This window comes from Miscanthus floridulus, chromosome 8 (genome assembly GCF_019320115.1).
Source record: "Miscanthus floridulus cultivar M001 chromosome 8, ASM1932011v1, whole genome shotgun sequence".
In the NCBI taxonomy this organism is placed as follows: Eukaryota; Viridiplantae; Streptophyta; class Magnoliopsida; order Poales; family Poaceae; genus Miscanthus; species Miscanthus floridulus.
In genome coordinates this window covers 201,423,826-201,492,760 of record NC_089587.1, presented here as the reverse complement: position 1 = coordinate 201,492,760, position 68,935 = coordinate 201,423,826, and the positions used below count along the sequence as shown (strand labels likewise).

The following is a 68,935-nucleotide window of genomic DNA, read 5'->3' as shown; positions in this document are numbered from 1 at the left end:
TCCGCCAACTGCTCCGCCCGACCTCGAGGTCATGGAGCTTGAAGAGGACCCAGCAGTGGAGTCCGACCCTCCCGATGACTGGAGAACGCTTTACCTTGACTACCTCCTCCACGACACACTATCGGTAGACAAGACGGAAGCCCGACGGCTCGTACGACGCGCCAAGTCCTTCGTTCGTGTAGAAGGCGAACTTTACAAACGGAGTCACAGCAGGATTTTGCAACTCTGTATCCCTGGCGAACAGGGAAAACTCCTGCTGAGCAACATCCACGGTGGAGTCTGCGGTCATCATGCCGCACCAAGAATGTTGGTTGGGAATGCATTCCGACAAGGTTTCTACTGGCCCACCGCAGTAGCCGATGCCGAGCAAATTGTACGCACCTACGAAGGGTGCCAGTACTACGCTCGGCAAACACACCTCCCGGCCCAGGCTCTCCAGATGATCCCCATCACATGGCCCTTCACGGTCTGGGGGCTTGACCTGGTTGGGCCACTCAAAAAGGCGTCCGGGGGCTTTACCCACCTGCTTGTCACCATAGACAAGTTTACAAAATGGATTGAAGCTCGACCAATATCCACGATCAAATCCGAGCAAGCCATGCTGTTCTTCCTCGACATCGTCCATCGCTTTGGAGTACCGAACTCCATCATCACAGACAACGGCACGCAGTTCACCGGTAGGAAATTCGTTCGATTCTATGATGAACAACACATCCGGATCGATTGGGCAGCCGTCGCACACCCCCGGACGAACGGGCAGGTCGAGCGCGCAAACGGCATGCTCCTTCAGGGCCTCAAACCCAGAATTTTCAACCGATTGAACAAATTCGGCGTACGCTGGCTAGCTGAGCTCCCGGCCGTGCTCTGGAGCCTAAGGACAACTCCTAGCCGAGCCATCGGCTACACGCCTTTTTTCATGGTCTATGGTTCTGAAGCCGTTCTCCCAACGGACCTCGACAACGGAGCACCAAGAATCAGAGCATACGATGAACAGGGGGCCGAAGCATCTCACCAAGATGCCATGGACCAGCTAGATGAAGCCCGTGACATCGCCCTCCTCTGTTCGGCTAAGTACCAGCAGGCGTTGCGACAGTACCACAGCCGATGGGTGCGGGGTCGAGCCTTCAACATCGGAGACCTCGTCCTCTGTCTTGTGCAGAGCAACAAGGACCGCCACAAACTCTCCCCGCCCTGGGAAGGGCCCTACATCATCATGGAAGTACTTCACCCAGGCGCCTATTGGTTGAAAACCATCAACGGCGAGGTCTTCACCAACGCCTGGAACATCGAGCAGCTACGTCGTTTCTATCCTTAAAATAAGCTTACACTCTTCCTTATCAGATTTTGTCATAACAAAACCCCGATCCTTAGTGACTTCCGACCCCTGCAAATTGCGAGGGGTCAGACCTCACTCGGGGGCTGGCATGTGATCGTAACATATGACATATGTAATACAAGTATTACGCTTGCAAAAAACCTCCTGTGTTATATTTACAAACATTCTCTAAGTTTTCCATTCGCCTCATAAACGAGTCCCAAGGGCTAAGATTTTGGGAACCAATTCTGAATACAACTGGAAGGACTGCGAGACACCCACGCCCCAATGGCTGCAACCTCTTTGCTCACTAGTTCAATCAGAATTAGTTCACCCACGTTCCTAGCTTCTTATGACTTAGACCATGAGAAGGGTCGGAAAGCACTAAAATCATTCCTACAGAAAGGAGAAAGATAAAAAATTGCTTGCCATAAGCAAAGGATGTAATTTTATTCATTTTTTGCACAAATTCGTCACTTACAAAGTGATTTCATTACAAAAAGGAACAATATACTTATAAATTCAGAGGACTGTTTACTCAGGGGCTTCCCCACAAAGTTATTTCATTACATTCTCTGCTTAGCTCTACTACAAGTACTACTACGGTCGCCGTGCCACGCTCTCCATCGGCGACGCCCGGGGCATGTACACGGGCCAGCTCGTCTACTGCGGTCGCCGCGCCATGCTCTCCATCGGCGACGCACGGGGCATGTACACGGGCTAGCTCGTCTACTGCGGTCGCTGTGCCATGCTCTCCATCGGCGACGCCCGGGGCATGTACATGGGCCAGCTCGTCCACTACGGTCGCCGTGCCACGCTCTCCATCAGTGACATCCTGATATCCCACCGCTTCGCTGGATCCTCAAAGGCGCCACCATCTGCGACGCCTCCGCCGGAGCATCCGGGGACTACGCCATCGTCGTCAGCCGCAACCCCGACAGCGACGCCTCCGCCGGAGCGTCCGGGGATTATGCCATCGTCGTCAGCCGCAACCTCGACAGCGATGCCACCGCCAGGGCATCCGGGGACTACGCCATCATCCCCAGCCACAACCCTGACAACAGCGTATGGGCAGGAAACGCCTCCCGCCAAAGGAGGAGCACAGCGGACGACGGCGCAGTCGACGACGTACGACGCCCACCAGCGCCTCTTCTCCTTTGGTAGCAGCGACTCCTCAGCAAGGGCGGCACGCACCATCTCATCTACGTTGGATAACCTCTGGCTCGACATCACGCTCTAGATTCACGAGCAAATCTGTAAGTTTTCTCTCTCTTTGACATTACTCTTCCTCACTCAGGAACCGCCGCGACGCACGAACGCATTCAACGGAAAGGAAGAAGAAGGAGAGATAGCGGCTCGGAGGCAGAAGATGAGGTGGGATGAGAACTCCCCTCCCCCTCCCAATTTAAAGAAGAGCCACTGCAGCTAAGGAAAGGCGAAAGGTTGGACGAAAAACCCTCTCCCTTCTCCTCTTTAAATACAAAATCAATGCTGATTGATACCTGAGGGGACACGCCGAAACTGACGGGACGCGCCCCGGTCGATGAGGCGTCCTCCCTGGTCAAACTGAACATTGTCTAGGTATGGCCCGCCACTGACCTGCTCTGGCCGCGGTAATTAAGGTGCCCACATAGGCAGACAACCCTTCGCCTCCCCATGCAGGACCACGGGACGATCCAACGGCACGACCTTTTTGGATCTCCTGGGCCGGCCATTCGGCCCAGAAGAGACGATGAACGAACATCCAAAGAAAGATAAGCATCTCAGCTTTCTTACTTTATGTGTTAAAATTCATTCTCGAGCTTCCGACACCGTCAAACGGCGGGAACACGAACATCACTCGGGGGCTGCCGAGGATGTCTACCAGTCGAGACATCCTCCCCACCCGACCCCCTCCGTACACTTGAAACTAAGGATGCGAAATACGGGCATAAAACTTTGAGTAAAAACTGGACGAACTAGCAGACCCTACGCCTCGATAGCTATGGAGTTTCTGTTCACCAGAAAAACTATGCTCAACGCCCCTCGCGTCTCCGGCTTCAACGTCTGCCTTCTCAAGAAGGGTTCGGAGGGATCCGCCTATAGAGTCTCTCCCAAAGGAGAAGCTGTCAGGCTGCCCAAGTTAATTAAACGGCTCAGATCGCCATCGAGATACGAAAAACAAAGAATAGCAATTCTTATGCAGGTTACTCCAACCTCATCGCGAACATCAGGGTCCGAACCCTACACGGACACATTTGGTAGGAGCTTTTTCGTCACTCATACCGCCACGGTAACGTTACCGACCCTGCCTTCATTTCGATTATATTATACATATGCAAAATATCCCAACGCTTCGTGTTGCATCACGAAACAGTCGTCGCCTCATTCGATATAGGTGACCACAGGCCGAGGTTCGAAGGTCGGTCCGCGAAGGGCTCGAGGCTGCCTCATGCCAAACAGAGCCAGGGAGAAATAACCGAGACAAGCCCCAGCGGCCCTGCCCGACTCCGCTCTGAAGCGGACAGGGACGTCTCGACCTTTTCTCGTTTGATTCTAACCCCGAGCCAAACCCACAGAATCTCCATCGAGGAGAGGCCATCGGGCCGCCGGAGCCTATCGAACGGCTCAGGCATCTACCGGGAGGTGGGTTAAGAAGTTGTGGAGTGCCACCAGAGGGCTCTGCTGACCCCATCAGCAAATGATGGACCCGGATTCCACACGAACGTATCTGTTAGTGAGCTCGTTGAGCGCGATACTCGAGCCGTCGAGGCAAGTGTCGTTCACTCAGCCCCTTCGATTGCGAAAACCGAGGACGGGGTAACACGCAAATAACGGCTGACCCCTATCAGACCCTAACAAGGCTCGGGGACTCGAGCCAATCAATATAGGGACACAGGTTCGAAGGCCCCACCTTGCCGAGCCCATAGAATCCCCAGTTGGGGATTTCTGTTGGAAGACAGGGCGGGGAATATTGCGATGTCATCCATGGACTTCGTCGACCTTGTCACCAAAACCACAGTTCTGATCTCGAGTAACCCCCGACCCCAGCAAATGCAGGGGGTCGGACCTTACTCGGGGGCTAGTTAAGGTATGGCTACCTCCTTTCTTTCTTTTGAAACAATCTCCTCGCATCATGACCAGCAGCATAATTCAGGGGAACAGATTGGTAAGATCGCAAAAAATCAAACAAAACGAAATTACGACGCAAAATCACGAAACCGCGTTAAGACTCGAAAAATACCGACACTTGTCCACATATTACATATAAGTTGTTCTCAAAATTGTTCGACTAATTACTCCCGCGGAGGGAGAACCATCTCTTTCAGATTGTCTTCCAGGTTTTTCGCAAGGGGAGCAACCATCTCCTCCATTTCCTCCAGCTCTTCATCCTCATAGGTGGACGGGAAGCCTTCGCTCATCACCTTCAGGTTGATTTCCTTCTCATAATGAGCATGGGCGACGGTGAAGGCCTGGGTGATCCCGACGTGAAAGGCACTCTCCTCAAGCTGGCCCACCCGAGCCATGATGCCTGCGACACGAGCCGCGAGCGGGCTGGTCTCCACCGGCTCCGTCACATTCAGGGCATTAAGGACCACCCTGACCGCAGCTTGTAGAAGATCGTGCTCATCGCTCTCAACCTGAAGGGCCCTTCGTGCATGGGCAGCCTCTTTTTCCAGCTTGACGGAGACGTTTTTAGCGCTCAACCTTCGGTTCACCGCGTCACCGAGCTCCGCCCGGAGAGAGCGGACCACCTCGACGTCCTCGTCCACCTTCTATTGGAGGGCCGTGGCCCTACTCTCGGCCTTCTGCCGGAGGTCCCGCTCCATCTCCAGCTCCTTCAGGACTTCGCCGGCCTTCTCATTAGCCGCGGCATTCCTCTGCAGCAGCTCGTCTCGCTCCTTTTGGAGCTTGGCGATCTCCTCCCCATCCAACTTCGACCTCGCTGACAAATCCTCGAACATCCCATGGGCCTCCTCCGCGTCTTGACGCGCCTGGGCCTCTCGCTCCTGGGCGGTAGCAAGCTATGCGGCCATGTTCGCTGACAAATCCTCGGAGAGGCGATCCCACTCTGCCTTCTGCTCGCGGAGGAAGCGGGATTTATTCCGGCTACGAGCAACAAGAACCTGAAGAGGAAGAAGACTGGAATCAGAAATGCGAAAACAAAAAAACATGCAAAGAAAGAAGAAAATCAGGCAAGTACCTGGATAGTAGGAACGACAATTTCACGCAGGGCTCCTCCGGCCTGGTCCAGGGCCTCCAGCATGGTCGAAATTCTGATGTCAAGACCCTCCCACTCCATGCTCTCAGAATGATCATCGAGCGAGAACAGAGCTGATGTCGGGTCTTGGGTGGCCATCCACTGAAGCAGTGGCTCCCCCCACGTGGGGGAGCGGCTTCCACTCGACAAAGGGGCCGGGGGCGGCTCCCTTCTAACCCTATGCGGCACCACCGCTGCACTCGAGGACACTCCGGCTAGACCCTCCTCCGTCTGGGTCGCTTCGAGCGCCACGGGCGGATCCACCTGGGCCCCTGGTGGCGCGGATTGCACTACGCCCTCGAGCGCCACCACGACCGCGCCCGGCTGATCCTGACTTGGTGCGGTCATGACCACCTTCGCCGGGGGTCTATGGCCCTCGACCGGCTATTCCACGTCCGCCATGGAGGAGGCCGCCCGCTCAGTAACCTCCGCGGGCGTAGGAGCCACCACGGACACCGTCGGGTCGGCCAACGTGGCCCCGACGTCGGCATCACTCCCGCTCGAAACAGGGGTGACGCCAGGTGACGCCGTCTGTCCCACTTGAATGGCGAGACTCTTCTTCGGCGCCAGCCCCAGGGGGTGACCCATCCGCAAGAACCTGCACAAAGGTATTAATCATTAGACCAAAATAGAAATGAAAAAAAGGATGAAAACAGGGGAATCAACAGCTCACGTTGACGTCCTCGGCCAGCAGAAGCGTTTTGAGGATGGATCCCTAGATCCCTGCCCCGACTCATCTGGGTGGGACCGTTTCGAGCCTACTCCCTGCTCCAGGGCAGGGAGGCTTACCTCGGGGGGCGCGGCTCCAGACCCGCTCCCCTCTATCGTCTCATGGGGCGCGGCACCAGAGCCGCTCCCCTCCATCGTCTCATCGGGCGCGGCACCAGAGCCGCTCCCCTCCATCGTCTCACGGGGCGTGGCACCAGAGCCACTCCCCTCCCCCGTCGCTTCGGGGCCGGCAGCGGTAGGCCCGCTTTCCTCCACCCACCGGTCCTCGGGTGGCACGTCGTGCAAAGCGGCGGACTCGCCGGCCTCCACCGACCTCATCGATTCACATCCCTCCGCGTGGAAAGGGAAGGGTCCCTGCACGGATGGGTGGCCACTTATCAGCGTGTCCTCATCCTCCAGGACGTCCCAATCCACGCCGACGGCTACCTCATCGTCATCATCATCGTCGTCGTCTCCATCCTCACTGCTCACATCCTCTCCCCGATCCCGTGCCTCCTGCTTCAGTCGCTTCGCCTTCTTCATCTGCTCTCTTGCTTTCTTGTCCTGCTCGGCCACGAGTCGATTCGTCGCCGCCACGGCCTTGTCCTTGGGCAGCGGAACTGGACTGTCCTTGAAGACTAGCCCCCTCGGCTGGTTCCAATGCCACGAAGGCAAGTATCAAAAAATGGAGATTTAGAAAAAAGAAAAAAAGAGCACGAGAGAAGAAGGCTTACGAATTCAAAGAACCCAGGCTCCGGCCGCATTGGGGGATGTCTGGGCACCGGATACACGATGTCAAGGACCCTACCGGTGGAATCCTTCGTCGGCTCCGTCGCCTCCTTGATGCGCTGCGCCACTTCCGAGTAAGGGAGCGCCTCGTCAACGAGCACCGTCCCTTCAAACGACATCCTAGGCATCATCCGATGCAGAGGAAGCACGCGCACCATCAGTGGTGCCACCCTCCTCGCATGGTAGGCGCCGATAATCCCCGTCCCCTTTACACCCCGATCCTTCAGGGCTTGGAGGGCGGAAAGAAGGTCAGAGATGTGTTTCTTGTCTTTGGACTGGATGCCCCAGCCCCACGACTCCAGAGCATCCACAATAAGGCGTCCAGTGTACCTCGGTAGGGTGGCACTCACATCATCCCTAACATAAAACCACTGCGAATGCCATCCCTTGTTGGATGTCGCCAGACGCATGTATGGGTAACCCCTCGACCGGGTATGGCGCAGATGGATGCTGGCACATCCCATCGGCGCGTTCATATCTTTTCCCCCAATCTTCCTCTTCGATAAACTAATGTTAAAGAAATACCGCCACAGATCAAAATAGGGATCGATCCCCAGGAAACCCTCGCACAGGGCAACAAACGCTGCCATGTGTAGAATCCCATTAGGAGTTAGATGCTGCAGCTCTACCTCATAATAATCCAGCAACCCCCGAAGGAATCTATGCGCGGGTACCGCGAATCCCCACTCATGAAAGATGGCGAAAGAGACAACATACCCTTCGGGCGGCACCGGCTCACCCTCGTCGCCGGGTAGCAGCTACTCCTGGACGGCGGACAGTGGGCGGAGAAGGCCATGGCGGACGAGGCCCTCCAAACGACGTGAGGTGATGCTAGATCTGCCCCACAGCTCCATTAAAGCAATAGGGAAGGAGGGCAGGCGCGAGCTTGATGGCGGCCGCAACACGAACGCAAGCTGGTCGGTGGTGGCGATACGGGCATAGGAGGCTAGGGCGATTGGCGGCGGATGTTTCAGAATGCAAAGGCAGGGGAGCGAAATACGGAACCTTGGGGGTGAACCACGTGGTTTTATAGGGGGCGACGGACACGAGAAGGGCAACCGTCCGCCTCGATCTCTGGGCCTGCCACGCGCGCCACCGCGTCACGTCGCGGGACACGCGCCCGCAGTCCCTATCCTCTCACCCCAAAAATCTTGGCGGACGGTTTGCCTTCCCCAGGCAAATCCGGACTCTCTATCCACCTGGGAAACGCAAGCCACGAAGGCCTTTTCTTTTCTCTTTGGCCCACCTAGGGCCCAGAAGCTCGGCGGTCGGCCCAACTAAGGAAGGATCCGCGAACGATCCGAAATCAAGGGCAGAAGCACCAGTTAGGTCAGCCCTGAATCAGTTTCCAGCGAACAGGATGCCACGACCCACTCGAAAAAACATCCAGTTGACGAAAAACTAAGTCCTTCAGCCTTACCCACGAAGGGACCGATACAACCCCCCGGGCGACTCTACTCGAATCACCCGGGGGCTCGGGGGCTACACCCATCGGGTGCGCTCGCGCGCACCCTCTGGCAAAGTAACTTCGACGGAGTCAAAAAAACACCCTCCAGGCGGTTCTACTCGAATCATCTAGAGGCTCGGAGGCTACTGTCGGGGATCTAATACCGGGGTACCCCAGAAGGTGGAACCAATAACCACCGAACATGAAAAACTTCTGAACGCATAAGGGCGCCATTTCATCCCTTGTTTGAGTGACCGGAGTTTGGTTCCGCCTTGCCCGATGCCTTTGTGAGATAACTCTGCCTCGCCCGAGGGCTCAGGGTTAATCTCCGTCTCGCCCGACGCCTTTGGGACAGGCTCAGTCTCGCCCGAGGGCCGAGGGATAAACTCCATCTCGCCCGACGCCTTTAGGGCGGGCTCGGTCTCGCCCGAGGGCTGAGGGATAGATTCCGCCTCGCCCGACCCCGGAGGGGCGAGGTCGGTCTCGCCCGAGAGATAGGAATTGGTCTCCGTTTCGCCCGACGGCAAGGAACGAGTCTCACCCTGGTCCATATCTAAAGATTGGATTCATCTTACCTGACAACTTCTCCCCATTCCCTCAAGATGATAAGTACAGGGCAAGACAAGACGTTCGGGTCAACCATGGCTCCAAGGACCATACCCTGCGCCTTGGTAGGAAAAGTACTGCCAGGGGATGACAGGACAGGTGCTTTAGACCCTTCCGGGCGCCGCAGAGCCCGAAAGGTTGGACAGGTGCGTGCTCCTCGCCCTGTAGAGTTGTAGGCTCCGCCTTCGGCCCTGGGACACGGAACCCGACGAAGATATACGACAACCGCTACGCTCCAGAAAAGGATTTGCTATCCCCACGAACGACGGATTTTTCGTCACCACGCTATGGACCCAAGGGAGCGGCGCCCGCTTCCCGACCCCTCAGGTCCGCCAAGTCAGAAGGCCTTGACCACGGTATTACGCCGGATCCTGACCCCTCGTCCCTCCGACGAAGACTCACAAAAACCAGAAGACGTGCGGAGCAAGGCTAGGGGAGGCTAATAAGTCAAAACCACTGTACTACAGCCCATACCCTGCGCAGGGCAACGTTCTGTGATCAACCTGACATTCTACAGAGACATCAATAGTATTGTAGGCACTTATCTTCCTTCGCACTCATTAGAATGAAGAAGGAGGATTGGGTAGACGTGAGCCACAAGAATAAGGTAGAGCCCTCATCCTTGTAAAGCCGGCCCCTTCATCTATAAAAGGAGATATGCTTCCTCCATCAGACGGACGGACTCTTGAGATCGAATAATACGACACACATATACACACAGTCAAGTTGCTTCGAACCTCTTGACCTACCTTCAACCCTTCCATCAGAGACTTGGGACCAGTCCCTCTCTCGATTGTTTATACCCCTTACTACAGACCGTTCACGGTGCTGATAACACGAGCAGCAACAAACTGGACGTAGAGACATTCGGTCCGAACCAGTATAAATCTTGTGTCCTTTAGCGCACCATCCGAGCCTAACGCGTATTACTATAAATTTACTTACCGGTGCTCGTACGAAACACCGACAATATTATTAATGTTGTGGTTATAGATTGAGCAAGAGCTCAAACACTGCTACCAAAGTCAGAGCCCTTTTACAATCTAGAAGTATCTAGATAGTAGTTACACCCTTTTGTTGTATAAATTATAATGTAAACAGATGGAGAAACGAAAGTTTGTAGACTGTCCACCAGTGGGACAAGCACTTCTTCTCATGTGCCATATAATGAATGGTGATCAAAGACTATTGCAGTACTACTTGTTCTTTCTAAATGGATCATAGGAACTTCATTGCGACTGCTGGTCTGCTGCCTGTATGAAATGAACCCTACCCGTTCATCTATAAGCAGCATGCGCGCAGGCAAAAGTGACCCTTTTGTTGATATATTCGTTACCCATTCTCAGTCCAAGTGTCTACAAAAGACAAAACTGAATCTTCGTATTTCGTTGCTTGCTGAATGCTGATACACGCATGTCGTTCAACTGAAACTGCCCTTTTCTAGAGCAATAACAATCTACAGTGTATGGAGGGCATGATGGAAGTATCAAATTCATCAAACTTACACTAACTACATATTTGTTTACAACATTCAGTTGTGGGTCATATGGCCAGGTGCTCAAAGGAGGGCGCGGCTTGGTTTTCTAGTTTTACTTATATAAAGTAAGGAATACACATGTATCACTTGGGGATAATTTCATCAATGAATTTGATTACTGGGAATTTTACTTATATAAAGTAAGGGTTGTTCATTCAGACACCACCACGAATCCTACTGCACTCGTAATTACACCACGAATCCTCCAATCTTCTTAATCTTCTTCAGACTAATATAAATACCCCTAATCTTCTTCAGTTGCTCGAATGTGCTGCTCCCCTTCTCCCCTAGACCAGGGAATCTGCTGCTGCGAAGCCCATCCAGATGACGACGGGCAGGCCGGTGAGGATGACGGCCGGCAGCGCGGCCCAGCTCGCGTCGTAGCCCAGAAGCCCGATCAGAGCGGCTGGATCGACGGCGGTGGGGGCCCGCTGGGAGAAGGAACAGCCAGCTCGGCGACGTCGCCGGAAGGAGGGGAATTTATGCGGTCATGAGAAGCTTCTCTGTCCGGTCATGAGTCATGAGAAGCTTCTCTGCATTCCTCTGTCTCTCGTCTCTGCTCTCTCTTCTCTCTGCAATTCCTCTGTCTCGACGAAAGCTGTCGAAGGTGAACAGGAGGAGGGGAAGGAGGGGAATTTATGCGGTCATGACTGTCCGGTCATGAGTCATGAGAAGCTTCATCCGGTCATGAGTCATGAGAATCTTCTCTGCATTCCCCTGTCTCTTGTCTCTGCTCTCTCTTCTCTCTGCAATTCCTCTCTCTCGTCTCTGCTGTCTCTGCTCTGTCTTTCTCTGTCTGAGAGAGCTTCACCTCATTGGAATATGGAATGCATCGTTTTGTTATGAGCTGTGTATTTGTCCATTGACAATGTATAAAATTGGTGTTTGGTATGTAACTGATGCCCTGCCCTCTGTGAAATTTGGCTCAAAGGAGATGAAGATGTAGATTATGGATACGATTTGCTCAAGCGATACCGCTACCAACTGTGAGTTTAGACCAAAAGTACTCCCTTTTTTGCACAATGGGAAAGATCATGAACCATTTTGTTCGATATTAGTCAGTTCTTATGGTCCCGGTCGGCTTACCCCATATTCAGTTTCTTTTTTCAGCTGGAACAGTATTTTTTTCTCACAACAATTCAGCCAGAACAGTGTTTTTCAGTCACTTTTTATCCAGGTAGAGCAGCAACCACCAGAGGAAACTCACTTTGGTCCCTCTATTTGCGCTGTCAGAGCTCTGGCTGACTATCCTATGTACAGCTTCAAAGAGCCCGGCTGCCATGAGACACCCGAGCTGGGACTATCCTATGTAAGGCTGGACGAAAAACTCGAAGCTCGTTAGCTCGCTCGGCTCGTGGCTGGCTCGACTCGGCTCGGCTCGTTATCATAACGAGCCGAGCCGAGCCAAGATTTTAGCTTGTTAGCTATAACGAGCCAACTCAAGCCAGCTCGCGAGCCGCTCGCGAGCTAAACGAGCTAAGCTTCCAGAAAAAAAAGTATCAAAACTTGTATTAGTTTTTGTATTACTTCATGTCTTGCACTTTACAATTGACTGGTAACTGGTCTAGACCCTATAAATTGACTGGTAACTGGTCTAGATGCATTTCTTTTATATTATTATTATTCTCAAACTTTAGATAAATATAAATATTATATTTTGTGTATTTTTTATACCTGGCTCGCGAGCTTAACGAGCCAGCTCGAGCTTTTAACGAGCCGAGCCGAGCTGACTTTCTGGCTCGTTAGGATAACGAGTCGAGCCGAGCTAGCTCGTTATCTTAACGAGCCAGAACGAGCCGGGCCCAAACAAACCGAGCCGGCTCGTTATCCAGGGCTAATCCTATGTACAGCTTCAAAGAGCCCGGCCGTGTACCCGAGCTGGGAGCAGAGCCGGCCGTGTGAAGAATCGCAAGGCGAAAAATATAAAAATTAATGAATAAAACAGGGATCGATTGGATTGTCAACAAGCCAACAAGCCATCCGATGATGCTGTCCGTGGAACAGGAAATATGAGTTGTATTAAACCACATGAGTTGATTATATAGAATAGATAGAACAAACACATATTTTGGTAAGCAATATGGCACTATTTCTATCCAACACCATACACATAGCTTAAGCACCAAAGCGGCCGTCAGTCATGGGCTTCCTCCAGTCTGAAACCTACCAAAACAAGGAAACCAAGGAACCGTGGCACTGCTCCAGCGCGGGGGACAAGACGTCGGGGCAAACAACCGCACCAAGCAAGTAAAGCAACCCAGAACTCACCCCTTTCCCTTCGGTCCTGAGACATGAACATGTGAGCGGCCGAGGGGGCCTGGGGGATCGGGCCATCGGGTGTCATCCATCTGCCTAACACACATCACCTCGCGTAAGCGTAAGGACCCACGGGCACGGTCGTACAATATTTTTCTCACGCATAAACCAGCCAGCAGTATTTCTTCACGAACCAGCAATGAACCAGTCCAGCCAAACGAACAGGCTTAGAATTCGCCACGGTTCACGAGGGAGGAAAAAACGCAAAATTGGAATTGCAACATGCTGGAATGCTGGATGAGGGTTCACGGTTCATCTACAACCAACATGTGTGTTGAAGTTTATTGGGTTAAAATTTAAACTAAATTTCATCTCAACTTACTTCAATATATATGGATTGAGATCGACACATACGTATCCAAACAAGGCCTAAAAGAAAATAAAAAGGGATGCACAATGAGGCCTACAGTGGTCCCCGGAGGGTGTGGAGGGTCATTGCTCGGTTCAAACTAGTCAGCTAAAGTTTGGACAAACAACTAATCTCTCCGGTCTGATTTATAAGGCCTAGTCTAACATGAACGATTTCTTAAACTGTACTTTAACCATTCATCGATATTATATTGTTTGTTTATTATTACAAATTTAGAATTATCGGATAGTATATTTGATTACAAATCTAATAGTATTAAATTTCTATTACAAAAGTTAAAAAAGGTTGGCCAAATTATAGATCAAAGTTTATAAAATTTGACTAATGACATACATGAAGTGTTTTATAAACTGGAGCCGAGGGAGTAGTAGTAGATGGACTCCAAATTCGTTGGGTTTGACAAACTATTATAATAGATTTTAACTAGTTGGTGGAAATTACTCCAACCATTAGTCCTCTATTTTTTTTTTGCGAGCACATTAGTTCTCTACTAGATAGGGAGACTAGACTGATATATTTAGCTATTACTACCTCCGTCCTTAGGTCCTTGAAAGGTTGCAAATCTAAAATAGTGTTAAGAGGCTATTTGGACCATATGGACGGGCTCCCTCCGTTACAAATTATAAGCCGTTTGGACTTTGTTGTAAGCCAAACTTGTCTAATTTAGATCAATTTTATAAAGAAGCACTTACAATATAACCCGCTATAAATAACATTATATGATGTACTAGCTCAGTTTCAAATTATAGTTCGTTTGACATTTTTGACTGAAAGTTTAACCACTCGTTTTATTTAAAAAAATATATGCAAATATTCACAAATTTAAGTCATATTTGAAGAAATTATATTAATAAAGCAAGTCACAACAAAGGAAATGATATTTTACACAAAAATTTGCATAAGACGAGTGGTTAAATATTTGATAAAAAACAAACGAATTATAATTTGAAATAGAGGGAGTATCTAATAACATGTATAGTTTGATGTAGTAGATGTTTATGAACTCATTTATAAACTTGAACAAAGTTATAGAATTTGACTTAAAACAAAAAACGATTTACAATTTAGGCCATGTTTGGTTCCGAGCTCCTAAATCTAGGCAGCTAAACTGCCTCCTAAATTTTAGTAAGGTCACGTTTGGTTAGGTGACTAAACCTGACATGTACATGTTTATAAAGACCAACACACCACTCATTAATGCTAACTTGGTGCCCCTGGCATTTGGTGCCAACGGTGCCACGCTGGTGGCTCCCGCTAGCGCCGCTGCCTCCCGCGTGCGGCCTTGGCGTCAAATGCACGTCTGATTTGCTGCTCTGCTTGGCTGCATGCCAGCGTCGTGTGATCGATCTTATCCCCTCTGCAGCTGCCCTGCCGAACCATACTATTATGCATAGAAATCAAGGTTTTAAATAGCGGGCTATTGAAAATAGCGGTAACTTTTTTTAGCAGCTATGAAGCTATAGCGACGCTACGACAGATAATGTTTTTATAAAAACATGAAAAACATCAGTAATTGATGCAAAAAAAACATGGTTATGAAATTCGATGAACACAAATATGTTTATAAGGTTCCACAAGTTTAGGTAACATTACCAATATAACATTACAACATGGTTCATGAAACTCCAATGTTTAATTGTCCAAAATATGAAATTAGTAGCAAATGATAAGTAGGAAATAAAAATTGTCACCGGTATGGCTTGTTGGCAAAATCTGAAATAGTGCCGCTATTTGAACGCTAAAGCTATGCAACTTAGCGGCGCTATAGCGCTCAATAACGATCAAAGTTGGCATAACGCCACAAATAGGAATAGTTTAGCGTCAAGTCTTTCCCGCCGCTATAGCACCGCTATAGCCCGCTATTTTTTCTATGATACAAATAGTTGAAAATACAACAGATGGTTAGTTCGGCCCATAAACAAACTCAACCCACATAGGAACGGAGTGACTAGCGCCCGGATGTCTGGACGTAGCTCCTTTCGCCCCGCTCCCGTCCCGCTCTAGAGGCAGTGTCCGTTGCGGATGGAGCTCCCGTGCCTGCGCTCGACGCACGCAACTCCCTCGCATGTGTCCCATCCTGCCCGATGCCCCTTGCCTGTGCCCATCCCCGTAGCTCCCGTGTCCGCGGCTTCTATCTTCGCAACACCAGGGGAGCCGTAGCAGCTGGACCATTGAGGACTTGGGCTTCTTCCACAACTATATCCATATCTACTTTTGCAACATTCAGATAAAAATTTGCAACAAAACATCTGAACACAGATGAAACATTCAAAACATACACTTGCAAGAGAGCCATTTGCAACATATACAACATCCAGATAAAATACTTACAACATACGTTTGAAACAGAAGAAATATTTTAAACAAACTCTTGAAACATACATGTATAACCATTACAACATCTATATAAAACACTTGCAATATACGTGTAACGTACGTTTTCAGTGCCGGGCACGCGACGGCCGGGATGAATCTGTGCGGTCGGGGCGTGCGGAGCAAGCGACATGAGCAGGGCGCCCAGAGCGAGCACGGGCGGGAGCGAACAACGACGCGGGCGGTTTGGGCGCGGAGCGTGTGAAACGAGCGGCGTGGACAGGGCGCGCGGAGCGGGGAGCGGTCTGTCTGGACGGGACGACACCCGTGGCGTATCGTTTTCAACATAGGAATAGCCACGGCCTGCGGCAGTCGGACTACAGGCGGATCGCTCGGCGCACTCCATGGCTCCAAGCCTGAAGGAGGTTTGGCTTCAACCTTCCGGTTGCACTTTACGTCTTCGTGGTCAGTTTACGAATCATTTCGCGACGGTTACACTGAACTCGATCGGTCACGGCGTCTTGTCTTTATGCCCTCGCCTCAGCGGCAGGCCCTCGGTGACAAGCTGACTGAGCCCCCGCCCCCGCCCCCGCCCCCGCCTACGCCCGCCTGTAATGGCGAGGCCGTCGCGGCAAAACCTGTCCCATGCCTCCGCCACATCCCTACGCGGCTTCGGGGGACGCTCGCCGCAGCCGCCTTCGCGCGCGTCGGCGGCGTTACGGCGAGCGGCGGCGGTGCTCCTCCTCGCGGCCGCAGTGGCGCTGCCCTGCGCCGTGCTGTACCGCGCCGCTGTGGAGACTACGAAGCTCATCCATGTCCCGCGTGTGCACCGGCCCTTGTTGCCTGCGCCGCCGCTTCCTCCTGTTCAAGTCCCCGAGGATGACGGCGTCTTAGATCCTTCCCCCACCGGCGATCTGGTGGGGTTTGCCTCCTCTTTGTTACCTTTGTTAAATTTTATTCTATGTTTGACAGTATTCTAGTGATCTGAGTTATTCCTTGTGCTTGCTGTAGGTGTTTTCATGCTAGCTGCTTATGCCCGAAATGCGCTCTCAATATTCCTAATCGTGCTAGTTTCGTACCTGAGACTGCAATTCTTGCATCCCTGAACCTGATATAGTGGTGTTTTGGTGGGTTCCATTTAAGATCATGCAATGATTGCTGATAAGTTAACATATTTGAGATTTGTTGCCTTGTTGGACAAACTGGTCGTTTTTTATGATACTTGATTTTCTAAGCCTACTTCTCAGCTGAGTGGAATAAACAAGTACCAGTAGCTTGTCTTGTGTCATGTTGTCAAATTAAATACATGAGTGCATTTCTGGTGCACACTTGTGCATGATCTCTTATGCTCTGACCTAAAATAAGATCCTTTTGTTATGTCAGAAATAAACTTGATGTGGTTGTTACTCTTATGCTCCAGTCAAGCAGTTACTCCCAATTTTCATCTCCTGATTGATATGATATCAAGTTCAGTCATGAGGCAGAGCTTGTAACTTGGTATCTCAATTCTCAATCAGCATAATTGTTGTTGTAGGACAGCGAAGATCTCAGACTAGAACTGGTTCTGCAGGAGGCTTCCATGGACAATAAGACCATAATATTGACGACCCTCAATGCTGCATGGGCTTCGCCGGGCTCAGTGATAGATCTTTTCATTGATAGTTTTCGGCGTGGTGTTGGTACTAGTTCACTCTTGAGGCATCTTGTGATAGTAGCATTTGATTTGAAGGCGTATGAACAATGTGTCAAGATCCATCCCTACTGCTTTGCTCTTCCAACCAAGGATGTGGATTTTTCTCAAGATAAGAGGTTTCAGACAATTGGGTATCTGGAAATGATGTGGAAAAGGCTGGATTTCTTGCGGCTAGTGCTTGAAAAAGGTTACAGCTTTGTTTTCTCGGTAAATTTATACCTTTACGTCCCTGCTGTTCTAACGCATTAGTTTTCAGCTTTTGAATTATTCAGTGTGTTTCTTATTGGTAGTTTTATCTGATATAAACTACTGCTTCCCCTCTGTATTTCAGGATGCTGATATCATGTGGTTCCGCAATCCATTTCCCCTCTTTTATAGTGATGGAGACTTTCAGATTGCATGTGATCACTACATAGGGAATGCGACTGACTTGAGGAACATAGCCAATGGAGGATTCAACTATGTGAAATCAAACGATCAAAGTATAGAGTTTTACAAGTTTTGGTATTCTTCCCGATTTAGATATCCTGGGTACCATGATCAGGATGTATTTAATTTTATAAAGCATGATCCTTACACCACAGACATTGGTCTGACAATTAAGTTCTTAAGTACTACGTACTTCGGCGGCATTTGTGAGCCAAGCAGAGATTTAAACAAGGTTTGCACCATGCATGCGAACTGTAGTATTGGACTGCAGAGCAAGATCCATGACCTAAGAATCATGATGGAAGACTGGAGTAGCTATATGTCGATGCCACCAAGCTTAAAACAATTCAGGCCATTGTCATGGACGGTACCACAAAATTGCAGGTACGATGCCTCCATGGATTTGAGTGTGAATATTTTTTTTAAGGATCCGGTGAACCCCGGCTTGTATTACTAAGGAGTAGAAAATTACGAAGACATGCTAGACTCTGAATATTCTTGATATGGATTGACTGGGGTAGGAGGAAGAACCCTTTCATCCGTAGACTACTTCTTAGGTTCTCCTTGCTTGATTACAATCAATATCGTATTCAGTACTACGTAAGAAGTAGTCTACGGACGAAAGGGTTCTTCCTGCTACCCCAGTCAATCCATATAAATTCTTTCAACCAAAATCATTTTGTGATTCAATGAAGTACAGCTTGTCTTGTGTCAATTTTCTTTCTTGTGACTCTGATTATACTTGAATTTTTTTGCAGTCTTTCGTTACTAAGCCCATGAGGATTGTACAGTGGAAGAAGACAAGCATTTCAATACTGCAAAACATGTCAACTTCTGAACATGTGTTTTTGAAAACAAACACTTAAGGTTGGTTTTCTTGCTTACTATCCCATTCCTTCTGTTTCATCTATAGTATGCTGTAGGTCGAAATCAACATTTCCGTGTGTAGGTATGAACTTACAGTCTTAAACTTTGGATCCTGTAGAAGGTTAAATTGTTAACCATGAGGGACACTGAAAGAGAATGAAAATCTATGCCACATACTAGTTTAACTGCTTGAAACAATTGGAGAGCATGATTATGATTTATAAGATTCTTTGATTGGATTTATTTAAGCATGCTTTAAGTGGTGCACATAATTAAGAATGATATTGTTTTTCCAAACAGTGTGGTCATGGAGAAAGGTAAACCTGATGTTCACCTGATGTGTCTTTGGTTCATATTGCAACAGTGTAATAGTACTCGAAATCGTGCCTTACTCCACCCTAATGGGAATATTCTATAAATATTTGACTTCCATAATATAAAACAGAGGCAGAACCCTTGCCATTATTTTTATTTTTTACAAAGACCTTAGGATCTTTAGTCTACAAAGTAAATAGTTAGTTTAAATTGCATGATACATTGTCAATTGGCTAGTAGCTTACAGACAAATATTTCTCTTTCAGGAACAGATGGTGCGTAATCAAACATCAAGTATCAACTCTGCGAATTCGATGCCGTTAACTAATGCTGCCAATTATGTGCCATTATCTACATGGATCAGCGGCCACTCATGTGTTGTTTGAAAAGGGTTGCAAGGTTTCAGACTTTGGGGTCAAGGGTACCTAGGGAGGAACCAGTTCAGAGAACTTGTCTGCAGAACTAGGAGGATTTCACTCAGAGGACTTGATCTCAATACTCCCAGGTTCTTCAGGAAGTGACACTGTCATCACATAGGGAGTAGGGACCAGATAAATCCTCCAGAGACATTCATGTTTTATGCCTTCTCTGGAATCTGAAACCATATTTCAGGATCAATTCTGATGGCCTCAGCGCAATCTCAGCAGAGGAAAAGGGCAACTCTTCGCATTTGGTCTTGATCAGGATATCAGGTCTCCCATAGTAGTTCTTCAACGAAGTGCTTTCCTTGCAAGGGCTCCCCCACCAATTAGGCTATTAGGGCCGTCAACACCGTCTTTGGTAACGGACCTTTCTACGGGGATGACTCGTACTTGTGTCAACCCTTGCAAGACCAGCAATAATCCCCTTCTTCTTTTCTTTCCGTGGTCAAGTGATCAGGCATTCCCTCCCTCTCCCTGTTGCTTAGTCTTTGCCTGGACGCCTCCCTTGTACCATCCACTCGTGATCCATCCTCCAACCCTTCTATGTGAAATCCTGCTAGCTCTGCAGACATCCACGACTGGAGACTTGGTATTCTCCATCAGACACATGCCTCTCCCACCGAAATTTCTTCAATGCACTCTCCCCACTGCTTCTAGCTCTTTTGAACCAACAACAACAACATAGCCTTTCAGTCCCAAGCAAGTTGGGGTAGACTAGAGTTGAAATCTACCGAGAGCCCCAAGTCACGGTTTAGGCACTTCAATAGCTGTTTTTCTAAATACTCCTATTCAAACATAGATCTCTAGGTATATCCCAAGCTTTCAAATCTCTTTTTATTATCTCCCCCTATGTCAATTTCGGTCTTCATCTACCTCTCCTCATATTATTAGCTTGGCTTAGGACTCAACAATGCTTTTGGGTTTCATCTCCATTAAAGTGGCTAAGTTTTTACATTGGCTCGCCGCGCCTAACACAACCCTCCTCCTTTACCAGGGCTTGGGACCTACTATGCTGGGACACCAAAGGCGCCCCACCCTAGGCGGAGTTTTCTAGCTCTTCTGAACCAAACTCAAAAAATCTCAGGTCTTCGATCATATCAACATGGATGTACAAAACGTAATCCCTCGCTCTTTTGAACCCCCTGTGCCTCTTGTGTGAGGGAACTTCAATATCAAATTGTCCACCCTCGGATGGCTCAGTAATCTGTAGATACACTTGAGAGGGATTTTGTTTGTGTTCTTCACTTAAGCGCCCACTTTGAACACAACAATGGACCAACAACTCCTAGTAATGTCATCGACACAGTGGACAACACACTCATCACCCAGGTCTAGTTGCACATAGTGAATGTTCCAGGCAGGGTCAGGAAGATCCTCTACAGTGATCTTGTAGCAAGTGAAAAATATGCTTCCTCCATAGTCCTCATGGACCCATGCACTAAACCTGCAGAGATACCTTGCCAATACTTGACCTTCCCCTTCGCCCAATCCTCGTCTTATCCATGTAGACTGGAAGTAGAAGTTTTGTACGTTACTCTGGCTCCTTTGTTGACATCGACGGTCCTGTAGTTGATGTCCTTACCTCCTCCACATCCCTTGCAGGCCTCTCCATCAGTGTCATCCACCACCACCGACTACTCCAGCGCCAGCTTTCGAGCATAGACCTCCGGGATCATCTCAGCACTCCTGAAAGCATATCGAGGCTTGTTCCGGTGACTGAAAGGCTCCTCCCCGCACACACATTGATGCCCTTCAGAAAGTGGAGCCCCCAGCTTGAGGAGCGCTGAAAACTCCTGGTTCTGGTGGCTGAAGTGATCGTCCCCTCCGATGGGGCTAGAGGTAGCTGGCACAGTTGGCTTGGGTTTCAGAGTCTTCCAAACAATGTGTTCATGTAGAAAGGTAACCTGATGAAGCATTATGTCCACCTGATGTTCTTCTGTTGATATCAGAACAGTGTAATAGGGAAATTGTCCCTTATTCTATACTAAAATGTGGGATATTATATTACATAAATATTGGACTTCCCTAGTCTAAAGCAGAGGCGCAACCATTGCCATTTTTTTTTTTTGCAAAGACCTTAGGATCTTTATTCTACAAAATAAATAGTTGGTTTAAATTGGCTGGATACACTGTCAATTGGCTAGCTTATGGGAAAATATGTTTTCTTTCAGGAAGAGCTGGTAAGTATCAACTCTGCCAATTCGATACCATTAGCTAACGCTGTGTCTCTCATCGTTGGAAAATCAGCTGTGGATAGAACGGTCCTCTCTCCTGTATTATTTGAAGTTCTCAACGTTTTGGTTCTAAAAGGATTCGTCTCGAATTGCAGGCATACATATTTGAATCTTTCAAATTGCATCGAGTGTAGATGATTTATCTATATAGTAACTATTAAAACGTGAATGTAAATGAACAAGATTAGTGGATAGGATTAGACAGTTAGTTTTACTCCAAAGGGCATGTTCTTTGTGAACAGTCATGTCCCTTCGTGACACCTCTTCACTTGTATAAATATATTTCAAAGATCAATGAAAGAGACAGTTCTTCCAAATCTTGGCTTCACAGAATGATTAGCCACATACAACAGACATGTGGTATTGGTTCAATTGAATCACCTACAATTATCTATGAAGATAATTCCGCTTGTGTTACACAGATGCAAACATGTTACATAAAGAGCAATATCACTAAGCATATTCTTTCTAAACTGTTTTATCCCCATGAATTACTAGAAAGCGGGGAAATAAACATCTTGCAAATCTAGTCATGTGATAATCTCACTGACCTATTTACTAAGTCCTTACCAACTTCTGTGTTTCAAAAATTAGTACATGGAATTAGTATGCGGCGACTTCGAGATTTGCCAGAATCAGGGGGAGACATCTCCTAAATGTTGACCTGTAACAGCATCATATTATACTCTTTTCTTTCACAAGTTTTACTTACAAGGTTTCTTGTTAAAGTTTTTAATGAGGTAATATTAACATAAGCATGTGTCATATTTCCTATTTTCCCCACCGGGGTTTTTGTGGGAAATATCAAAGACACATATTGCCCTCTCAATTCATCCATGATTTTTCCCTGAAAAGGTTTTTCATGTGAGTTATCCAAGAGGCAATACCAATAATATGTCGTCATATTTTCTCATAATTTTCCCACTGGATTTTTACAGGAGTTTTAGTGACATATCACTTTATATTGCCCCTCATATTTTTCTTGAAAAGGTTTTTGAGGGAGTTATCTTTATGTCATATCTCCAATATTTTTCTCCATTGGAGTTTTTAATGGGATACCAATGATATAGTGGTTTATTTAAATCACAAATAAATATGCTATTTTCTCCTTATTTTTCAATAAGGTTTAAAGGAGTTTTTATGGCATATCATATATTTCTCAGATTTTTCTCATAGGGTTTTTTTGAGGAATTTCAGCTTACAGCTACATTGATCTCAAAGAAGATTCGATCAAGGGGGAGTGTTGTGAAACGGTGTCTCTCAACAGACACCTGTTTACGAAGTGATCTCATCCATCAATTACAATATTAGTGGATAGGATTAGACAGTTAGTTTTACTCCAAATGTCGTTTGGGAACAGTCGTGTCCCTTCGTAACATCTCTTCACTTGTATAAATATATTTCAGAGATCAATGAAAGAGACAGTTCTCCAAAATCTCTTTCATTTACATTTACGTTTTAATATTATTCCTCGTATCCAGTTCTTCGTTCTTCGCTCAATACGAAGAACACCGAGAACTGATCCTATGGCCGATTAACCGCCGGGCAAAGCAACGTGCTGATAACGTATTAAAACGTGAATGTAAATGAACAAGATTTGGGAGAACTGTCTCTTTCATTAATCTCTGAAATATATTTATACAAGTGAAGAAGTGTCACGAAAGGATACGACTGTTCCCAAAGGACATGCCCTTTGGAGTAAAACTAACTATCTAATCCTATCTATTAATCTTGTAATTGATGGATGAGATCACTTCGTAAACATGTGTCTGTTGAGAGACACCGTTTCACAACAGTAACAACGCAAGAGGCAAGTTGCGCAACAAAAGTGAAGAAAGCTTTTAAAGGGGAATCTGAGCATGGGACAAGCGAGTGCGAGTGGCCACCTGCTATTGCCATTGGCATGCAGAAAGACTGTTGCAGTCCTCTGGGCCCATTTTCCAGGTGAGGAGTGATTTCTCGTCTTGATGGTCTGAAAATTGGATACGTGAAGCGCAGTTGCTCTTTGGGCACAGTCGTGCTACTATTCTCACTATTGGGCATTACTTCGACATTAACAATTTCATGGAGAAATACCGATGTACCGTTCAATTTACTCAAGGTATGATGAGAATCAAAAGAACCAAACCTGAACGGTAAGTTAAACTATGTCCAGAGTGGCGAACACAAAAACCTAGTCTTTTCTGGCAGGGTGTTATAAAGAATTATGAAGCCAGCTAATCGACGTCGGCTATAAAAAAGAAAAGAAACAGCTAATCGACTTCCCAGTCAGGCTTGGTCATTCAGCAACGAATCTATTCGCTTGGCTGATAAGCCATGACTGAGAGTACTGTTGACTGATTTGCTGTGAGAAAAAAATACTGTTCGTTGGCTAAAAAAGTACGACTTATAAGCGTAACGAACATGGCGCACACTCCCACCCACCTTTGGATCAGCCGATCAGCCCCCGCCCCTTTTGTTAAAGAGCAAAGGCGGGGGGCCGTTCATCCTTGATACGGACGGTTCCGGGCAAGGGGGCGTTCATCTTTTTCTTAAAGAAAAGAAGAAGAGCCCGAAGTGATCGTCACTTGCACCTGGTCCTTGCGATTTCTGATGCCACCCCCTTTAACAGGGCCGAAATGAATTCTGCTTCCCAGAGAAATGTCGCCCAAATTTTCCCGTTCCAAGTTCGAGGGAACGAGGAAAAAAAAGTGGTCATTATTTGGTCGATGATAAGGTGTAGTAGCGCGAACCCGTCTCTGCATTGCAGTTGCAGACGGGAGGTTGAGACGTAGTAGTACGTATAATAGGATCGCGCTTGTACAGGGCAACAGGCGACTGAAAGTTGGCCGCGGCTCTGACTGCTTTGAGCAAAAGCAGGCAGGAAAGACGAGGCCACGGAACACGCGGTTTCAGGCAGAAAAAAGCGACGTCCCCAAACCACCCAACCGGCTCGTCTCGACAGATCACCGCACGCGAGCACTCCAGTCTCCAGCCGTGCCCCCGGCCGCGCGAGAGTAGACCCACACGTACTCCGTCCCACCAGTGCGCTTGCTCGTACCCGCCCGCGGCCTGCCCTGCCGGCCGTCAGTTGCATCGCACAGGCAGCAGCAGCATTACCGCCGGGGCATGTGATCCGCATGTGCCGCGCGGAAAAGGCTCCCGGGCGGCTCCATCCATGTGCGGACCGCGCGTAGTGGAGGCCGCTTTGCCTCGCCACTACCTCGACCGGTAGTGCCGCGGCGTCGCGGGAGGAGGTCGGGTCGCCTAACCCGGAAAAAGGCGGGTTCCATTTCCATCCCTGGCCGAGTCCTCGGAGAGCAGGAGCACACGGCCGTCCGTCCGTCCCCGCCCCGGATGTGCGCATGTCACCGCGCACTACTTCACTTGCGCTGCCGCTGCACACGCGCCACGCGTCGGCGGCGCTCACGGCGAGTGCCGAGCCGCCGGCCACTTTCGGAGAAGCATTGGTGCCGCGCGTGCGGTTTGGAGGCCCCGGCTGTGCGCCGACCACGCGCGGCGACGTGCTACGACGAATCTAAAGAACGGCCGTGAGGAGGTCTCGGCGCGGGCTCGAAATGGACGTGTGACCACCGCCGTCCGCGCGCCGGTAGGTCAGTCAGTGGAACAGCACATGTGATGCGGGCTATGGCGGAGTGACAGGTAGCGAGAAGAGACCGAAAGTGTCTGTAGTACCCGCATTTGGCGAAGTGCGGCGAGTGTGGTTCCACGGAACGCCATCTGTCCCTTGCTCGCAACGCTTTTTTCTGCCCGGATCTGTTTCGTGGTTGTGACGGCTAAGGTCTGCACGTACCCTGGTTTAGATCTTCAGCCTGTTGCTTGTCGTAAACGAGCGTAAATTTCTAGCCGAAACATTATTTTTCTCTCACACAAACCAGCCAGCAGTACTTCTTCATGAACCAGCAACGATACGAACCAGCCAACCGAACAGGCTGCTCGCTCGCGGTCACGGTGGCGTGCTGACATTTACTTTTCTTTTTCCTACATATAAAAGGTGCAGCTGATCAAATATATCGACTCCATTTCATTTGGGGTTTAGGGGGAGCAATTGCCGGAGAAGAGGGCTGAGGGCTGATGCACGGTGGTGTGCTGCTGAGGAAAATGACAGAGGAAGCAAGGGGCACGACGCTCGCAGTGCCGGCGGACATGGAGAAGGGGGTGTTCACTGTTAAGAGAGGGTGTGAATGATTTGTGCAAAATCGTTCGACGCACAGCCTTGCGGCACGCGGTCACCCTAGATATTAGCTTCTTCTGCGGCTCCGATTGCTTACGATTGATGATTGGACGGTTCAGAACAAAACTGGTGTGTTTCAGCCTACCATGGAAGTCCAGCCGAGAAAGCCATACCAGCATTGAGAAGCGAACCAAGGATTGGGCTTATGGTTCGTGGCTTTACAACTTAAAAATGTTTGAAATTTTTCCTAGAATTTTGAAAGGCACTTCAACCGAAAGTCTTTCACTAGTTATAGATGGTTGGCTAGAAGAAGTACTGAAAGAGAGCATTGTGAATGCCAAATTAAGCCCTCAAACGGTGAACGGCTATTTAAACCAAAAGGAACCCCCAGCTTTTAGCTTCAACCACTACACATTCGATCCACTGACTTGCTGTGAGCCCTCTGTTTCTTTTCTGCTGTTATTCCAAAATCCAAAGACTACAAAAGTCACCGATAAACTACATCCAGGCGCCCGGCGCCCCGGCGCTCGCACTCTATAAAAGGGCAGCCAAACCAACCCATTCAACACACTTCTCACGCCGCCTGCCCAGAGCCTCCCGCCTCCGCATCAGCCAACGACAGCGGCACGCACGCACACAGCACTCGCGCCGCCATCTCAGCCAGTGCACTGCAAACCCATGGCGAGGATACTCGTCGAAGCGCCCGCGGGCTCGGGCTCGCCGGAGGACTCCATCAACTCGGATATGATCCTCATCCTCGCCGGCCTGCTCTGCGCGCTCGTCTGCGTCCTCGGCCTGGGGCTCGTCGCCCGGTGCGCGTGCTCGCGGCGCTGGGCCACGGCGTCCGGCCGGTCGCAGCAGCCGGGCGCCAAAGCCGCGAACAAGGGCGTCAAGAAGGAGGTGCTGCGCTCGCTCCCGACGGTCACGTACGTCCCCGACAGCAGCAAGGCGGAGGACGAGGAGGAGGGAGGAGGGGCCGACGAGTGCGCCATCTGCCTCGCCGAGTTCGAGGAGGGGCAGGCCATGCGCGTGCTGCCGCAGTGCGGCCACGCGTTCCACGCCGCCTGCGTCGACACGTGGCTGCGCGCGCACTCCTCCTGCCCGTCCTGCCGCCGGGTGCTGGCCGTCGACCTGCTGCCGCCCGGCGAGCGGTGCCGCCGTTGCGGTACGCGCCCCGGCGGTGCCGGCGGCATCAGCGCGCTCTGGAAGGCGCCCACGCCCTGCAGCGCAGAGGGGCCGACGTTCTTGGCGTAGCAGTGCCGTGCGCACTCGACACAGGAACTGAACCAATGCGCAAGCTCAGTGGTGAAATTGTTTTTATAGCCTTGTAGGTTTCATTCCTTTTTAGGTGTGAGTAGTGATTAGCTCACTCCTCGCTGGGGGGAGTGTTCTAGACAAGCATCAAGATGTGTGTGCCTGATTGATGATAGAAATTGTCCCTGTAATTTATTTTTACATATGTGCAGTGCAATGATAAAAAGCTTGAGGGGGTGTTTAGTTCCCACAAATTCCAGAATTTGGCACTATACAAAAAGAAGATTTCCCGTCACATCAAACTTACGGTACATGCATGGAGTACTAAATGTTGACGAAATCAAAAACTAATTACACAGTTTGGTTGTACTTTACGAGACGAACGTTTTGAGCCTAATTAGTCAACGATCGGACAACTAGTATCAAATAAAAATAAACGGTACTGTAGCTACAGCATAGCTACAGTGATTCAGGCGGCGCTGATTCCGCCGAACTAAACGTGGCCTGAAGTTAGTTGCCCTCGGGAGAGTCTACAATCATCATCAGTGACGAGGCTGTGCGTTCACTTGTTACCGAAGAGTGTTCTCCATTCGTATCACGAAATTAACCGTTAATTAAGCAGCTGACAGGAGTGCTCGTTTTAATTGGCCAACGTTGAAGAGAAACGACAATATACAATTTGTATTTCAGGATAATATAAACGCTGGTCATCAAGATATTTGAACAATTTCCCTTTGTCTTTGCGGTTTTTTTTTTGTGGGGAATTTGATCTTTTCCATTTGTTCCATCCCAAAGTGGGGAATTTGAACAATTTCCCTTCGTCTTTTCTGCATTGGGCACCATTTGTTGTTTCAAATAATATGTAGGCCCGTTTATCATTTCTCGGTAGGCCCCGTTTGATGGAGCTAGGCTCTCATTTATTCATGCAATGTAGTAAGTAACCGTTTTATATCTCCCTCTCAAAATAAACTAACAACAGGTGAAGTGATTATTTTTTACTTCACCAGATCTAACTCATCCATGCATTGTAGCTATTTTAATAAGAATCGTACCTAATTTTTTTTATATAGATTTGACCCTTTTTGTCGCGCCAATGCTGGAGCGGTAACATCTACCACGTGAAAAATCTTGTCCCGCCACTTCCATCGGGGTGATAGTATTGTTTTGTCGTGCCATCGGAAGTGGCGTGACAAGACTGAACCTTAGAAAAATCATAACTTTTTGATACAACGTCGGATAAAGATAAATTTTATATGAAAATTATAGATCTCGATGAGATCTACAACTTTATAGTTTTAATTTTTCCATTTAAGAGCATTAAGATGCTCAAAAAAATAATATAAATTTTTAACAGCATAATAATCGTGTACTGGCGCTTGTCGCATTAGAAAGATAATATCGTGTTTGTATGGTGTCAAATAAAGTTACTTTTTATATTAAAGTTGTATCTCTCAGTGAGATCCATCTAACCTAGGGACGACGTTAAGCCGCGACCCGTCGCGCTCCGACCCCGGCTGCGCGTTCTTCCTCCCCCGGCTCGCGTCCTTGCGCCCTTCCTCCTCCCCCCCTCCTCCCACGCTGCCCCGCCAGCAGCAGCCGCGCCGCTCACCTCCCGCCCCCGTCGCTCTGCCCTGCCCTCCCCTAACCCTAGGGCACCGGCGAGCTCCGCCGTCCTCGTCCTCGTCCTCCCCCGGCCCCGCCCCTGCCCACCCTAACCCTAGGGCAGGGCGCCGGCGAGCTCGCCACAACGCCCCACCCCGACCTGCCCCGGCTGCCTATGCCACCGCCAGGACCCAAAGGCCGCTCGCCTCCCGCCATCCCCATCGTCTGGTCGGCCTTCCTCCCCCAAGCCGTTCTCTTTTAAGCTCACCGGAGTTGGAAAAGAAGACAGGCACCGGAGTTTGGAAAGAAGGATAAGACAGTGGGAATGGGGTCACAGGCGCATGAAGGAAGAAGAAGGACGGGGGAGAAGGCGAGCGCGAGGAGAAAGACGATCTCTTGCCATCCTTTTTTCAAAAAAAAAAACAACTAAGAATCGTGGCTGCAGAACATTATTGCAAAGAAGAGCAGAACGCGGAATCCAACGAAATCTGTACCTGACTACGACGTCTCGGGTCCAAAGGAGTCAACCACGCTTGCAAGCGCAAGCTCTCCTCCACGGGCCACCCTCCACCCTCCAGTGAAGTGGCTCGGCCACCTAAGCCAATGCATCATGCAAACAGCAGACCTAATGCAGACATGTGATGTGAGCACTGCCAATGCCACTAGTTTAGCGGTTGAATAACAAAACTTTACTATGCAACAAGCAAACAAAAAGGACCACACAAACACTGAGGCCGTCCTGCTAGTTTCCACTTGCCAGTGGACCAGTGGTCGTAGAGTATTTGGGTCAACCAATCCGAGCACCTGAGGTACGCTGGCAAGACAAATCAGTGAGCTAGTTTAATCGAAAAGATAACATACTCTGTAGCTTCTCGTCTGCACTTTCGTATCTATGGACGGCACAGTGCACTGACGGTATAGTGGGGCTGTTGTTGAGGCGGCTGGCTGGAGCCCAAACGCTGCCTTTGCACACTGATGACTGATCCTTGCACTTTGCCAGCCAACAACCATGGATCATGGATGATAAGAGTTGATATATTATTCATCGATGCGTCTCGGAAAATTCCAGAGCCTATCTGGTGGCAATTAAAAACGAAATCTCCTCGAGTGCTCTTGCGCGCTCCAATATCGCCGGATGCTTCCTCGCGGACGGGTAAAGCGTGTCCTGATAACGAAGTCGGTCGGCCGTGGAAAGGGCGCCGCCGTGAATCGGAGCGGAAGCTTCACCGGGACCGGGAGAGGCGGCTGCGCTGCATGCGCACATGAGGTGCGTGCTTGGAGTTCTTGGTGTTGCCGCGCGCATTAGTAGCTCGAGTCAATCCAAAACCACTCGTCGGCTCAACTGAGGAGCGGCGTGGATGTTGACCCAAGCACTGAGGTTGTGTCAAATCACATCTCTCTCACAGTCGCTCCCTGCTGCGCTCCGAACGGAGATGGAGCAAATGGCATGTGGCATTATTGAGGGACAACGGCAGGTGTCCGAATCCTTCGCTGCGCCGCCGCGCTGGCAGCTGGCCCAAGGGCAAGTTGCCGGGAGAGTCAACGGCCTGTTGCTGTAGCCACTGCTGGCACAAGCTGCCATCACATCCTCTCTCGTAAGTCGTAACACCTGCGGGTAAAATTTTGCACCAACGCTCGCACTCACAGGTCGTCTGCAAGTTTAGGCTACCTATCAGCGGGTGTGTTAACGACACATAATATATCATCAGGACTGCCTTATAACGTATAGAAGCGCGTGTTTAGTTCCTACCCCAAAATCCCAAAAAGTGCTACAGTACCCATCACATCAAATCTTGTGATACGTGCATGGAGCATTAAATGTAGACGAAAAAAACTAATTGCACAGTTTGGTTGGAAATTACGAGACGAACGTTTTGAGCCTAATTAGTCCATGATTGAACACTAATTGCCAAGTAAAAACGAAAGTGCTACAGTAGCCCAAATTCCCAAATTCGCCCAACTAAACACGCGCGAAGTTGAAATAGAGCAATTATTCACTATCTCTATATTACACATCCTGCCACCTAACATACATGTACCAATTAATTATCGGTAATGCTTCAGGCCGTCAGGCCGTCCGGACGGTACGGACCTGCCTCGGGCCTTGTGCTGCTCACCCCGCCCGTGACGCGCTGTCTACACCTCGCGCTACACGTCGCCCGCGCCGCGTCAACTAGCCTCCATGGGGCGACAACAAGTAGATAGCACATGTTGCAATGTATGCTTCATGTGTTTCAGATATATGTTGCATATGTTTCATCTGGATGATGCAAAAGTAGATCCAATGTTGCATATGTTGCAATGGCTATATACATATGTTGCAAATGTATGTTTCAATTGTTTCAAACGTACGTAGCAAGTGTTTTTTCTAGATATTGCATATGTTGCAGTGACTATACATGTATGTTGCAAGTGTATATCTCACCTGTTTTAGACCTATGTTGCAAGTGTCTCATCTGGATGTTGCATATGTTGCAATGTTGCTTATGTTTCAGACATATGTTGCAAGCGTCTATTCAAAATGTTTGATCTGTTTCATGTATGTTGCAAGTGTGTTTATTTGAATGTTGTAGTTGCTATACACGTATGTTGCAAACGTATGTTTGTAAATGTTTCACCTGTTTCAAGATGCGGTCCCCGCGGGTGTAGTGGTCCCCACGTGCGCGGCAAGCGAAGCCAGCGTGTGGCGCGGTCCTCACCTGCATGCGCATCAACAGGTGCAGGCGCAACAGTTGCATGCGGCATGCGGGGCGAGCGTGCAGGCGCAATAGTTGCAGGCGGGGTAGGCGCTGTTTCGTTTTTTCATGAGTAGAGTGCATTCACGTGAGAACCGTGCATGCGGAGGAAAAATTGTTGCCACTCCTACAGCTACATGCAGTGGAGAGAGGGCGCTGCTGGTGCATGCGAGACTGAGGGAGCAGGGCGTGCAGGTGGGTGATTGAGTGCTCGACGTTGGGGCAGGCACGCAGGAGGAGGTGAGGCGCAGTAGTCAGGGCGGACAACGCGGCGGGGCAAGCGCGGGCGTCCGGGCGCTAGCCAGGCCCATTAATTATACAAATTCTTGGAATTGAGTAAAAATAAGACCTACATACAAGATACCAAACATGTTATTGGCAACAGACGCAGGATAATTGGTTATATAGGGTGCCCCTTTATTATATTCCAAAAAGCTCCAATTGGCACCCCCGGGGGGTGCGATCAGACGTCCACACTGGGTTCTCATTCACCTCAACCTCGACTTGTGAAGATCATTCAACAATTCGAGTTAGGCCGTTAGCAATTAGGAATGTGGCTACATTTCTTATATTCTAGGAACAATTATGTTCCTATGATGGGTTCTACCACGTTTTGCAATCCATATGTTTTGTCCCCATCACTTCAGGAACCTTCTAAAAGTATACTACCACGCCTCTTGATCCATGTTCATCGTCCCAGCTAAGGTTAGGCCTTTTTTTATCAAGCAGGTAATAGTTAGATACAAAATTAGTTCTAGTGGACCCATATATCGCAATTATTGCCTGTTAAAATTAGTCTTAGTTTAAAATTTGTCTCAGTGGATCCAAACACTTCACCTAATACCTCAAAATGAACTACCCACCTAATAACATGCTCCTCATAACTAAATGCAGTACCCAGCTAATAACATGCTGCTGATAACTAAATGCAGCTAACAATTAGTTGGATGGATGGATCCCAACACGGCCTGCAACGCATTGCATCATATGATGAATAATTGAAAACAAATTATTAGGAATTACATATGCTTAAGCCAGCTTGAAATTCCTCTTTTTATATCAGGATATCGCATATCCACGTTTACAGGAACAGACATTTTTTTGTGTTACGTGATGGACCAGCTCCATATGAAAACTTGGAATTAGTGGAAGGGCAACAGGCACGTTTGGTTTCCTCGCCAGCGCTTGCCTCAGCCTGTCTAGACAAAATCCAGACTGTTTGGATTCTTTACCATCTGCCTCGTTTCCGTGCTGTCAAGCTTTTTCCTTGCTTGCTCAGGTGAGCCGGCTTGCCTCGGCTGGCGAGGGTATCCTTGGCCAGCTAGGGTTAGGTGAGGCAAGGGCACAAGAAAACCAAATACGCCCAACGTCTATGATCATTTGCAATCCAAATAATGCATAATAATTTTCACACTTTTTATCGAGGAAACAGCAGGATTACCCTACCCTGAACTCCTGAAACACGCCCCTACAATGCTTCAACAGATATAGCAACCAAAAAATGTAGGCAGAATTCGTGGAGGAAGGGGTTGGAAGAATCTCTCCGCAGACTGTACCAGGCGCTCTCTCATAGTGCAACAAATTTCTTGGATGTTCACACTTCAGAGGGCACCAGGCGTGTCCCTCATGCTTATGTTCAAGCTGTTTCTCATTGTTCTCCTCCCAACTCCCATATTGCCCTTTGTCATCATGGCAACAAATTCCCCGTAATCAATGCGCCCATCCTGATTAAGGAAAACAGAAAAAGGGCAGTTACTATACATGTTGAAGCGGTAGGTCATATATGCTGTGTGCACAATGCAGAAGTTGTAACCATTTTGATTTAATATACTGAAGAAATACCACAGGCACAAATGGGCAAGGGAATTTACAGGTTGCGCAACATCAAACAAATACTGTACATCTTCAGGTCCTTTTACATCAATCAATAAGCGTTCAGAATTCAGATCATAATGTATGCTATGCAGTTCAGGTATATATATCAGCAATCATAATGTATGCTATGCAGTCCAAGGATGGCTACAATGCAAAAATTTCCTGCTTCTTTACAAATACAACCAAATGAGATTCAGTGCATCCTTTATGCATCGGATACTAAAATTTAAACCCAAACTAATGCAAAGTTAACATAAGAAAACCAATATACTTACATTATCCTGGTCAGCTTCTTTAATCACATCATCAAGAAAAGCAGCTGGCATGTTATGCTCTTTGCACGCTTGTTGAAGCTCATCCACAGTAATGTAACCACTGCCATCTTTGTCAAAATACGAAAATGCTGCAACTAGATGTTCCTCACGCTCCAGTTTATTGAGGTGCAATGTAGCAGCAATGAATTCTATATAATCAATGGTCCCACTGTTGTGTATATCAGCCTAAATGATTCCAAAAAAACAAAGGTAACTAATTATCATGTAGTCTACTTCACATTTTACGACTAATTCTAAAAACTAATTCTGGGTGCTAATCCCCCACTGAGATTCATTAAAAAAGAAGCGCTCATTCTAAAATTTGTACTCCCTCCATTACAAATTATAAGACGTTTTGGTTTTCTAGATACATTGCATTTATTATGCATCTAGACATAGTGTATATCTAAGTGCAAAGCAAAAGCTACGTATCTAGAAAAGCCAAAACATCTTATAATTTGGAATGGAGGGAATACATCATAACTCACAGCCTCCATATGGAGTTTTTATTGAATTATAAGGACATGCAAAATAAAAATGGCTTTCATGCACATTGAGTAGTAACATAGAAGCAAATTCATCAGAAATAGAACCATTGATGTTTAAAGGAAATTGTAGCCATGGAATGCCTGAAACATGAAACTTTTTATTGTAGTTGTAGCCAAGAAATCACAGTATAACAAAAAAGATGAAAATGACAAAAACTTATCCAGTCTCAAAATTCTGAAATACATCAGTCAATGCAATAGCTTTCAGTCAAGTTTTGCCAAATTGGTGATGAAAATTGGCCAACAGATTGGCTGGTCGCCTTGATGAAATGGTCTCCCCCAATCAAAGTGCCTTTATCAAAAGGCGGTTCATCCAAGATAATTTTATGCTGGTCCAACAGACGGTTAAATTGTTGCACTCTCACAAACAGCCAAGGATCCTCCTAAAACTTGACATCACAAAAGCCTTTGACTCCGTATCATGGTCGTCTCTGTTGGAGGTGTTGGAAAAACTTGGCTTTGGGTCAAGATGGCGTGATCTGCTGTGTGGCTTGCTTGTCTCATCATCTACTCAGGTCCTGCTGAATGGCACCCCTGGTGACTACATACAGCACAGAAGAGGGCTCCGTCAGGAAGATCCCCTCTCCCCAATGCTTTTCATTCTGGTCATGGATGTTCTGAATTGGATGGTCACAAGAGCCTCGGAAGATGGTCTGCTGCAGCCTTTATCCAGTAAGCTAATCCAGCATAGGATTTCTCTATATGCAGATGACGTGGCCCTCTTCCTCCAGCCGACAGCAGCAGACATTAACTTGACACTGAACATACTCCAACTATTTGGAGATGCTTCCGGTCTTAAGACCAATGTGCAAAAGAGCAACGTGCTGCCAATTCAGTGTTCGGAAGAAAATATGTCTCTCATTCAGCATCTGCTACCTTGTGAAATCCTCGACTTCCTTAGCAAGTACCTTGGGCTACCACTCTCCCTTAGGAAACTAACTAGAGAGCAATTCCAGCCCATTATTGACAGAACTGCCGATCAGTTACCTGGGTTGAAGGCAGCCTTGATGACTAGAGCAGGAAGAGTGGTACAGGTTCAGTTTGTTCTCACGGCAATGTTAGTTTATCTGGCCATGGCAACTAACCTGCCACCTTGGGAAATTAAAGCAATCGATAAAATCAGACGAGCTTTTGTCTGGAGGGGCTGTAAAGAAGCAAAAGGAGGGCACTGTCTCATTGCTTGGCCTAAAGTGTGTCGATCTCGGGAACTTGGTGGACTGGGTATCTCTGATCTGAAATCCTTGAATTATTCCCTAAGGGTTAGATGGCCATGGCTCCAGAAAACTGAACCTGACAAGCCCTGGGCAACCCTGCCACTTCAAGTTTGTAAGGAGGTTGAAAGCCTCCTCTCCCTGGCAGTGTTTACTGAAATTGGAGATGGGGCCAACACTTTATTTTGGAGAGATAGATGGCTGGCCGGGAAGAGCATCCAGTACCTTGCCCCAAAGGTGTATGCACTAGTGACTAAAAGGAGGTCTGGAAGGCGCACTGTGATGGAGGTCCTCAATAATGATAAATGGCTGGAGGATATTCAAGGCGCCATCTCCCTGGAAGCACTAATGGAGTACCTGGAGCTTTGGGGCATAATTTCTGCTGTGGTACTTCAGGAACACCTGACAGACATAACTGAAGGCTATCCACTACTGGTCAGTACACTGCAAAATCTGCTTATGATGCTCTTTTTCAGGGTGCCATCTGCTTTGAACCCTATGAATGAATATGGAAGTCATGGGCTCCACCAAAGTGTGGCTTCTTCATGTGGCTGGTGGCACATAACCGATGTTTGACAGCAGATCAGCTGGCCAAGCAAGGGCTCCCCACCATGATGGCTGCCTCATGACGAAAGCATCCAACACCTCTTGATTGGATGCGTGTTTGCCAGACAATTCTGGTTTTCCCTTCTTCAGCAGGTCGGCCTCTCCGCCCTCGCTCCGCAGCTCAGCGATACATCTCTGGATGAATGGTGGTCCAGTGCGGAAAGGGTGGTTACGGGTGATGTAAAGAAAGGGCTAAACTCTATTATCATCCTTGGATCCTGGATTATTTGGAGGCACCGCAATGACTGTGTGTTCAATGGAGCTGTTCCCAACACTAGATAGGCTTTGGCTCATTCTTCTTCTATCAATTCAATTATACGCAGCTCTCCTGCGTGTTCGAGAAAAAAAAACGATCTTTAATATCCAAAACATTCCCAGCTCTGGCAAATTTAAATATCACCTAGAGTCCTTAACACTAGGAAGGCAAGAACAGCATACATATCATACCATATTTCCTAATCCAAGAATACTGATCATATTGTGCAAGAAAAACCCGCTGGCAAAAGCTTAAAGATAAGGTCCTTTTCGTCAACAAACTAAAGCTGTCTCATAGCAGATCCAAAACAACAAAAAAGTCCTAAGCGATAATTGATATTCAAAAAACTTGCCGCCTCCATGAGATCACGAATTTCAGTATCCTTTAATGTGGAACCATACTTTCTCAATCCTTCTTTCAGTTCATCATATGTAATTGCACCGCTATTATCTGTATCCATTGCCATGAACATTTCCTTCAGCCCTGAAATCTCCTCCTCCGAAAGGCTCTCGGCAATTACCTGGTCGAAGTAGAATAAATACTAATCCTCTATTAACAGAAAAGTCAAGAAAGCTGCTCGAATACAATGCAGCAACATGAGGATGATACCAACACAGCCTATACTAAAAATACTAATAGCCTTGGGCTGGTAGCAGTTGGTAATCTTAGGTAAAGATGGCAGATCAGCTGCGGATAATGGAACCCAGTTGATTTATATAAATAATTAATCATGTAAAGCAATAATCAAAATCACATGTAATATATTAGTGGAAACACTAGCCTTCACAAGACAGTTCCTATATAATATAGAATACAAAAAAGTAAGAAGAAACAAAAACTAAGCACATATGCAAACGGCAGGAACTTCACTGTTATGCAGCCAGGCAGGAACAAGCATTGTGAAGGCCAATGAACCATTGCTACACCTATGTAAAAAACTACATAATTGACCCAAAGAAAAAATAAATGCTCTTACCTGCAAAGCCATCTTCTTTAACTTATTCATCGCTGAGAACTGCTTAATGCGAGACAGGACAGCTGGATCAAGAGGACGATCAGGAGCAACTCCATGGTTACAAATCCATGGATGACCTGAATACAAGAAAAATGGGTCTCTTATGTGCAGATATTAATACTAGGCATTAAAAAAAGTGGGTGCACAGTCATTGTTCACAATTTCAAGTAGCCATGCTTAGCATATATAGATGGCCATTCGGGCCGCCCGGCCCGGCCCGGTACGGGCCGTGCTGGCACAGCCCGGAGGTCATCGGGCCGGCACGGCCCGCCAAGCGCATCGGGCCATGCCGTGCCGGCCCACGGGCAGCACTGACGGCCCAAGCACGGCCCTAAAGGTCTCGTGCCGTGCCGTGCCGGCCCGATGGCCCGACTGGCCCAGCGTGCCCGTGCCAGCCCAAGGCCCGACACCCCCCAGACTCAGAAAAACATGTTCAGCTCAGAATTTTTCACAGATTACAAGTAAAACAGGTTTCAACAAGTTCTCAGTTACATCTTTCAACAAGTTCTCGGTTATCTTTCAACAAGTAAACATCTTTCACAGATCACAAGTAACATGAATGTAAACATAAATAACTGATATATTAGCAGCTTAGTGCAATGGCTGCCTCATTAAAAACCTTTCTGGGTAAAAACTCACACCTCGTGAGAAAACCCCAGAAAGGAAAAGAGTACAGCCCACAGCTTTAATAAGTGTTCATAAGTTCATTAAGTCTTACAGTCATCCAGAAAGGAAAGGAAAAGAGTACAAGCCCATAGGCCACAGCATTACACATTCTCATCATCAAGATACAAGTTCTCAAATGCCTCCACTAGCTCCACATTCTCCATGGTATGTTGAGTCTTTGTATCTGCTTGCTCCCAGTCCTTCACCAACGACAGCATCTCCACCATGTCTGAAGTTAGACGCCGTCGCCGTTCCTCGATGATCCTGCCAGCTAGACTAAATGCAGATTCTGAAGATATAGTAGAAATAGGCAAAGTCAAAACATCTCTGGCTAAGATGGAAAGAACAGGATATGACAGTTTATGCTCATGCCACCAGTTGAGGATATTGAAGTCGTCGTCATATTGGTTGACAGTGTCACTGTCAAGGTATGCAGCCAACTCAGAAGCATTCAGGTTAGCACCAGAGTGTGCTGCCTGCAGCAAAGCACATGTTGATGGCCTCCTAGTGGATGAAGATGCACCACCACCAAGTCCAGGAGGTAGACTAGCACCAGCACCAAGTCCAGCAGCAGTTAGACTGGCACCAGTACCAAGTCCACCAGCTAGGTTGGCACCAGCACCAAGTCCACCATCTAGAGTGCCACCAAAAATTTTCCCCCAAGCAGTCTTTCTCTTCCCTGAAGCAGGGCCTGGAACTGTGGCCCTTTGCAATCTCACAGCACCAAACTTGTTGTCATACTTAGCAAAAGTATCAGATAGGTTAGCCCTAACAGTGGTTAAATATTCAGAATAGTTCTCATCAGTTAGGTTAGACATAATTTGGAGAACATTAGTGAATCCTCTTATCTTGGCTCTAGGATCCAAGATAAAAAGCAAAGGAATAAAGCATTGGAATTGTAGACCAGTAGTCCTCAAACTTCTCTTTCATGGGGGCAACAACATTTCTCAGGTCCCTGTCTCTTTCATAAGTAGTATTTAAATGTCCAGCAATCTCAAGAACATGATGCATAATTAGTGGAGATGTTGGATAATAAACACCAGACAGCACATCAGTAGAATCATAAAACTGTTCAAGGAATAGGAGAAGTTTTTCAGCAGCTTTCCAGCCATTCTCTTTTAACAACGGCTGGCCATCAACCAAAGGATGGTTTGTAGTGATCCACACTGAAAAAGGGGCCCTGTGTCCTATCAGATGCTTTAGCATCAGATAGGTTGCATTCCATCTAACATCCATGTCCAAGCCAAACTTACGAGGGCGGACACCTTTAGAAATGCAGAAATTTTTGTATGATGCAATGCGCAGATTAGAGAAATTCATGAATGAAATTGCAGTTCTAAAAGCATGCAGCATGGGCTTGAAGACTTCTAGCCCAGCTTTAACAGTTAAGTTAATGATATGACAAGCACAACGCTGATGTAAAAACAGTTCACCAACATAACCAGACAATGCAGGAGCAAGAATCTCCATTGCTTTAGTGTTTGCAAAAGCATTGTCTAATGTAATGGAGAAAACCTTATCAGTTAAGCCATATTCATCAATACAAGTAAGCACACGTTCAGCAATGTTCTCATGATTGTGTGACACATCAATCAACCTTAGACCCAAAATCCTCTTCTCTAATTGCCAGTCAGAGTTAACATAGTGAGCAACAATACTTAAGTAGTCTTCTTTAGCATTACCAGACCATATATCAGATGTCAAAGCAACAGAACTAACAACTTCAAAGATTCAAGGAGTTTGCTATGATGTTCATTAAAGTACTTACAAAGTCTCTGGTTGTGGTTTGCTGAGAGACAGGAACAAACCTAGGTTTATGAGCAAGTTTAATGTACTCCTCAAAAGCAACAGATTCACCAAAACAAACTGGAAGATCCTCTCTAGCAATCAACCTGCACAACTGTGTTCTAGCAACCTCAGGGCTGTATTCCCAGTGATGGACAGAACCATCAGGATTAAACCTAAGCAGGGATTGAGACATGGCATTACTGCCAAGCTTTCTTGGTTTGCATGATTTGATATGCCTAATCAAATGACCAGTACCAGCACTAGACCGAGCAGTCAAAGTTTTTTTGCAGTAATTGCACTTAGCATTGACTCTAACTTGAGATCCATTGCGGAGCTCAAACAACTCCTCAAAATCCTCCCATACCTCAGACCTAGTGCGTTTGTTGCTGGCGCTAGAGCCGAACGGCGCAGCGCCAGGAGCAGCGCCGTGCTCAGGAGCAGCTCCAAGAGCAGCGCCGTGCTCAGACTGCGGCGCCACCGGTGGCTCATCTGCGCCAACCTCAATCAGAGTGGCTGCAGTGCCAAACAGCTCCGCGCGCCCATCCTCCAAGTCGTCTTCATCATCACCTCGAAGCCCCATCATCCTCAACTCGTAATTGGTGGAGGTGGGATCATCGCCATCGGCCATCGCGAGCACTCCGGTCCCTCAACGGCGGCTATCGCAGCTTAGCAAGAAGCATGCGGCCTACAAAACGATAGAAGTTAGAACAAGCTACACAAACTTAGGGTTAGGGTTAGGAGTGTGGCTTACCTGCTCAACCAGAGCACCGAAGTTGCTGTTGAAGACCGAGATCCACAGATCTATAAGAAGAGGATGGAGAGACTAGGTTTTGGGGGACGGATCTGACGAAGAGAAGGACGGTGGAGGGAGCGAGACGGGGAAGAGACGGTCAGAGGGGAGAGAAGAGGCTGTAGATGGCCAAAACGGGACCAGATCCGGCGAGCGGTGACCGAAGATGAAGACGAAGACGAAGGAAGCAGGAAGGATGCGCGGAGCAGACAAGCGAGAGGAGTCGTCGATGCGTCTTCGATGGCCGTAGTCGTAGATCCGGCAAGGAAGCAACCTCAAACGAGTCGAGAGAAGCTTGCCCGGTGATGGTTGGAGGCGAGCGGCAGCGGCACTCCCTTTCTCCGCTCTGGCGCTAGGCGAGCGAGCGAGGCGGCGGCCGACAGAGTGAAATGAGGATTAGGTTTGGGATGGACCGATGGAGAGAGCCGGGGGGAGAGGCCGAGAGGGGCGATTTATATTGGCCGATTGCCAAACGGGCCATGGTCGGGCCCCTCATGCCGACCGTTGTATCGGGCCGGACCGGGCCGGCACGACGTGCCAAAAGTGAGGCCCAGACACGGCCCGAGGGTCAGACCGGGCCGTGCCGTGCCTGGGCTGGGCCGAAACATCGAGCCGTGGGCTGGGCCAACGGGCCTCGGCCCATATGGCCAAGTATAGCATATACTCCCTCCGTCCCACATTATTTGCACGTCTAAGACCGGGCATGCTAACCAAGGTGTATGTGAAATTACAAAAATGCCCCTGTAAATATCAGCCCCTTCCTCCCGTGACCCGTCCCACCACACGGTCACACCACTCCCTCACGCTCTCGCACAACTTTCTTTTTCTCTGGCCGCCGGCGGCGCGTCGGCTCCGGTCCCCTGGCCACCATGGGGCGTCGAGGCCGCCTGCCACCATCGACGTCGGGCCTCACCTCCGTCTTCCATGCCAATGAGGACGAGCTCTTTCCGCCCGCGCGCACCCGCGTTGCTGTGGCTCCCGCCGGCCGGAGCCGAGCCCCTGCGTCGAGCCGGTGTCCGTGTCCTCACCAAGCCCCTATTCCCACGGCGCCGGGACAAGCTCATCATCTTGCTACCTCCACGCATCCGCCTGCTACGGCGCCGCATCTTGCCATCTGCAGCCATGCCTACGCAGGTGGGAGAGATCTTGCAGAGAAGGGAAAGATCGATCTTGCTGTTGGTGCGGGGGTGTGCGAAGGGGAGAGAGAGTAAAGGGGACGGAGCGAGGCGTCCGCTCGCTAAGATCAGGCTCGGTGGGGAACGGATGAACGAGTGGACGAGAACAATCGAGAGCCCTATCGGGTTTTCTTGTTGTTTTTTAATATGCCATCCTTGACCGTACATGAAAAGAGGAAATAAAATAATAAAAATCTAGTGCTGCACTGCTCTGTTGGTTCCGGCTGCTGCACGTGTCCATCATGTTCAGTCCAAAGTGATCGATTAATTTGGGAAAAAGTTTAAACTCCAGACGTGCAATTAAACTCGGACGGAGGGAGTACTTGTATCTGCACAATAGAAATGCACAGAAGAACAGTATATTCAACTAACCAACGAAATTATTAGAGAAAAGGGAAGCAACAAGCTCTGTACAGGTGAAACTAACTAACATAGAACTTCATGTGCTGTTAGGCGCTCAGATGGGAGAGGATTTAGCATTCTTCTTATAAGATCCTTCGCACTCTCAGAGATCACAGGCCAGGGATCCGAATCAAAATCAATTACACCTTTCAAAACAGCATCGAAAATTCCTTGTTGTGTCTCTGCAATGATTACATTTAGATAATCAGTCTTGAAGAGGAAAACATCTGTCCATTAAAAACTGAATTTGGACCTTTGGTAATCAAGGGTCAATAGAATGCCAATACCTCGCGTAAAAATATTACGGACTTTCAACAGCAAACATTTTACTGAAAATAGGAAGAAAACAAAGATGAAGCTGTACCTGCCCAAAATGGCCAAGTACCAGCAAACGTTACGCCGGTACGATAGCCGTTGAGTGTGGGGTCGGGCGTTTAACGTCTGGGACCTAGTGCTCCGCCTCATCCAGAACAACAAGAACCGCCACAAGCTCTCTCCGCCATGGGAGGGACCGTACGTTGTCACGGAGGTGCTTCGACCAGGCACCTACAAGCTCAAGACCATCGACGGTGAAGTCTTCGTCAACGCCTGGAACATCGAACAGCTACGTTGTTTTTACACTTAATATACGCACACTTTCTCTTATCAATTTCGCTACCAACACCCCGATCTTTAGTGACACCCGACCCTAGCAACGGCAGAGGGTCGGGCCTCACTCGGGGACTAATATGAGCATATCTATCCGGTGGACATTCTCTACGCCCGACCCTTTCTCACATTAAGACCCAGAAGTAAGGGTTGCGGAAACAGACGCTGAGTAAAACTGGTCGGACTGCAAGAAACCTACGCCCCAGCGGTTATGACATTTTTGCTCACCAGCGTGATCATAGTTTTTTCCGCACCCCGAGCTTTCTAGCCTTAACTACGGAAAGAGTCGCTACGCGTCTAAGAGTATATCTATCCAGTAGACATTCTCTACGTCCGACCCTTTCTCACGTTAAGACCCAGAAGCAAGGGTCGCGGAAACAAATGCTGAGTAAAACTGGTCGGATTGCAAGAAACCTACGTCCCAGCGGCTACGACGTTTTTGCTTACCAGCGTGATCAGAGTTTTTTCCACACCCCGAGCTTTTTAGCCTTAACTACGGAGAGAGTCAGTACGCATTTAAGAGTATATCCACCTGGCAAACATTCTCTATGCTCGACCCTCTCTCACGTCGAGACCTAGAAGCAAGGGTTGCAGAAACGAACACTGGGTAAAACTGATTGGACTGCAAGAAACCTACGCCCCAGCGGCTACGGCGTTTTTGCTCACCAGCGTGATCAGAGTTTGTTCACCCGCACCCCGAGCTTTACTGCCTTAACGACGAAAAGGGTCGGAACGCATTAACCTTTTTATACAAAAAGGGAAGAAGGGCTAAAAACCTGTTTGGCCATAACGAAATTTAAGAGCTTGTCTACTTACTACTAGTTCACTGCCTGGCTTATCTGCCTAACTAATTTCTTGGGGGGATGATCCCGTCCTCTATCTCCGTAGGTAAGTCCTATGTCAGCAGGTCACCCAAGTCGATCGGACGGCTTGGGCCGCTGTCGAGAGACGGGTAAGGAGCAGTAGGATGCCCCATGCGGGTTATGCCGACCCCGTCACGAACGACAGACCCGGATTCCACTCGAACATATCCGGTAAGAGCTCCCCGAACCCATCACTAGAGCCATCAAGGTAAGTCCTGCGCCAGCGGGTCACCCAAGTTGATCGGACGGCTCGGGCCGCTGCCGAGAGATGGGTCACCCTTAATTTACGCACATTTTCTCTTATTAGTTTCGCTATCGACTCCACGATCTCTAAGTGACACCTGACCCCAGCAACGGCAAGGGGTCAGGCCTCACTCAGGGGCTGGTAAGAGTATGTCTATTTGGTAGACATTCTCTGTGCCCTACCCTTTCTCATGTTAAAAACCTAGAGGCAAGGTTTGCGGAAACAAACGCTGAATCAAACTGGTCGAACCGATAGAAACATACGCCCCAGCGGCTACGGTGTTTTTGCTCACCAGCATGATCAGAGTTTTTTTGCCCGCACTCCGAGCTTTAGCCTCCATCTTCCCAGGAAGGGTTTGGAGGGGCCCACCGGTGGAATCTCCATCGAGGAGAGGCTAGCAGGTCGCCCAAGTCGATCGAATGGCTTGGGCCGCTGCCGAGAGACGGGTAAGGAGCAATAGGATGCCCCATGCGGGTTATGCCGACTCCATCACGAACAATGGACCCAGATCCTACTCGAACATATCTAGTAAGAGCTCCCCGAACCCGTCACTCGAGCCATCGAGGTAACTTTACCAACCCCCACTTTACTTTTCCAGCACATGAGCATTCATTCATCCATTCCCATACATCCAAGCATCGCATATGCAATTATTGCATCACAACGCTTCGCGTCGCGTCATGAAGTGGTAGTCGTCTCATTTGATATGAGCGGCGATCGACCAAGGTTCAAAGGCCAGCCCGCGCAGGGCTCGAGGCTGCCTCACATCAAACAGAGCTAGGGGAGAAAACGCAGATGAGCCCCAGCGGACCTTGCCCAACCCGCTCAGAAGCGGACAGGGTCATCTCAACCTTCTCGTTCGATCCTAACCTCAAGCCAAGCCCATAAAATCTCTATCGAGGGGAGACCAGCGGGCCACCTGAGTCGATCTCCGGAACGACTCGGGCATCTGCCGGGAGACGGGTTAAGGAGCAATGGAATGCCACATGAGGGCAATGTCGACCCTGTCATGAACGACAGACCTAGATTCCACTCAGATATGCCTGTTAGCGAGCTCGCCGAGCGCGACACTCGAGCTATCGAGGCAAGTGTCGTTAGCTCAACCCCTTCAGTTGCGGAAACCGCGGATGGGGTGACGCATAAAACACGGCTAACCCCTACCGAGCCCAACGGGGCTCGGGGGCTCGAGCCGCCCGACCCCGACTCGAGGATCCGACCGACCGAGGTTCGAAGGCCAGCCCGCGAAGTGCTCGAGGCCGCCTTGCATCGAGCAGAGCCAAGGAAGAAAACATAGATGAGCCCCAGCGGCCTTTGCCCGACCCGCTCCGAAGCAGACAGGGTTATCTCGACCTTCTCGTTTAATCCTAACCTCAAGCCAAGCACACAGAATCTCCATCGAGGAGAGGCAAGCGGGCCACCTGACTCGGTCTCCAGAACGATTCGGGCATCTGTCGGGAGGCGGGTTAAGGAGCAGTGGAATGCCACATGAGGGCTATGCCGACCCTGTTATGAACGACGGATCTAGATTCCACTCGGACATGCCCGTTAGCGAGCTCACCGAGCGCGTCACTCGAGCCATCGAGGCACGCTACGTTAGCTCAACCCCTCCGGTTGCGGAAACCGCGGACGGGGTGACGATCACAAAGACGAGCCGACCCTCGACCGAACCCCTGCTACGTGCAGGGGCTTGAGGAAAGTTAAACTCGCAAGGAGACCAAATGCGCGGTCATAGAACGATGGCTCAGATCCTAGGGAAGGGGTAAGTACGAAAACTAAGAATAACGTTTCTAAAATAAGAGACACTTTCTCCTACTAGTTTCGCTATCGCCTTCTCAATCTTTAGTGAAACCCGACCCCAGCAACGGCAAAGGGTCGGGTCTCACTCGGGGGCTGATAAGGGTATATATATACCCTTTCTGAAATAGTCACCGTGCCCGACCCCTTCCTCACGTTAAAAATCTAGAGGAAAGGTTTGCGGAAATGAACGACTGAGTAAAGCTGGTCGGACTGCAAGAAACATATGCCCTAGCGACTACGACACTCTTGCTTACCAGCGTGACCAGAGTTTCCTGCCCACACCACAAACTCTATGGTCTTAACAATAGGAAGGGTCGGAACGCATTAACCTCTTCTTACACATAAAAATGAAGAAAGAACAGACTTGTTCAAACACAACAAAAGAACAGACTTGTTTAAATGAAACACAAGGGTCAGAACTTGTCCGCTTATTACAAAAACGATCGCCCAACCTATTTTAACTAACTAGCCTCTCTAGGGGAGAACTATGCCTTCTATCCTGTCCGCCAGGTCCTGCGAAAGGGGAGCCACCGTCATTTCCATCTCCTCTAGCTCGTGGACTTCATAACCGGGTACGTAGCCATGGCTCATCGCTTCCAGATCGATGCTGTCCCCATAATGAGAACGAGCAATAGCGAAGGACTAATTGACCCCGGTGCAAAGGGCATTCCTCTGGAGCTGGCGCACCCGAGCTAGGATCTCGACGGCACAAGCCATGAGCAAGCTGGTCCCCTCCGACCGCACCATCTCAAGGTCGTCGCAGACCACTCCGAGGGCGGCACTCAAGATACCAAGCTCGTCACTCTCTGCCTAAAGATTTCTCCTCACCTTGGCGAGATCCATAGCTAGCCCGGCAGAAACGCTCTTGGCCACCAGCTTCCGGGTCGTCTCCCTTTCGAGCTCGGTATGGAGGGAGCCGACCTTCTACTGCGCGTCGTCGCGCTCTTGGCAGGCCTGGTCATGCTCTCGGAAAGCCTGGTCGCGCTCCTCACAAGCCGTGCCACATTTTGAGCAGAGCCTCTCCATGGTTTGGATCAGCTCATCCCACTCCTTGCGCAGCCATGCGACCGTCGCGGCATCCAGGCTTGCCCTTTTCTCTAGGGTTGTGAGCTTCTCCTCGGCCACCAGCTTCAGATCCCTTTCTTTCTCAACCTCACCTAGAAGGTCAAGGATCCGCTGGCGGGTTTTGGCGTGCTTTTGGAGTAACTCATCCCGCTCCTTCCTGACCCTGGCGGCTTCTTCGTCATCCTTCCATGACATCGCCGATAGGGCCTCGAACGCCTTGTCGGCCTCGTCAGCATCCCGACGGGCCTCGACCACCCACGACCGAAGATCGGTCGCCTCCTCAGTGAGGGGAGTTAGCTCGGCCACCCTCGGCTTGGCGGCAATGAGCTGAGCTGTCACCTCCTCGCGTAGCCACGCCTCCTTGACGAGGCGGTCCCAAGCTTCCTTCTGTTGATGAAGGAACTGAGATTTCCCCTGGCTGCGAGGTATAAGGGACTGCAGGGAGATGATGGTCAGGATACAAAAATTATATAGAGGAAGAAAAAGGGCAAGAAGCAGGACAAAACAATACCCGGCTGGAGGGAACAATGACATCACGCAATGCGCCCGTGGCGTGGTCTAGGGCCTCGAGCATGGACACGATCCCGACATCGAGGCTCTCCCACTCCATGCTCTCTGCGGTGTCGTCAAGGGTAAAAAGCGACGACGTCAGATCCTGCAGATCCGTCCACTAGAGCAGGGGCTTGCCCTGCGCGGGTGAGCCATTGCCCATCTATGTTAGGGTCAGGGATGACTCCCCGCCGGCCCCAAGCGCCACCGACCCCTCTCGTCATGACGTCCCTGCCAGGATGCCCCCTCAGGCGATGGAAGGGGTAAGTGGTGCGGATGCCAACCTCTCTCCCAGCACCACGACTCCCGGGGACCCCTCGGTCGCGCCCCCCTCCGTCTGTCCAGCGGCAGGCGCCGTCGCTTGGGCCATCGATGGCATGGGTCGCGCCAATGCCTCAGGCAACGCTGCAGTTGCGCCCAGCTATGACCCATCTATCACGGCCACTGCCACCTCTACCTACGTTGGTAGGGTCACGACCGGCTGCGTCGCGCCCACCACGGTCGACGCCGTGAGCGCGGTTGGTAGCCCCGTCCGCCCCGTCATCAGCAGTGGTATCATGGCCATCACCGGCTGCTCCGCGACCTCCGAAGGCGCCCCTTGAACGCCCATGTCTACCCATCCCGCCGAGGGCACAGGCGCCACCGTAGGTGATGCTCGACCGCCCGGCGATGCGGTCACACTGGTGCCGCTCCCGCCCAAAACGGGAGCGACACCAGCCGATGGCCGCCGCCCCAATTGGAGGGCGATGCTCTTCTTCGGTGCCTGCACCAAAGGATTTTGATGCTTGCTGGCGCTGCAAGGGACAAAAAACATAAGTCACGATGAAATCTGACTAAAACAGGAAAAAACAGAGGAATTGATAACTCACCTCAGTGCCACCGGGCGGCAGATGCGTTTGGGGGACGAACCCCCGGACCCTTGCTCCGCCTCATCGGAACGAGGCTGTTTCGATCCCGCCCCCTGCTTCTGGGCAGAGGGGCTCGTCCCTGGCAGCCCCGCTCCCCTTGGCTCTTGGGGCGCGACGGCGGAGCCACCCGCCTCCGCTGGTACCTCGGGCACGACGGCAAAGCCGCCTGCCTCTGTTGGCTCCTGGGGTAGGCCGACGATACGACCTGCCTCCGCCATCTCCCCAGACGTGCCCTCCCCTCCATGAACGGGAAGGGTCCCTCTCACGGGGTTGGGAAATCAATTGAATGAAGGAAAGAGAAAGGTAAACTTATGAAGACAATGTAGCCTGGCTCTGGCCGCATCAGAGGATGCCCCGGCGCTGGGTAGACAAAGTCAAGGGCGGCACCCACGTTGTCCCACAAAGGCTCCATCGCCTCCTTGATGCGTTGCGCGATCTCGGAGTTGGGGAGCGTTCCCACGACGAGCGTCGTTCCGTTGAACGACGCCTCGGGCACCATCATGTATATCGAGAGCGCGCGCATCATCAACGGCGCCACCCTCCTCGCGTGGTAGGCCCCGATGACGCCCGACCATTTCAGGCCATTCTCCTTCAGGATGTGGATGGCAGAGATGTGGTCTCGGATCTTCTTCTTGTCCTTCGGAATGCCCCACTTCCTCCACCGCTCCGGTGCCTCTTTGATCAGGCACCCGGTGAACTCCGGTAGAGGGGTGATAGCGTCATTCTTGAGGTAGAACCACTGTGAGTGCCACCCTTTGTTGGACATCGAGAGCCGCATGGACGAGTACTCGCCGACCCGATTGTTCCGAAGTTGGATGCTGACGCACCCCATCGGCATGTGCAGCTCCTGTCGGCCGCCCTTCTCCCTCTTCTTCTGGAGGTTGACAGCGAAGAAATCCTCCACAAGTCGAAGTGGGGGCTGATCCCTAGGAATCTTTCGCACATCGCGACGAATGCCACCATGTGCTGGATCCCGTTGGGATTGAGATGCTGCAGCTCAATCTTGTAGAAGTGCAGTAGCCCTAGGAGGAATTTGTGGGTGGGGGTCGTGAGCCCGTGCTCGTGGAAGTGGGTGAACGACACCACATAGCCGTCGGGTGGTGACAGCAAATCCTCATCGTCGAGCAGCAGCCACTCCTCAGCCGAGGTCCGCGTGCAGAGAAGACCACGATGCACGAGGCCCTCCATGCGCTAGAATGTGATGTCGGAACGACACTACGGATCCATTGGAGGTGGGGGCGGATGGATGCGAGCTCAACGGCGATGGAGATGCAGAGACAGGAAACCTAAGCGTTGGCGGTGGCAATGTGGCTGCGGAGGTAAGGATGCAGGCGTGCATATGAAACACAGAGGGCTAACCCTTTAATTTTATAGGGGCGACGGGTGCGAGGAAACCAACTGCCCACCTAGATCTCCACGCCTGCCATGACCTGCCACCACATCTCGTCACGGGGCGTGTGCATGCAACCTATGGCCGTCCCCTCGGAAAACACGCCGGCCGTTTCACCTCCTAGAACGGGCCACGACCCATGATAGGTAAGAGGAATACGGAGCTAAAGACGCTCCTACCGCCCGTTTAGGCCTAGGAGTTCAAAGGTTGGCCCAACGACGGATTTGACAACCATTCTAGGCACCTTTAGAGTGAGGGGTGGAAAGGGATGGGCCCGCTAGCGGCCAGTGCCCGGGCGCACGAGCGCCGCAGCCATCCCGACCCACGTTCGAGTCTTGGCCAGATATGATCCATGGTTTTTCCTCGAAGAAAGGCAGAGAGCTCTCGGGACCGGTCGAACAGACCCGAGAACTATATGGATTGACCGCTGAGAATCTGGAGTCGGTCACCAGCTGACCCAAGCCGGACCCCCGTGAATAGGATGCTAGGGCCCCACTCGGACTAGCCCGTTAACAGCTCACCGAGTACCATGATTTGTCCATAGAGGAAAATCATGACACGGCTCAGCCCCTCCGTTTTTATTAGAAAAAACGCTTGAGGGAAGACTATCACAAAGATGATCCGATCCTCGACCAGACAACTGCTATGGACGGGGGCTCGAGGAAAGTTGGACTCGCAAGGAGACCAAACGCGCGGTCGTAGAACGACAGACCCCCATAGGGGTCAGAATCAGAAAAGACCATTTCCGACCCACCAAATCTCACAGCTATACCCCCGAGGGGTCCGATCACGACGAAAGGGAATCGTCGTCCCCAGGACACTCTATGGGCAACAAAAGAAGGCCAAGGCCCTCAGAGTCCTCTCGTTCAAAAAAGCCTCCGAAGGAGTATTCTACTGCTCCGCAGGCTCGGGGGCTACTATCGGGGACCAATACTAGGGTAACCGAAGAGGAGCTAATGGTCATTAAGATTGATTCATCCGAGTAGTCAAGAGCGCGACTACAGCTCCAATTGACCCCCAGGTGCGCGGGCTCCGCCTCGCCCGATCTCTGGGGGCAGGCTCCGCCTTGCCCGACCCCTTGGGTACGGGCTCCGTCTCGCCAGACTCTGAGGCCGCAGTTTTTGCCTCGCCCGATCCCAAGGCCGCGGGAATCTCACCCAAGGCCGTGGGCTCTGCCTCGCCCGACCCCGAGGCCGTGGTTTTTGCCTCGCCCGACTCCTTGGGTGCGGGCTCCGTCTCGCCTGACCCCGAGGCCGTCGTTTCTGCCTCGCTCGACTCCTTGGGTGCGGGCTCCGTCTCGCCCAACGGGGACCCATACCACCGCCAACGACTCCAGGTCCAAGCGTATGGGCCTGGGTCAAAACTCTGACACCAGGGAAGAGACTGGCACGTCTCGATGTAACCCTTGGCCATGACGGGCCATACCTGAGGGTTCACATCAAGGACAGCGTCGGGCGTGCCGGTGCTGTTCTGCCTAACCTTCGTACGAACGATGACAGACGCATCAGTTCACCACGACGTCCGCCGGGACGGGATGGAACGCCATGACCGGCAGACGACGCCTACGCATGGCGCCAGTGACGGACAGGGCCACGGCGTGGAGCTGTCCCTGTTGACATCTACAGGATCGGTGGGACCCGCATGAAGGAGAAGAAGGACCCGACGATCCTGAAGGCCTTCTTCTCTCTCTCGTTCTTCTCTTTTCCTCCGCTATAACCCATGCTTTTCCTTGGCCTATAAAAGAAAAAGCAGGGCGTCCCATAAACTGAGACCGATGGATCGACCCATCGAAAACCGATCAGATCCAGATCCGCACAAAAGCACGACACGAACACACGGCGGAGCAGCGCTCGAGCTCTCAGCACCCGTTCACTCCTTCCACCAGAGACTTATGATCCTTTCCCTCTCTCGCCCGTTTGTAACCCCTACTACAAACTTTCAGTGCTAGTAACACGAGCAGCAGCGACGAACTGGACGTAGGGACTTTTTGCCCGAACCAGTATAAACCTAGTGTCCTCTAAGCACACCATCCGACCCAGACGCGTAATACTAGAAATTTACTTGTCGGTGATAATTCGAAACACCGACAAGTAAAATAACGTTTCAAGTAAGCAAATGAATGCTAATTTGAATGACATCAAAACTTGTCTTCAGCATTAGAAAAATAGTCGAAATACTTTTCCGGTAATTTCAGTGACGTTATCTAGAATAATGTTTTTCCTGTAATGTTTTCCCCTTTCAATGCTATATTGAATAATGTTTTGCAAAGTTCTCTCAGTAACATGTAATATAATTGTCATGATTCTTTTGGAACAGTAAAATGAAAGTGACCCACAATGGCAAAATAATTACATAACAAATCAAATATGTAAGTGTTCAGCACACACTAACTATTGCAGTGCATAATAAATCGTTTTTACAGAGTTGCAGTGACATAACTCTTGAAAATTGCATGGAAACAAACTTTGGGCGCAGCATTTCCTTCAATAGTAGTATAATTCCAAGATGGAACCTCCCCAATTCTTGACAGCCAACGTTACTAAGTCATTCTCTGTTTCGCTTTTAACTCATTTTATTGTTTTCTGTTCCTCTCTCCTCACCTCATTGTAAAAATCTACAAGGACTTCCTTGTCTCATTGTAATTACACACCACTTGCAATAAAAGTTCAGGTCGCCTATTGGGCCACCGTAGTTTATTCCCTTTTTAATTAAGTCATTGCAATGCAGACTATATCGATGTTTCACCAATTAGCATCAAGACAAAGCAAGCACAATGAACACAAGCCCCCCAACGGTGACTCACCAGGCTTGAATAACACGGAGAGGCCGAAGTCGATGGCCTTGAGCGACATATCGTCATCCTTGTTCGCGAGCAAGAAGTTCTCCGGCTTGAGATCCCTGTGCATTACACCGAGCGAGTGGCACGCCTCGACGACCCCAACGATAATGCGCGTGAGTTCCGCGGCCTTGCGCTCGCTGTAATGCCCGCGCCGTATGATACGGTCGAACAGCTCCCCGCCCGCGCAGAGCTCCATAACGATGTGGACGTACTTCTGGTCCTCGAACGCGCCCTTGATGGCGACGACGTTCCGGTGGCCGGCCAGGTGGTGCATAATCTGGATCTCGCGGCGCACGTCCTCGACATCCTCCCTGGTGATGAGCTTCCGCTTGGCTATACTCTTGCAGGCGTAGTCCACGGCCACGCCCGTGGCGAGGTCCGTGCAGAGGTAGGTGGTGCCGAACTGCCCCTGCCCCAGCTTGCGGCCGAGCGCGTAGTGGTCGCGGAGAGGTCGGGTGGCCCAGCACGTTGGCCGTGAGCTCCGCGGGGGCCGGCACCCCGCGCCGCATGCCTGGGGCGGGGGGCGGGGCGGACCCGTCCTCCGCCGCTCTCGCCTCGGCCGGACGCGAGGCTCGCTTCCCGTTCCCGTGCGGCGCGGGCTCATCGGCGGCCGCGGAGGCGGCGACGGGCGCGTAACCCGCCGCGTCGCGGCGCTGCGACGCGCTTCCGCGGAAGCTGGCGAAGTACTTGGATCTAAGCGTGACGCCGCACGTGCTGCCCATCACACTCTCGGCGCGGGCGCGGGCTCGGCGGGGACGCCGATCACTCTCGCATGTACCTCGGCCTCTCTCGGGGTTTAGGGGGAGAAGAAGTCGCGGCGTGGCGTGGGCACGAGACGCGAGGGCGCGGGCGATGGAGATGGAAAGGGAGAGAGCGCCTCGGGTGCGAATTGGAGCCGGCCCTCGGATGTCGGCGCAAGTGAGAGAGAGGAGCGCGGGCGGGGAGGACGAGGGTTCACGGCGGCTTCGCGGTCAGTCGGTCACGCTGCGAGGAAAGCGAAGCGAAGGCTGCTTTGCTGCGGTCGCGCTGTGTCTTCTCTGGCTGGCGCTGCTCCGGTTGGATCGGGAGACTGGAGAGGATATACTATTTGCCATTGTCAGCGCGCTGCTACCACAGTGTACTCCTATACGACGGTTATTTTCGTTGCTGGCATTGGAAATGTTTTGTTCTTTTTGCGCTAAGGTTTCCCTCGTTTAGTCATTTGGCTTTACTTGTTGAGTGACTCTGGCGTGTTCACTTATGCTGAGATTTGGCTTATGCTGATGCTTATGCTGAAATGTTACGAGAGAAAAACATTATTTCATGGCTGAAAAGCAGTGCTGAAAAGTATTCTCTTTTCGTAACCGGCCAAAGGACTGTTGGTTAAGAGAACGGGGCTAGGAAGGACACGTCCTTGTGGCCGTACGGCCTATCTCAGCCGTTCATTGCTCCCTCACTCTCACGGCGGTAGGCCTAGCGTCGTGCAGGGAGGATGGCGCTCGCGGATTGCAGTGAGTGGTGCGAGAAGAAGATAACATGATTTTGAAAAACAAAAGCGAGAAGAAGATAACATGATTTTGGAAAACAAAATACATGACTGTGACAGGTGAAGCCATGGATGGCTGGTGCTAACGGTGTAAAAAAACAGATTTATCATCCTTTCAACTGAAAAATTAAGACAACCATATTCCTCAAGTAAACGCTAAGATGAAGCCATTCTATCCTAGAAATCAAGAACACAACCATCTCATCCCTACTTTGTCCCAAAATCAAATGCTTATAACACCTAGTGTTGAATTGTGCCAATCGTAACTCGTAAGTTCACACACCCCATGCTTGCTGCCTTTGAGTTGAAGATTGTTGAAGTGACCAGTAGGATCGGAGTAGTTTTTTTTTTTTGATAGAAAAACATAGTTTATTAGCTGCATCGCACTGCAATGTTGGTGTACAAATCACCAATTACAGATTGTAGAGCTGTCTTAGTAGGACTGCTGTTCACATGCGCAGCATTGTTACAAATAATCTGCATTTGAGTGCTATCCGAGCTCAGTGATCTAAATGCCTGAGTAGCAAGTATATGAGCAGTAGTGTTTAGTTTCCTATGGATCTTGAAGATCTTGCCATTGTTCACTGAGGCTCCATTGATGAATCTTTGAGTGAAGGTCTTAATATTCCAAACCGGCGGGTGGGAGTGATCGGAGAAGCCCAGAAGACCAAGAGCTCAAGAAGCAAGAAGGACCACAGGCCAACCGTGCGCAGACCAAACACGGCTAGACGGCTAGTATACGTGCGCCACGGGCAACGTGCGGCTGCGGGGGATCAGGGGCGCTCGTGCGTACGGGCGGATAGGTGCCCTCCGGCTTGCCAGTTGCCACGTGCGCTGGCACCGTTTCTCTCGCTGCCATGCGGTGCCGGACAGATACGGACCCTGCTGACAGTGAAGTGAACCTTTGTGCTGCGGCAAGAGCATTTATCGCTAGGCCTGGTTCAGTGGGACGAAATTTGAGAATTTAGTTACAGCAGTACTTTCGTTTTTATTTGTTAATTAGTATTTAATTATAGACTAATTAGGTTTAAAACGTTCGTCTCGCGATTTCCAACCAAACTGTGTAATTAGTTTTTTTTTTGTCTACATTTAATGCTCCATGCACGTATCGTAAGATTCGATGTGATGGCTACTGTAGCACTTTTTGGGAAAACTTTTTGGAACTAAACATAGTTGGGTGAAATTTAAGAATTTGGCTACTGTAGTACTTTCGTTTTTATTTGGCAATTAGTATTCAATCATGGACTAATTAGGCTCAAAACGTTCGTCTCGCGATTTTCAACCAAACTGTGCAATTAGTTTTTTTCGTCTAATTTAATGCTCCATACACGTATCGCAAGATTTAATGTGATGACTACTGTAACAATTTTTTAGAAAACTTTTTGGAACTAAACAAGACTGGTCCGTGGACGTTTTAGCTGTTCGAGGCCAACTGCAGCCAGGACATAGCTGTGCCTGTCCGCTAGGGCGAGTGAGTGCCAAGTGGAGTGGAAATGATGAGCACTAGTATGTTACGCGCGTCTTTGCGCGCGTCGCAAGTTAGACGGAAGTGCATCCATCGAGCTGATATGTACATATGTTATATAGAGAAGCTGGAACGTTGGTTTGAATGACAACGTAAAGAATATTCACTTAATGTTGTGCTAAACTGTTATACAACCGAGAAAGGTATCTAAATGGGAAAAGAAAGTTTCTACTTTTGCCGATGGTAAACACACGAGAACAGTATTGCTGGATTGCTTCACGGATGTCTTCTGAAAATATATTGCAACTTTGCTTCCTTTCATCTTCAATATAAATGCGTATGCTAGCTGCATTTCCCCTCAACGTAGCATTATGACCTGCAGGGTACAGGATAGAAAGAGGAGAAAAGACAATTAGCTACACACAGAAGGCGCACATAAGCAACTCGTTTTATTTTGCACCACGCGAGGAATACACAATGCTCCCAAGGTGCCTAAACAAAATAAGCAATGGACTCCGAGACAGTTTGACATCCTTCATGAAACCCCCTAGAGAATGAAGGTCATCGTTGGGGTTGATTATATATTGGAGCATCTCCGAGAGAGCTATCTAAAACCACACTAAAAATCCGAGACAGTTTGACATCCTTGCTTCCAATCTTTTCGCGCTCGATAAAATCCGAGGCAGAGGCAGAGCCCTCTTTTTTCTTTTCTTAGCAAACTGAAAAGATCGCATAAAAATAGTTTGGCGCAAAGAGAAGAAAAAAGAAGAGGCAGGTGTTTTGATGACACACGAAACCTCTTTGGCATCAACACAACATTCTATACACATAAAACGTAAGCAGATGATTTCTCTATAGCCAAGACGGCCATTGTCAAGTAGTCATAAATAGAGAATGTATGTATTAAAATACTAAATAAACAGGTTGAGAATGAAGTACATAAATAGACTAAGAAACTTGCCTTGGGATGAGTACATGGCCGTATCATAGAAGGAGTGAGATATAGTTTGTAGCAATTCTTTGAAACCAAAGCTGGTGCAAAAATAATTAGCTACATGCTGGCAAGTATATATTTTCTTTGGTACACAGAAACAGAAGAGGGGACGAAGAAACAATAACAAAGAATTTTAGCTAATATGGGGACGACATTAGGAAATCAATTTAACAATTTGAACATATTAGTCATGCAAAGCAAGTACCTTTAGGTTTATACAGGTAAGATACACATGTTGCATACAGCGCGCGTTCATAAATACAGATAATTTTGTGTGATAGTAGAAGATGAAGATATATTTTAATTTATGGGCTCAAAAGCATCTAAGAGTTACATATAAATATATAAAGAGCTTTGTATATGCATTACAGATGGTGTGTACCACTTGGGGAATCCAAAAGCTGAGTACATTATGATACGAACACCTGCATTTACTGATGCAGCAGGGTACAAAGCGCAGTAGCTGTTAAATTCAAAGGGGGTGTGGAGCTGATTCCTGGTGTAGTATGGAAAGCACAAAGATATACATACACAAAATACACAAGAAGCTCTATTTATTCTGCATACAGCAACAACTTTTGATAAAGTCAGACATGTTGCATACGCATACACGCCACACGCCGCGAGATTGAGATAGGATCCAGCTGGTCCTCCACTGAATTTGGAGTGTGCACATCTCTCCATGCCTGTGACAAGACACAGAATTAGGGACAACCTGTAGAATATAGGAAGAGTACCAAAACAATTAATTTTATTTGACATCTCCGATCTTGAACGAAAGCAGATAAATAGTATGTTGTTCTGATTGGAACATTATATGTCGAACGGTTATGTGAAAAGAAACCTATGTTCGTGTGTGTTCCCTAAACTCATAAGATATAGTTATGACAAAATAGGATAATGTAAGCCACTAATATATCCGCGAATTTACCTGTGTTAGTCATACCTACAGCTGGGAATAGGGAAAAAATAAAATAGCACCTAGTTATGATAAAATAAACATTAATTAGACAGGTTATTGTAAACTATAAAAAATTGTGAACTTGTAGGAGGTTAAGGTCAGTGTCATAGGTATTATCAAATGCTGCAAGTTGACAGTAATTTGTGTATGGCATACATGTATTTGAAATCATAGATATGAATCTGGAAGGGATACCTACGTCATCACACGTGTGTAGGTTTAGAGCTGCAACTATTAAGATTTTCTGTTTTTTTGTTTCACGAGAGATCAATCTAGAAATAGCTAACAATTAAAAAGGAGGGTAAAAAAGATATTAGTAACAGACTAAGGAATTTAGCGGAACCAGTTAAGTAAAGCCTAAGGTGTGATCACACAATGGGTGGAGGCAGAGGATCTGTACCTTGGGCAATAAGCGCTACAAAGGTTGATGATTTTGCCATTTGATCGGAGCGTTGTCCTCAGTCAGTAGCTGTTGTTGCTCTTGGAATTTCCAGAGTTTGAAAAAGGGGTAGTAATCTGGAAACATTGATAATCGGGGGTGTAACAAAGTGTACGGTGAGATGTACTATGCGTAGTGTACGAAGAGGAAATCGGTGAATATGAGATTAGTTGTTAGTCATATAGTAGTTTCCAGGTAAGCAGCAACCAGTAAATGTAGTGTTTGACATGTAAGAAAAATATATATAACAATTGTTCTTGAGAGGTATCTACTTAGTCATTTAGCACAGATTTCTGAAGGACATAGATGGGTTGCTTCTAAATCATGCGCCTCTATAATGGTCATGGAACATCCACATAAGGATTCAGATAGTTTGCTGGTTCTGAGCTACGAAAATAAGCGGTACTTAAACAGGGGCATTCAAAGTTGTGGTGATAAGCATATTAAAAATACAGAAGAGAATTACTGTGCAAAGCTGCTAACCAAGTGGAAGCACATTTTCGAGTGTCCATTGTTATATACAGGCTGGAGGCAGTGTACAGAGCTGCTATATTTGTGAGTAAACTTACAGGGTTTTTTTTTAAGCAGACAACGAACAGTATCAATGTTGAAATCCTTAGCTTGTGCACCCCCATAAGGTTACTTGGAGCTTTGTGTCCTTGCAAAGTATGGGAATAGCATTTTTCCCCCATACGTCGATTTAAAAAAAACAAATTATTATGAAGATGCAAGGCGGTGACCAAGTACTGAGAGCTCTTTTTAGGTAAAAACACTTACCACAGATCCTTTATGAGCACCTCTCTAAGGGTAGTTAGCTTGTCCTTGCCTCTGGAAATTATATAGGAATTGGTGGCTGAATATCAATGATGAAACCAATGACATCTGCAAATATCTATGTTAAATAAAGAATCGATGGTGTGCATGTATAATGATAAATAAAAATAGGATGACAAATGGCATCACAGGATCAACATACTTATCACAAGGGAGGATTGTGCATGCTGTATGTGAGTGCACCGAAATTGGCATGTCTGTGAACTGTGTTCCATGGAATTTTAGTGGTATCAGGTGCCTGCAATTAGAATAGCCATGTTTTGATTAGGAAGGAAAAGATGAGAAGAGGAAGCAGGCATAAACAGGTGCAGCTAATGCGAAAATATTTTTGAATTGGTAGCAGAGGCTATATCGAGTCGCGGTCTCATCGCATTGCATAAGCGAGGGTAAGGCTTACCACTGACACAATTCCCCAGACCCCGCACAGAGCGGGAGCTCTCTACACTGGGTACACCCTTTTAGAAGAGGCTATATGAAATTTCTAGATCATGTTTGTGCTGTGATATAATAATTCAGGGCATAATTTCCAGAGGCTATATTTACAGGTTTCAAATTATAGCAGAGGCATAATTTTCAAAACCTCTATGCTACCCCAAAGCATACATGAAAATTTCCCCTGAACCTCTATGCTACCCCAACCCTTCTTTCAATGGGGGCACCTATCATGATATATCAAATTTGCAAAACTATAAACCGTATATATTAAATAAATGCGGTGATAACAATTAATACTCAATTGAAGATGTTATAAAAGGAAAAGGGAAAAACACACATAGAATTCCCATGACTTAAATGGTCCCATTTTTTTTTATCCATAAAAAATGGCAAACATCTTACTTTTGAGGATGACAGCTGCGGCTTCACCTGTTAGGATAGTAGGTGTATACTGCGTTTTGATTTTTTGCTTTAATTAGCATGATCTCTCCCTCAATGCAGAGAAATTAAGACTCGGCCATGACCTGCAACAAAGAAACTGTAACAGAGACACATGGTGTGGTAGAACAAAAGACAAATGGAACAAGGTCAAGTCATAGCACTGAAGAATCACAAGTGCCATGGGATACCGGTGGTTTGACATTTTTGCATCGACCTGAGGGCAAGTCAATTTTTATGGAGAGGAGAATGTGAGGAATCATCCTAGGTATGAACTGGAGTTGTGCCATGGGCCATGTTGCCTACTGGACCAACCAGCTGAAGGGCAACACCACAAGAAGAGCAGCTGCATCAGAAAGGAAAATTCAATGAATTGAATACAGAGACATGTCTTGTTCATCTCCTCCTCCGGTTCCTCTCCTTCTAGCCCTTCTCCCTAGGTTCAGAGCTATCTTCCTTCCGCAATTCCGATTCTCCATTCCTCCATCCAAATTGCTTGCTAAACTCGAGACATCCCTCTTCCAAGAGGTTGTCTAATCCAGTTTGTACCCAAACTGTTATGCCATCAATGGAGGGGTACGCTAACACATAACTCCCAATCTCATATCAGAATCACCCAATCCACGAATTAATCACAGGTTGAAGTGGTTAAAGGAGAAAAGAAGGAATGAAACGTACTATTCTTGGCCTGCAGCAAGCTCCTCCCTATAGATCTAGAGCTCGGATGGAAGACGCTATCTGCTCATGCAGAGCAAACAGAAGTACAGAACCAGCCCATCAGCTACGAGACTGGAAAGCGAAACAGACAGCAAGAAACACCGGAGCAAAGAGGTCGTACCGAACAGGAAAGGACCATTCGCCGCAGAGGTGAGCCCAGCCACCACGGCGGTCGAGATGAAGAGGACCAAGAGTCGATGGCCGGCCACCGCCATGCGCCCGGACACAGCAAGCAAGAACTCGCCGCCGCTGTTGATGAGACACCGGGATGGCTGGCCTAGAGGAAATGGAGTTCGTGAGGCTGTCGGATCTAGGACGACGACGGCAACGGCGGTGGCGGTGTCTATGACGACATGCGCACTACGACGTCTTGGCTGGCGGTGACTCCTTGCAGCTGGAATTAATTAGCGTGGCGGGGCAGAGTGGAGGAGCTGCACGGGTAGCTTGGAGACGCGAGACACCAGAGCCGGGGCCAGCCGAGAGACTCGACGCGGACGCGGTTTGTTTGGTGACGAGGATATCGATGGTGCAGCTAGGGTTTGGTCGGTCACGCCATCAAAAGGAAAGGAGAGAGAGAAAGGGGAGGGGAAAACGGAGGTGAGAGGCAGCCGAGGTTGGACGAAGGAGGAGGAGGAGGCGAAGGAGGGCGGCGCCCGCCGCCGCACAGCAGTCGCATCCGGCGGCGCCGACATGCCGTTGTCGCCCCTCCGTGCGTCGGGACAGAGAGAGACCGATGGGGAGAGAGGAGGAAGCCAGGAGAAGAATCTGGAATGAGAAGCGGGAGCCAGCTATATATTTAGCGGTTGGGGTCCTGACGAGAAGCTGCAGAAGCTAGGCAGAGCAACTGTGACGACGAAGAGTTATAAGAAGCTGATTCTAACAGAAGCGGCTATAAGCAATCTTGGTCATACGATGACAGATCGGACGGTGGTGGGAATTTCGGCGACGTGGACGTCGCTCCTGTCGGAGGAGCATGTCCGCCTTGTTTGGGTGTCCGCCTTGTTTGGGTAAATAGCGAAAAGAGGCGGTCCGACTCCGATCTGGTGGTGGTGGCAACAAGAAGAAGCCAACAACGGGAGGAAACAGGAAAGTGCCACTCAGTGCATGACTTTGGACGGCACACAACGCATGGATGCGATTGTGGAGGAGCTGATGAGCGTCACTGGATCAGATCCATTTCAACCAAAAGGCTTATCGGTTATCATTGCTTCTCGTGCTGCTTTAGAGCTTTACCAGTTCTCGTAAATGCACAGATTAGGTTTGCTAGCGATGTTTTAGAAGAGTCGTCCCTCCATTTCTTTTATATAGAGGACGACTTGCATGTATTTTAAGATCCAAACATTGTAAACTTTAGTCATGAGTCAAACTTTGTATCAAATGACAATTGATTCACTCTTATCCAACTCTTTTGGCCAGTTCTGCATGCATGCATACAAAATCGGTCTCCTCTAGCTCATCACCTTAATTTTTTTTGTTAGAATTGGGATCAAATTTTGCCTATTTGTTACATGTCATGTAGTTCCGATTGGCACAATTCAACACTATGTGTTATAAGCACGAAGATTAAAAAAACATCGGTAAGAGCAAATCCAAGAACCTCTTAATAGCCTTCATCATGGATAGAAATAAAAATTTTGGTGAAAAAACTATCATCATCTATTCCTCGATTCTCGCTAGTCAAAGATGTAGAGTGAAGATGGCCCTCCAAAGTACACACAACATATAGAGAAGCTGTTGAAATGCGAAAACATATAGAGAGCGATTTTTGTCCAAATGGCTATTCAAATGAGAATTTAGAAATTGAGCTTAAGAAAGACTACCGAAAATGCTTTGAGGGGTTCAAAATCTCCACCACTCAGGACGCCGATGGCCCTGTTCGTTTTGCTGAAATTTGGCTGATGTTGATGCTGATTTGTTGTGAGAGAAAAAATATTGTTCCTTTACTGAAAAGTAGTGCTGAAAAACAGAGTCAATATGGAGAGCATGTCAGGAACAATAAGATGAGAACTGGTGGATCACTTGGAAGATAAATATTTTTTAATTAACACACTCAATCTAGCACCTCAAATCAAATATAATATATATCAAGGAAATAGCTAGTAGAAAAGATGGATAACTTGATACGGGTTTAAGTCCTCGATTTGGTACGGGTGCTCGCATTTTTCTGGATTTATTCCAGGATTTAACGGTGCTATGCTTTCAGTGGTAGGCAACGTCCCATCGACAGCGAGACGCCAGTGGTGACTTCGTGAATCTCGAGATCTACCGGCTCAGTCCTTCGGATATGCTCATAGGGATAGAGTTTACGTACGTGTGTTCATAGGGGTGAGTATGCGTACGTGTTGTGGACGTCTGTGTTGTACCGTGTAATTCTTAAAAAAAAGTTGACCCAAGTTCAAGCTCCACCCACCAACGGTAGAAGCCAACAACGGGAGAAAACAGGAAAGTGCCACTCGGTGCATGACTTTCGACAGCACACAACGTATTTATGCGATCATGGAGGCGCTGCGGGTCACAGGATGTCGGTGTTTCGAGTTACCACCGACGAGTAAATTTCTAGTAGTGCGCGTCTGGCTCGGATGGTCTGCTTAGAGGACACGAGATTTATACTAGTTCGGGCAGAAAGTCCCTATGTCCAGTTCGTCGCTGTTGCTCGTGTTACTAGCACTAAAAGTTTATAGTAGGGGTTACAAACGAGCGAGAGAGGAAAAATAATCACAAGTCTCTGGTGAAAGGAGTGAGTGGGTGCTGAGAGCTCGATCGCTGCTCGGCTGTGCGTTCGTGTCGTGCTTTTATGTGGATCTATATCGGATCTTAATGGGTCGATCGGTTTTAGGATCCCCTTCATAGGGCGCCTTGCTTTCTCTTTTATAGGCCAAGGGAAAGCATGGGTTATAGCAGAGGAAAAGAAGAAGAACGAGAGAGAGGAAGGCCTCCAGGATCGTTGGGTCCTTCTTATCCTTCATGCGGGTCCCACCGACCCTGTAGATGTCAACAGGGATGGCTCCACATCGTGGTCCTGTCCATCACTGGAGCCATACGCAGGCGTCATCCATGGGTCATGGCGCTCCACTCCATCCTGGCGGACGTCATGGTGAACTGATGCGCATGTTAGTGTTCGTACGAGGGTTAGGCAGAATAGCACTGGTACGCCCGACGATGTTCTTGATGTGAATCCTCAGGTATGGCCCGTCGTCGCCGCGGGTTACATCGGGGCATGCCAATCTCTTCCTTGGTGTGAGAGTTTTGACCCAGGCCCATACACTTGGACCTGGAGTAGTTGGAGGCGGTATGGGTCCCCGTCGGGCGAGACGGAGCCCGCACCCAAGGGGTCTGGCGAGGCGGAGCCCGCGGTCTTGGGGTCGGGCAAGGCGGAGCACAAACCCAAGGGTCAAGCGAGACGGAGATCGCGGCCTTGGGGTCAGGCGAGGTGGAGCCCACCCCTAGAGGTTGGTGAGGCAGAGCCCGCGCACCTGGGGGTTAGTTGGAGCTATAGGTGCGCTCTTGACTGCTCGGTTGAAACAATGTTGATGACCATTAGCTCGTCCTCTTTGAGTACCCTAGTATTGGTCCTCGACAATAGCCCACGAGCCTGCGGAGGAGTAGAATACTCCTTCGGAGGCTTTTCCGAACAGGAGGACTCTTAGGGCCTTGGCCTTTTCTTGTCGCCCATGACGTGTCCTGGGGACGGCGATTCCCTTTCGTCGTGATCGAGCCTCTCGGGGGTATACCCGTGAGATTTGGTGGGTTGGAAAAGGTCTTTCCTGATTTCGACCCCTATAGGGGTCTATTGTTCTACGACCGTGCGTTCGGTCTCCTTGCGACTCCAACTTTCCTCGAGCCCCCGCATATAGCAAGGGTCCGGTCGAGGGTCGGCTCATCTTCGTGATTGTCTTCCCTCAAGCGTTTTTTTCTGATAAAAATGGAGGGGCTGAGCCATACCATGATTTTCCTCTATGGATGAGCCATGGTGCTCGGTGAGTTGTTAACGGGCTAGTTCGAGTGGGGTCCCGGCATCTCGAGCTAGTTTTCAGGTCTATTCGATCAGTCCCGAGGGCTCTCTGCCTTTCTTCGAGGAAAACCCATGGATCGAATCCACCCGAGGCTCGAACATGGGCCGAGACGCCCGCAACACTCGTGTGCCTGGGTACTAGCCGCTAGCAGTCCCATCCTCTCCACCCCTCACTATAAAAGTGTCCAGAGCAATTGTCGAATCTGTCGGTGGGCCAACCTTCGAACTCTTGAGCTTAGAAGGGCCATAGGAGCGTTTTAGCTCTGTATCCCTCTTACCTGTGATGGGTCGTCGCCCGTTTAGGGAGGCAAAATGTCTGGCGCATTTTTCGAGGGCACGGACATAGGTTGCGTGCGCACGCCCCGCGATGAGACGTGGTGACAAGTCATGGCAGGCACAGAGATCTGGGCGGGCGGTTGGTTTCCTCGCACCCGTTGCCCCTATAAAACCAAAGGGTTTGCCCTCTAGGTTCCATACGCACGCCTACATCCTAGTCTCCATAGCCACTCCACCGCCGCCAATGCTTAGGTTTCCTGTCTCCACATCTCCACCGCCGTTGAGCTCACATCCATCCGTTCCGACCTCCAATGGATCTGTGGTGCTGTTCCAACATCACCTTCTAGTGCATGGAGGGCCTCATCCATCGTGGTCTTCTCTGTGCATGGACCTTGGCCGAGGAGTGGTTGCTGCCTGGCGATGAGGGTTTGTCGTCGTCGCCTGACGGCTATGTGGTGTAATTCGCCCACTTCCATGAGCGTGGGCTTGTGACCCCTACCCACAAATTCCTCTGGGGGCTACTGCACTTCTACAAGATTGAGCTACAGCATCTCAATCCCAACGGGATCCAGCACATGGCAGTGTTTGTTGCGCTATGCGAAGGATTGCTAGGGATCAGCCCCCACTTCAACTTGTGGAGGTATTTCTTCGCCATTAGTCTCCAGAGGAAGAGGGAGAAGGGTGATAGGCAGGAGCTGCACATGCCGATGGGGTGCGCCGGCATCCAACTTTGGAACAATCGGGTCGGCGAGTACCCATCCATGTGGCTCTCAACGTCCAACAAGGGGTGGCACTCGCAGTAGTTCTACCTCAAGAATGACACCGCTGCCCCACTACCAGAGTTCACCAAGCGCCTGATCGAAGAGGCCCCAGAGCAATGGAGAAAGTGGGGCGTGCTGAAGAAGGACAAGAAGAAGATCTGAGACCACATCGCCGCCATCCACATCCTGAAGGAGAACGGCCTAAAAGGGTCAGGCATCATCGGGGCCTACCACGTGAGGAGGGTGTCACCGTTGATGACGCATGCGCTCCCGCTATACGCGATGGCACCTGAGGCGTCGTTCGTCGGAACGGCGCTCGTCGAGGCAACGCTCCCTAACTCCAAGATTGCGCAACGCATCAAGGAGGCGATGGAGCCTTTGTGGGACGACATAGGTGCCGCCCTCGACTTCGTCTACCTGGTGCCGGGGCATCCTCCGATGCGGCCAAAGCTAGGCTACGTCGTCTTTGTAAGTTTCCTTTTCTCCTGCCTTCTCTTCATTTGATTTTCTGACCCCATGGGACTAACTTTGAGAAGGGCGGGACCAGCCGAGGGACCTCATCCTCATGGATCACCCGGCTCCGCTGCCGAGGGAATCAGCGATGAGGGCGATGAATCACGCTGAGGGCGAGCGGCTGAGGAAGGCGAAGGAGGAGAAGAAGAGGAAGAAGCAGCAAAAGCTGCGGGCGTGAGAATGAGGGGAGGACACCAACAATGATGATGACGATGACGATGACGATGGTGATGATGACGAGGTGATGGAGGAAGAAGAAATGGTAGCCGACGATATCGAGTGGGACAACCTGGAGAATGAGGATGCGCTGATAGGCATCAGTTCGTCCTTGCAGGCATCGGGACCCTTCTCATCCCACGGAGGAGAGGATATGTCTGGGGAGCCGGTGGAGGCAGGACGTACCATCAGCCTGCCCTAGGAGTCAACAGAGGTGGGCGGCTCTGCCGTTGCGCCCAAGGTGCCAGCAGAGGCGGGTGGCCTCGCCGTCATGCCCCAAGAGCCAAGGGGAGCGGGGCGTTCCACCAATGTGCCCTAGGAGATGCCTAGGGTGAGCCCCTCTACCTAGGAGCAGGGGGCGGGCTTGAAGCCGCCTTGTTCCGATGAGGCGGGGCAAGGGTTGGGGGGTTCGTCCCCCAAATGCATCTGTCACCCGATGGCGCCGAGGTGAGTTATCGATTCCTCTGTTTTTTCCTGTTTTTGTCGGATTTCATCATGACATGTGTTTTTCGTCCTTTGTAGTGTCGGCAGGCAGCGGAATTCCTGGGCACTAGCACTGAAGAAGAGCATCGCCCTCCAATCGTGGTGGCGGCCATCGGCTGGTGTCGTGCCCGTTTTGGGCGGGAGCGGCGCTAGTGTGACCGCATCGCCGGCCGGTCAGGCGCTACCTGTGGTGCCACATGTGTTCTCGGAAGGACAGGTGGACATGGGCATTCAACGGTTGCCTTTAGACATCGCAGAGCAGCTAGTGACGGCCATGATACCGCTACCGATGGCGGGGCTGATGGGGCTACCGACTGCGCTCATGGCGCCGACCGTGGCGGGCACAATGCAATCGGTCATGACCCCGCCGATGCAGGTGGAGGTGGCAGCGGCCATGACACATGGGTCATAGTCGGGCATGACCGCAGCTTTGCCCAAGGCATTGGCGCGACCCGTGCCATTGGCGGCCCAAGCGACAGCTCCAGGCGTGGTCCGGACAGAGGGGGACACAGCCGAGGGGTCCCCGAGAGTCGTGGTGCTGGGAGAGAGGTTTATGCTTGCACCGCTGGCCCCTTCTATCGCCGAAGGGGTGTCTCAGCAGGAACATCATGGGCGGCGCTTGGGGCTAGCGTGGAGTCATCCCTGACCCTAACGTCGATGGGCAATGGCTCATCCGTGTGGGGCAAGCCCCTGCTCCAGTGGACGGATCCATAGGATCCGACATTGATGTTTTATACCCTTGATGACAACACAAAGAGCATGGAGTGGGAGAGCTTCGACGTAGGGATCACGTCCATGCTCGAGGCCCTAGACCACACCACGGGTGCATTGCGCGATGTTATAGTTTCCTCCGTTGGGGTATGGTTTGGCCCTGCTTCTTGCCCTTTTCTTTCTCTATATACTTTTCGTATCCTAACCATCGTCTCCCTATAGTCCCTTATAGCTCGCAGTCGGGGGAAATCTCGGTTCCTTCATCAACAGAAGGAAACCTAGGACTGCCTCGTTGAGGAGGCATGGCTACATGGGGAGGTGACAGCTCAGCTCGCCGCCACCCAGCAGAGGGTGGTTGAGCTAACTACCCTTGCCAAGGAGGTGGCCAATCTTCGATCATGGGTGGATGAGGCCCATCGGGATGCTGACGAGGCTGAGAAGGCGTTCGAGGCCCTGTCAGCGATGTCGTGAAAGGATGATAAAGAAGCTACCAAGGTCAGGAAGGAGTGGGTTGAGTTGCTCAAGAAGGACGCTAAAACCCTCTAGTGGATCCTTGACCTTCTGAGCGAGGTTGAGAAAGAAAGGGATCTGAGGCTGGGGGCGAGGAGAAGCTCGTGGCCCTAGAGAAAAGGATGAGCCTAGATGCGGGATGTGCTGATCCAAACCACGGAGAGGCTTTGCTCAGAACGCGACCAAACTTTCTGAGAGCATGACTAGGCCTGCCAAGAGCGCAACGACGTGCAGTAGAAAGTCAGCTCCCTCTAGGCCGAGCTCGAAAGGGAGACGACCTAGAAGCTAGAGACCGAGAGCGTTTCTGCCAGGCTAGCTGTGGATCTCGCTTAGGAAAGGAGAAAACTTTAGGTAGAGAGCGATGAGCTCAGTATCCTAAGCACCACCCTCAGAGTGGTCTGGGATGACCTTGAGGTGGTGCGGTCAGAGGGGACCAACTCGCTCATGGCTTGTGCCATTGAGATCACAGTTCGGGTATGCCAGCTCTAGAGGAATGCCCTTCGCGCTGGGGTCAATTAGTCCTTCGCGATTGCTCCTTCTCATTATGGGGACAGCATCAATCTGGAGGCGATGAGCCATGGCTACGCACCTGGTTATGAAGTCCATGAGCTAGAGGAGATGGAAACGACGGTGGCTCCCCTTTTGCAGGACCTAGCGGACAGGATAGAAGGCATAGTTCTCCCCTAGAGGGGCTAGTTAGTTAAATAGGTCAAGCGGTCATTCTTGTAATAAGTGAACAAGTTTCGACCCTTATGCTTTGTTTAAACAAACTTGTTATTTCGTTTGAATAAATTTGTTCTTTCTTCCTTTTTGTGAGTAAAAAAGGGGTTAATGCGTTCTGACCCTTCCTGTTGTTAAGACCATAGAGCTCGAGGTGCGAGCGAGAAACTCTGATCACGCTGGTAAGCAAGAGTGTCATAGCTGCTAGGGCGTAGGTTTCTTGCAGTCCGACTAGCCTTACTCAGTCGTTTGTTTTCGCAAACCTTGCCTCTAGGTTTTTAACGTGAGGAAGGGGTCGGGCACGATGACTATTTCAGAAAGGGTATATATATATACCCTTATTAGCCCCTGAGTGAGGCCTGACCCCTTGCCATTGCCAAGGTTGGCTTTCACTAAAGATCGAGAGAGACGATAGCGAAACTAGTAGGAGAAAGCATCTCTTGTTTTAGAAATGTTATCCTTAGTTTTTTCGCACGTATCCCCTCCCTAGGATCCAAGCCATCATTCTATGACTGTGCATTCGGTCTCCTTGCAAATCCAACTTTCCTTGAGCTCCCACGTGTAATGGGGGTCCGATCAAGGGTTATCTCGTCTTTGCGATCGTTACCCC

The 68,935-nt window shown here is 49.5% G+C and overlaps 2 protein-coding genes, 1 long non-coding RNA gene and 1 pseudogene across 11 annotated transcripts; 2 read left to right on the top strand and 2 right to left on the bottom strand.

The window, feature by feature from the left end:
• Positions 1 to 16,229: 16,229 nt before the first annotated feature.
• LOC136474587 (uncharacterized protein At4g15970-like) lies at positions 16,230 to 21,374 on the top strand. 2 transcript variants are annotated; one of them, XM_066472152.1, is made up of 6 exons: positions 16,230 to 16,558; positions 17,176 to 17,541; positions 17,666 to 18,147; positions 18,522 to 18,630; positions 19,212 to 19,637; positions 20,970 to 21,374. In XM_066472152.1, the coding sequence occupies exons 1-4, from the start codon at positions 16,256 to 16,258 to the stop codon at positions 18,541 to 18,543; spliced, it is 1,173 nt and encodes a 390-aa protein (XP_066328249.1). In that variant the 5' UTR covers positions 16,230 to 16,255; the 3' UTR covers positions 18,544 to 18,630; positions 19,212 to 19,637; positions 20,970 to 21,374. The 2 variants fall into 2 exon arrangements, with proteins under 2 accessions (XP_066328249.1, XP_066328248.1); XM_066472151.1 differs by lacking the exon at positions 20,970 to 21,374 and having other exon boundaries at positions 19,212 to 20,242.
• Positions 21,375 to 26,298: 4,924 nt separating this feature from the next.
• LOC136474586 (RING-H2 finger protein ATL8-like) lies at positions 26,299 to 27,272 on the top strand. Its single transcript, XM_066472150.1, has one exon. It carries the CDS (start codon positions 26,454 to 26,456, stop codon positions 27,027 to 27,029), a length of 576 nt encoding a protein of 191 aa, XP_066328247.1. The 5' UTR covers positions 26,299 to 26,453; the 3' UTR covers positions 27,030 to 27,272.
• A 14,638-nt stretch (positions 27,273 to 41,910) lies between these two features.
• LOC136470500 (calcium-dependent protein kinase 5-like) lies at positions 41,911 to 53,145 on the bottom strand (annotated as a pseudogene).
• A 2,344-nt stretch (positions 53,146 to 55,489) lies between these two features.
• Positions 55,490 to 60,112, bottom strand: LOC136477917 (uncharacterized). 8 transcript variants are annotated; one of them, XR_010764147.1, is made up of 6 exons: positions 59,398 to 60,040; positions 58,676 to 58,771; positions 58,477 to 58,581; positions 58,269 to 58,357; positions 57,661 to 57,776; positions 56,177 to 56,985 (listed from the first exon to the last, which is right to left on the bottom strand). It is a non-coding gene; the product is annotated as an uncharacterized lncRNA (long non-coding RNA). The 8 variants fall into 8 exon arrangements; XR_010764141.1 differs by adding an exon at positions 55,490 to 55,681 and having other exon boundaries at positions 56,267 to 56,985; positions 57,661 to 58,581; positions 59,398 to 60,056; XR_010764146.1 differs by having other exon boundaries at positions 57,661 to 58,357; positions 59,398 to 60,046.
• Between the last annotated feature and the right edge of the window lie 8,823 nt (positions 60,113 to 68,935).

What these genes read in the sequence shown, in the direction of transcription:
- LOC136474586 (XM_066472150.1), top strand. Translation starts at nt 26,454, where the DNA reads ATGGCGAGGATACTCGTCGAAGCGCCCGCGGGCTCGGGCTCGCCGGAG.
- LOC136474587 (XM_066472152.1), top strand. Translation starts at nt 16,256, where the DNA reads ATGGCGAGGCCGTCGCGGCAAAACCTGTCCCATGCCTCCGCCACATCC. An exon ending in CTTCCCCCACCGGCGATCTG is followed by an intron (nt 16,559 to 17,175) that starts GTGGGGTTTGCC and finishes TTGTTGTTGTAG; the next exon opens with GACAGCGAAGATCTCAGACT. An exon ending in GTTACAGCTTTGTTTTCTCG is followed by an intron (nt 17,542 to 17,665) that starts GTAAATTTATAC and finishes TCTGTATTTCAG; the next exon opens with GATGCTGATATCATGTGGTT.